General features: G+C 44.7%; 3 protein-coding genes, 1 long non-coding RNA gene and 1 pseudogene across 6 annotated transcripts in view; 3 read left to right on the top strand and 2 right to left on the bottom strand.

The window, feature by feature from the left end:
* The first annotated feature begins 28,651 nt into the window (after nt 1-28,651).
* On the top strand, nt 28,652-33,086 carry LOC112220246 (ras-related protein rab7). The gene is made up of 6 exons (XM_024381980.2): nt 28,652-28,837; nt 29,560-29,638; nt 30,047-30,173; nt 30,560-30,778; nt 31,032-31,160; nt 31,477-33,086. The coding sequence occupies exons 2-6, from the start codon at nt 29,586-29,588 to the stop codon at nt 31,564-31,566; spliced, it is 618 nt and encodes a 205-aa protein (XP_024237748.1). The 5' UTR covers nt 28,652-28,837; nt 29,560-29,585; the 3' UTR covers nt 31,567-33,086.
* Nucleotides 33,087-33,679: 593 nt separating this feature from the next.
* Nucleotides 33,680-34,287, bottom strand: LOC112219806. The gene is made up of 3 exons (XR_002948792.2): nt 34,186-34,287; nt 33,935-34,063; nt 33,680-33,821 (listed from the first exon to the last, which is right to left on the bottom strand). It is a non-coding gene; the product is annotated as an uncharacterized LOC112219806 (long non-coding RNA).
* Nucleotides 34,288-35,220: 933 nt separating this feature from the next.
* On the top strand, nt 35,221-50,852 carry LOC112219929 (annotated as a pseudogene).
* Nucleotides 50,853-59,512: 8,660 nt separating this feature from the next.
* Nucleotides 59,513-62,347, top strand: LOC112219807 (stanniocalcin). The gene is made up of 5 exons (XM_024381315.2): nt 59,513-59,892; nt 60,169-60,311; nt 60,405-60,512; nt 60,853-60,956; nt 61,117-62,347. The coding sequence occupies exons 1-5, from the start codon at nt 59,775-59,777 to the stop codon at nt 61,412-61,414; spliced, it is 771 nt and encodes a 256-aa protein (XP_024237083.2). The 5' UTR covers nt 59,513-59,774; the 3' UTR covers nt 61,415-62,347.
* Nucleotides 62,348-65,059: 2,712 nt separating this feature from the next.
* LOC112220247 (fibroblast growth factor receptor 1-A) overlaps nt 65,060-71,534 on the bottom strand; it is a 17,693-nt gene continuing 11,218 nt past the window's right edge. For all 3 annotated transcript variants that reach the window (XM_024381984.2, XM_024381981.2, XM_024381985.2), the window contains exons 5-17: nt 71,196-71,319; nt 70,050-70,240; nt 69,616-69,760; nt 69,311-69,492; nt 69,004-69,149; nt 68,714-68,835; nt 68,480-68,590; nt 68,085-68,275; nt 67,776-67,898; nt 67,422-67,492; nt 67,144-67,281; nt 66,929-67,034; nt 65,060-66,830 (exon numbers count right to left, since the gene is read on the bottom strand). In XM_024381984.2, the coding sequence (XP_024237752.1) occupies nt 66,609-66,830; nt 66,929-67,034; nt 67,144-67,281; nt 67,422-67,492; nt 67,776-67,898; nt 68,085-68,275; nt 68,480-68,590; nt 68,714-68,835; nt 69,004-69,149; nt 69,311-69,492; nt 69,616-69,760; nt 70,050-70,240; nt 71,196-71,319 (1,872 nt within the window). In that variant the 3' untranslated portion in view covers nt 65,060-66,608. The remainder of the gene's footprint in view (nt 66,831-66,928; nt 67,035-67,143; nt 67,282-67,421; nt 67,493-67,775; nt 67,899-68,084; nt 68,276-68,479; nt 68,591-68,713; nt 68,836-69,003; nt 69,150-69,310; nt 69,493-69,615; nt 69,761-70,049; nt 70,241-71,195; nt 71,320-71,534) is intronic.

Genomic DNA, 71,534 nt, shown 5'->3' with positions numbered 1-71,534 from the left:
CCAGTTAGCAAGTCAGAAATTCCAGTTTCCTAGTTCCGACTAGCATGTGAATGTGGCATAAGTGGAGAGAAGCCTGAGAGGTGGCTTTGGTCTCGTTTGTTGGACAGATTTTTTTTGACTGATAGGCTGAGATGTAGAGAGACAAATAATAACTGCTTTATTATCAGATTATCTATTTTTCTCTCTCATAAAGTTGACACAATGTAAATCTCAACACCATGGGAGTAAGGAAGAATATTAATATAATTTTGTTTGACTGGAGAGAGCAAGATGGGATTAGATGTCACTTATCTAATTCTCACTGTGTAGCTGAATATGTAATGTGTAGAGAGAAGCAGTCTTGTTTGTGTACTGATTGTGATCGGACTCCAGCTGTGCACTAAAGCCCAGTCTATCTGTGAGATGTAGATTAGCATGCTGGGCTGTGTGGTTCAGAGTTAGGGCACCAGACAATGGCTGGCTCTTGTAAATATTTAATGAAGGTAAAAATTACATAGTTTGATTGTAATGTAAAATATTGTGCCAGATTGAAGGGGGAGAGAGAAAGAGGGAGGAGAGGGAGAGAGCAGAGAGAGAGACAGCGAGTAAAGAAGGAGAGAGAGGGGGGAGAGGGAGATAGCAGAGAGAGAGACAGTGAGTAAAGAAGGAGAGAGAGGGAGAGAGCAGAGAGAGAGAGACAGCGAGTAAAGAAGGAGAGAGAGGGAGGAGAGGGAGAGAGCAGAGAGAGAGACAGTGAGTAAAGAAGGAGAGAGAGGGAGGAGAGGGAGAGAGCAGAGAGAGAGACAGCGAGTAAAGAAGGAGAGAGAGGGAGAGAGCAGAGAGAGAGAGACAGCGAGTAAAGAAGGAGAGAGGGAGAAGAGGGAGAGAGCAGAGAGAGAGACAGCAAGTAAAGAAGGAGAGACAGGGGGAGAGGGAGAGAGTAGAGAGAGAGACAGCGAGTAAAGAAGGAGAGAGAGGGAGGAGAGGGAGAGAGAGACAGCGAGTAAAGAAGGAGAGAGGGGGAGGAGAGGGAGAGCGAGACAGCGAGTAAAGAAGGAGAGAGAGGGAGGAGAGGGAGAGAGCAGAGAGAGAGACAGCGAGTAAAGAAGGAGAGAGGGAGGAGAGGGAGAGAGCAGAGAGAGAGACAGCGAGTAAAGAAGGAGAGAGAGGGAGGAGAGAAACAGAGAGCAGAGAGAGACAGCGAGTAAAGAAGGAGAGAGAGGGAGGAGAGGGAGAGAGAGACAGCGATTAAAGAAGGAGAGAGGGGAGGAGAGGGAGAGAGCAGAGAGAGAGACAGCGAGTAAAGAAGGAGAGAGAGGGAGGAGAGAAACAGAGAGCATAGAGGACAGAGCTGACAGCTAAAAGCAGCGACAGTCTGATTGGAGCAGAGGGAAAGGTCAGGGGTCAAGAGAGAAAATTAGCCGGGGTTGGAGTGCTGTCGTCATGGACTACAATTAGAGCAGAATTGACAGGCAGATTCAGACAGAACTTCCTGTTCTGTTCGATTCCTGTGAATGATTTCTTCTTTAGTCAAATCAAATTTTAAACAACAGGTGTACTGAGTACTGAGTCCATGTGCAGGGGTACGAGGTAATAACATGGCTATATACACAGGGTACCAGTACGGAGTCCATGTGCAGGGGTACGAGGTAATAACATGGCTATATACACAGGGTACCAGTACGGAGTCCATGTGCAGGGGTACGAGGTAATAACATGGCTATATACACAGGGTACCAGTACGGAGTCCATGTGCAGGGGTACGAGGTAATAACATGGCAATATACACAGGGTACCAGTACGGAGTCCATGTGCAGGGGTACGAGGTAATAACATGGCTATATACTCAGGGTACCAGTATGGAGTCCATGTGCAGGGGTACGAGGTAATAACATGGCTATATACTCAGGGTACCAGTACGGAGTCCATGTGCAGGGGTACGAGGTAATAACATGGCTATATACACAGGGTACCAGTACGGAGTCCATGTGCAGGGGTACGAGGTAATAACATGGCTATATACACAGGGTACCAGTATGGAGTCCATGTGCAGGGGTAGAGGTAATAACATGGCAATATACACAGGGTACCAGTACGGAGTCCATGTGCAGGGGTCTAATAACATGGCTATATACTCAGGGTACCAGTATGGAGTCCATGTGCAGGGGTTAATAACATGGCTATATACACAGGGTACCAGTACGGAGTCCATGTGCAGGGGTACGAGGTAATAACATGGCTATATACACAGGGTACCAGTACGGAGTCCATGTGCAGGGGTACGAGGTAATAACATGGCTATATACACAGGGTACCAGTATGGAGTCCATGTGCAGGGGTACGAGGTAATAACATGGCTATATACTCAGGGTACCAGTACGGAGTCCATGTGCAGGGGTACGAGGTAATAACATGGCTATATACTCAGGGTACCAGTACGGAGTCCATGTGCAGGGGTACGAGGTAATAACATGGCTATATACACAGGGTACCAGTACGGAGTCCATGTGCAGGGGTACGAGGTAATAACATGGCTATATACACAGGGTACCAGTACGGAGTCCATGTGCAGGGGTACGAGGTACTTGAGGTAGATATGTACATATAACTAGGAATAAAGAGACTACCCATTATCCATTGATTAAGATGATATCTATGAGAGTAAAAGGATGGATATGGGTGCATGTGTGTCTCTGTCTGCATTTGATGTTACAGTTGTACTATATTGAAAGAAAGTCAGTAAGCCTAGTTGGGGGTAAAACATGTATTCATAAATATATTCATTCATTCATTTACCTGAAACCAAACAGGAAACACTGTTTCCAATTTCACCATGGTTTATCTCTTCCACAATTTTCTATTGATCATATTGATCTGTTCTCTTCTCCTGAGCCAGAACCTTGACATCTCTCCCTGCTTGGCCAGTAGGGTGTGTCTGTGTGTGTGCGTGTGTGTGTGTGCGCGTGTCTGTGTGTCTGTGTGCATACACCTGTGCATGAGCATGCATGTGAGTGTGTCAGAGCCTTAGCTTCTCTCCCTGCTTGGCTAGTAGTATATTTGCTCCAGCTTCTTCACACAGATCTGTATACAGAAGTATCCACGTATCTGCGTTCCACTGTATTGATCTGTTCTGTCTCCCAGATCCTCCTCCTTCTCTATCTCTCGCTCTACCTATCTCTCTCTCTACCTCTCTCTCTCTCTCTCTACCTCTCTTTCTCTCCACCTCTCTCTCTCTCTCTCTCTCTACCTCTCTCTCTCGCTACCTCTCTCTCTCTCTCTCTCTCTACCTCTCTTTCTCTCCACCTCTCTCTCTCTCTCTCTCTCTCTCTCTCTACCTCTCTCTCTACCTCTCTCTCTCTCTCTCTCTACCTCTCTCTCTCTCTCTCTCTACCTCTCTTTCTCTCCACCTCTCTCTCTCTACCTCTCTCTCTTTCTACCTCTCTCTCTCTCTACCTCTCTCTCCCTCTCTCTCTCTCTCTCTCTCTCTCTTTGTAAAGTTAAGACCTTACCTCACCTTCTCTTGTGATAATTTTCCTCTATTTTACTTCCTGTTTCCAAAAGTCACATCCTATATCTGGGCTGATTAGTAATGATGACTGTCCTCTACACGCACACACACACCCACACACACACACACGCACACACGCACACACACACAGAGACACACACACGCACGCACACACACACACAATACACAGTATCACACAGTCAAGTTAATTCCCCTCATTGCTGTTACTAATGAACTCTGACACACAGGAGGATGGGAGCATAGATTCCATCAGATTCCAGGAAAACGTTTTAATCACCGACTTTTAAATGTGTTTGATGAGTGTGATGACTACACCAGAAGAGGGAAACACAGACCTGGTTGCTGAATGTGACAACCTCAGTCTCTCTTCCCAGCAAACAAATGCTGAGTGTATGGTTGCTTCCCAAATAGCACCCTATTCCCTATATAGTACTTTACATTTAACCAGGGCCCATAGGCCTCCTGTCTAAAGAAGTGCACTATGCAGGAAGTAGGGTGTCATTTGGGCATATACTATGAGTGCTCCTGCAACAATCCTCCATCTGAATAACTATTCTTATTCTAATGAAGTATAATTACAGTAGACACGGTTGATTAGCAGGATTGTCATGGCAACATTGTATCTGTTCATTAGAATTACCCACAAACAGACAAGACACTCTCTGTAAAACAAAACACACTCAGTAACCCCTAGAAGGTGTTTAGTTTTCTCAGAAAACCAAGCAACTTTCTAGGACAAGCAAAGAACCCTTAACAAAACCTGATGAACATCTATTTCCAGGAACAACACCTCGTGAACCCTACTCTCCCTCGTTATGTTGTTAGAGAGAGAGAGAGAGAGAGAGAGAGAGAGAGAGAAAGAGAGAGAGACCCACTGGGCACACCACGTCATTTACACTGGGAAATGTGGGTAATATTTGGTTGAGACATTGATCAATGCGATTTCAACCTTTATTCGCACACTCAACAAGACAACCAGAAGTGTGTTGAATTCCCCAGGTGTTATCACTGCGATTTCAACCTTTATTCGCACACTCAACAAGACAACCAGAAGTGTGTTGAATTCCCCAGGTGTTATCACTACGATTTCAACCTTTATTCGCACACTCAACAAGACAACCAGAAGTGTGTTGAATTCCCCAGGTGTTATCACTGCGATTTCAACCTTTATTCGCACACTCAACAAGACAACCAGAAGTGTGTTGAATTCCCCAGGTGTTATCACTGCGATTTCAACCCTTTAATAGCACAACAAAGTTCAAATGGGAATACAATGTCAGATGTTTAGTATTTATACAACAACGTAACGTGTTATCACTGTGCTTCATCTAATAGCACAACCAAATCACCTGGATTGCTGATGAGATGACATTATAAGTAGCTGGTGTTCCAGATTCTGCTCTGATTATTACAGCCACAGACCCGGGACCACAGCATGATATCTTGAACATGAACACTTTTTTACATAACAAGACATTTATAGTTACAGTAACCTCAAAAAGTGGCCGTGGATGTGTTACTCATTCTAAGGTTGAATAAATACTGTTACATTAGTTTGTAAGATAGTCTTAACTATAGGCTGTTTCATGTATTTCAAAAGTGATATTGAATTGTTTGGTTGTCAACGCAACAAAATATCAACATTTGAAGGCGATGTATCTTTTGTGCCACAAACTTGGTCTGGCTTTAATTCCAGTTTGTCTACAAATTAATACTTGATATGTTGGATTCATCTCAACCCCCAAACAATTTACAAAAAATATGTTTAAGAATAGGACTAAATCAAATACAACATTAAATGCACTTTAAATAAAGTTTGATTTGATTTAGTCCTACTCTTTAACTTAGCTTTTTGGTTGAGATGGAGAAGTGAGTCCAACATATTCATTAACAACTTGAAGATTAAATTTGAAATCAACCAAAGCTTGAAACCCTAGGCCTATTGTATTGTACCACCCTGCATACCACCCTGCATACCACTGCTGGCTTGCTTCTGAAGCTAAGCAGGGTTGGTCCTGGATGGGACACCAGATGCTGCTGGAAGTGGTGTTGGAGGGCCAGTAGGAGGCACTCTTTCCTCTGGTCTAAAACATGTCCCAGGGCAGTGATTGGGGACACTGCCCTGTGTAGGGTGCTGTCTTTTGGATGGGATGTTAAACGGGTGTCCTGACTCTCTGAGGTCATTAAAGATCCCATGGCACTTATCGTAAGAGTAGTGGTGTTAACCCCGGTGTCCTGGCTAAATTCCCAATCTGGCCCTCGAACCATCACGGTCACCTAATAATCCCCAGTTTACAATTGGCTCATTTCTCCCCTGTAACTATTCCCCAGGTCGTTGCTGCAAATGAGAACGTGTTCTCAGTCAACTTACCTGGAAAAATAAAATGGTCTATTTTTAGTTTAATTGAAACAATAGCTGTTGATGACATAAATATTGATGATATATGACCTGTAAAGTATGGTCACATTTCATTTGCACTGTTAAAACTACCCTTTGGAATGACTTCGATAGAAACAGGAAATCCATTTAGTTCTTAAGAGATCTCTCAATAATCATTGTCACTATAGTACATTAGTAGTCGGCGACATATTAAAGCTAAGCAGGGCTGGGTTTGGTTTGGTTAAAACCCTGGATGGGAGACCAAATGGATAGCTGTATATAAATCCATTATTCAATAGGAGGTAATGGCCAGCCTATTGTTTTTTTTCTGATAGTGGATATAACTTTGAAGATCTGACATTGTTTCCAAAGTACAAATTCAACAAATATAGTTTGTCTATGTTGAAAATTGGTTACCATGATGATATAATCCTATGGTTGAAATTTCACCCTCAACACAACAGATTACTTTCTTCAAGTGAAACAACATTGATTCAACCAGTTTGTGCCCAGTGGGGAGTGATTAAAAAAATAGAGGGAGAGGAAGAGAGAGATCGAGAGAAAGAGAGTGAGACAGAAAGAGAGAGAGAGACCGAACGAGAGAGTGAGACAGAAAGAGAGAGAGAGACCGAACGAGAGAGAGACAGAAAAAGAGAGACAGAAAGTGGGAGATAAAGAGAGAGGCAGTATCATTGGTATGATAATGTCATTAGCAGTCCCAGACCCAGAGCACCATCAGCTTGCTAGAGGCAGTGGGCCAATAAGCCATTACCACTGGCTAATCACTAGATGGCTAAAGACGAGCACATCAACTGTGTGAATGTGTTCGTGCATATGGGTGTGTGTTGTGTGCCTATGTGTGTTCAACACTGAGTGAGTGAGTTAGTGTATCCCAGCTTATTGTCAAGTATTAATTCTACTCTATAGATCAAGTTTGATCATTACTGTATTATCCATTGAGGTTGTGAACTAGTTTAGTAGGGGAAGCAATTTAATGCAGAGAGAGGAAATAGAATTCTGCTTATAAAAACCCTGGGCTGCTGTGTAGCACACACACACACACACACACACACACACACACACACACACACACACACACACATCTGTAACCCATGGGGGAAGGAAAGGAAGGGAAGAGAGATTGGAGGCATGATGGAAATAGATTTGATCATTTAAGTGTCACAGAGACAGATTGCATTTGTGTGTTTTTTTTAGAGAGATAGAAAGGTAGTGTTAGAGATGGATAATGAGGGATACGGAGTGGTTGTTATGTGGAGAGATGTGAAGAGGTTTGGCCTTATGTAAATGTGCTGGCTGAGGCTAGCTGGCTGTGCACAGACCAATCAGTCTGAACCCTGTCTGATGTTCTCTTACGTGTGGTGTTGTTTTCTCTGTCTCTCTGTGTCTTTGTCCTCGTAACAGCTTCTATCCCCTAAACATACATTGAGACTGTTAAATGGCTAACAACTAATGCTCTCGCAGAGACTATTGACTCTAAGCCCATCCACAGGGATCTACCCACTCAGACACACACCCTCACTGTTAGTCTTACTCCCACGCACACCAGTGGAGGCTGCTGAGGGGAGGACGGCTCATAATAATGGCTGGACCGGAGCAAATGGAATGGCATCAAACACCTGGTTTCCATTGATGCCATTCTACTAATTCCACTCCAACCATTACCACGAGCCCATCCTCCCCAATGAAGGTGGCACCAACCTACTGTGATGCACACACATACTCACATACACACACTCACATACACCCTGCCCAGTCCTGCCTCCCCCATCTCCTCATTGGTTTATAGAAGCAGGTACCCACGTGCAATCTACTCATTGGTTATACCCACGTGGGTGATTGAAAGACTAACTGTTTTGCCGGTCGTCGTGGTAATACTATGAAAGTTTAGATGCCGATCACCATATAAGTTCAAAGATGAAAAAGCCTGGAAGGAGGAGAGATGACTAGAAACGATTCGGTTGGCCGTTTTATGTGTGAATTACTTGTCGCAGTAGAGGACATTGTGCATTTCAGGTAAAATAACAACTCAATGTTTATATCCCAGGACAAATTAGCTAGCAACAGCAAGCTAACTAGCTAAATTGCCATACATGTTTAATGCTTTTCGACCTGTCCCAAAATTAATGTCATTGGTTCAGAGTTTGTTTTGATATTTTAACCTGCGTGTTGTGATCGTGTTTGGTGTAGGGGGACAAAATACATTTATGCACGATAGAGCATAACTCACACACTTATTACTGACGCCACACACTTATGCTCACAGGCACATACCCCCTCACACCTGCTAAAAAAATGATTATTGATTAAATGAATTACTAACACTACGCTGCTATTCATTGACTTGCCACTACCATTAGTATCTACACTATATATACAAAGTATGTGGACACCCCTTCAAATTAGTGGATTTGGCTATTTCAGCCACACCCGTTGCACACAGCCATTCAATTGCCGTAGACAAACATTGGCAGTACAATGTCCTTACTGAAGAGCTCAGTTACTTTCAACGTGGCACCGTCATAGGATGCCACCTTTCCAACAAGCCAGTTCATCAAATGTATTCCCTGCTAGAGCTGCCCCGGTCAACTGCAAGTGATGTTATTGTGAAGTGGAAACGTCTAGGAGCAACAACGGCTCAGCCGCGAAGTGGTAGTGTCACGACTCCGACCGAAGGACACTCCCCTTCCCGTTCGGGTGGCGCTCGGCGGTCGTCGTCGCCGGCCTGGCACTCACCTGAACTCTCTGCTTCCTGCGCTTGACTCCTCACCCACTACACTCAGATCGTTACAGAATCCCGCACCACTGAGGAATGGAGTCAGCAGGAGCAACAGCCACTCCCCTCCAGCCACTCCCATCGATGGAAGAGAGGGTTCTACATCACACCACCGTTCTCCATCGGATCGGAACGGCGATGAATCTGGTGATGGAGAGAATGGACCGATGGGAGAGAAGCGGTCTCCCCTCTCCACCTTCGGCCCCCCCTCCTCAGGACTCCCCATCTCCCGACTCCAGCACCCTCCGTCTTACGCTCCCGAGGGTCTATGATGGAGCGGCAGCAGGGTGCCAGGGGTTCTTACTCCAGCTAGAACTGTACCTGGCCACCGTCAGACCCACTCCCTCGGGAGCGGAGAGGGTGAATGTCCTCATCTCCTGCCTCACGGGTCGTGCTCTGGAGTGGGCAAATGCAGTTTGGAATGGCCCAGACTCAGCTAAGGAGCACTACCCCGAGTTTTCTCGCCGCTTCCGCGCCGTGTTTGACCATCCTCCAGATGGCCGAGCGGCGGGAGAACGACTATTCCATCTCCGGCAGGAGAAGAGGAGCGCCCAGGATTACGCGTTGGAGTTCCGTACCTTGGCAGCAGGATCCGGGTGGAACGACAGGGCCCTTATCGACCACTACAGGTGTAGTCTCCGGGAGGACGTCCGCAGGGAGCTAGCGTGTCGGGACACCACTCTTTCCTTGGATGAGCTAATTGACATGTCCATCCGACTGGACAATCTGCTGGCTGCCCGCGGGCGTTCGGAGAGGGTCCTGTGTGTTCCACCACCCAGCACCTCCACTCCTGTTCCGATGGAGTTGGGAGGGGCTTTGCCGAGGGGTACCGGAGGAGGAGGCTCCCTCTGTACCAACTGTGGTCGGAGAGGACACACGGCCGATCGGTGCTGGGGGGGTCCGTCTGGGAGTCGAGATGGCAGGCGGAACATTTCTCGATCACCCCAGGTGAGTCAGCACCAAACTCACCCAGAACCCCCTGCTGGTCACATGTTTGTCTTGATTTTTTTCCTTAAATTTTTTCCCTCTTCCCAGCATAGGGCACTAGTTGATTCAGGCGCAGCTGGGAACTTTATGGATCGCGGACTTGCTATTAAATTAGGTGTTCCGCTTGTGCCGATAGATTCTCCCTTTCCCGTGCACTCCCTAGATAGCCGGCCATTAGGGTCAGGGGTGGTCAGGGAGACCACGATCCCACTGGACATGGTAATGCAGGGGAATCATAGGGAGCGTATCAGTCTCTATATTATTGATTCGCCTGCGTTTCCAGTGGTGTTAGGGATTCCCTGGCTGGCCCGGCACAATCCTAAAATGTTGTGGAAACAGGGGGTTCTCCAGGGGTGGTCAGAGGAGTGTTCTGGAAGGTGTCTGGGAGTTCCCGTCGGTGCCACCTCGGTGGAAAGTCCAGACCAGGGTCCCACAGTGTGCATTCCCCCCGAGTATGCCGATTTGGCAATCGCTTTTAGTAAAAAGAAGGCGACTAAATTACCACCACATCGACCGGGAAGGGATTGTGCGATAGATCTCCAGGGTAACGCTGCGCTTCCCAAGAGTCACGTGTACCCATTGTCCCAAGAGGAGACGTTGGCTATGGAGACATATATCACGGAGTCTCTGGGACAGGGGTACATTCGGTCCTCTATTTCACCCGTCTCCTCGAGTTTCTTTTTTGTGAAGAAGAAGGAGGGAGGATTGAGTCCGTGTATTGATTATAGAGGTCTAAATGCCATCACAGTGGGATTCAGCTACCCACTACCTCTCATTGCTACGGCAGTGCAATCCTTTCAGGGAGCGCAGTTCTTCACAAAATTGGATCTCAGGAGCGCGTATAGCCTGGTGCGTATTCGGAAGGGAGACGAGTGGAAAACCGCATTTAGTACCACATCGGGCCACTGTGAGTACTGCGTCATGCCGTATGGGTTAAAAAATGCTCCAGCCATTTTTCAATCCTTTGTAGACGATATTCTCAGAGACCTGCACGGGCAGGGAGTGGTTGTTTATATCGATGACATTCTGATCTACTCAGCCACTCACGCCGCGCATGTGTCTCTGGTACGCAAGGTGCTTGGTAGACTGCTGGAGCATGACCTATACGTCAAGGCTGAGAAGTGTGTGTTCTCCAAACGAGCCGTCTCCTTTCTGGGTTATCGCATTTCCACCTCGGGGGTGGAGATGGAGGGTGACCGCAGTAAGGCCGTGCGTAATTGGCCGACTCCAACCACGGTAAAAGAGGTGCAGCGGTTTTGGGGTTTTGCCAACTACTACCGGAGGTGTATCCGGGGTTTTGGCCAGGTAGCGGCTCCAATTACCTCACTGCTAAAGGGGGGCCCGGTGCGGTTGCGATGGTCAGCAGAGGCGGACAGAGCTTTCAATAGGTTGAGGGCGCTGTTCACGGATGCACCCGTGTTGGCGCATCCGGACCCCTCTCTTGCATTCATAGTGGAGGTGGACGCGTCCGAGGCTGGGGTGGGTGCCGTGCTATCACAGCGCTCGGGTACGCCACCAAAACTCCGCCCCTGCACTTTCTTCTCGAGTAAGCTCAGCCCAGCGGAGCGTAACTATGATGTGGGGGACCGGGAGTTGTTAGCAGTGGTCAGGGCTCTGAAGGTGTGGAGACACTGGCTTGAAGGGGCTAAGCACCCCTTTCTCATCTGGACCGACCACCAAAATCTGGAGTATATTCGGGCAGCTAGGAGACTGAACCCGCGGCAGGCAAGGTGGGCCATGTTTTTCACTCGATTCCGGTTCACTTTATCATATAGACCGGGCTCCCAGAACGTGAAGGCGGACGCACTGTCCCGCTTTTACGACACGGAGGATAGGTCCGCCGAACCTACTCCCATCCTTCCGGCCTCAAAGCTGATGGCACCGGTGGTATGGGAGGTGGACTCGGACATCGAGCGGGCGTTACGGGCTGAACCCGCGCCTCCTCAGTGTCCGGCGGGGCGGAGGTACGTGCCGCTTGGTGTTCGGGACCAACTGATTCGGTGGGCTCACGTCCTACCCTCCTCGGGTCACCCTGGGGTGAGGAGGACAGTGGGGAGCCTTCGGGGAGGTATTGGTGGCCTACCTTGGCTAGGGACGTTAAGGTTTATGTCTTCTCCTGTTCGGTATGCGCCCAGAGTAAGGCTCCTAGGCACCTTCCTAGAGGGAAGTTACAACCCCTCCCCGTTCCACAACGGCCATGGTCACATCTATCCGTAGATTTCCTGACCGACCTTCCCCGTCTCAGGGCAACACCACGGTTCTGGTGATTGTGGATCGGTTCTCTAAGTCCTGCCGTCTCCTCCCGTTGCCCGGTATCCCAACAGCCCTACAGACTGCGGAGGCATTATTCACCCACGTCTTCCGGCACTACGGGGTGCCGGAGGACATCGTTTCTGATCGGGGCCCCCAGTTCACGTCCCGAGTATGGAGGGCGTTCATGGAGCGTCTGGGGGTCTCGGTCAGCCTGACTATTATCACCCCGAAATTAATGGGCAGGTGGAGAGAGTAAATCAGGAGGTGGGTAGGTTTCTGCGGTCGTACTGCCAGGACCGGCCAGGGGAGTGGGCGAGATACATCCCCTGGGCTGAAATGGCCCAGAACTCACTATGCCACTCCTCTACTAATGTGTCCCCCTTTCAGTGTGTGTTGGGGTACCAGCCGGTCCTGGCACCGTGGCATCCGAGCCAGACCGAGGCTCCTGCGGTGGAGGAATGGGTGCAGCGCTCCAAAGAGACCTGGAGGGCCGTCCAGGAATCCCTTCAACAGGCTAGTGGACGGACGGCAGAAAAGGAGTGCTGACCGCCACCGCAGTGAGGCCCCCGTGTTTGTACCAGGGGACAGGGTCTGGCTCTCGACCCGAAACATACCCCTCCGCGTGCCCTGCCGGAAGCTTGGGCCGCAGTGTGTAGGGCCGTTCAAAGTCCTGAGGAGAATAAACGAGGTGTGTTATCGATTACAACTCCCTTCCTATTATCGTATTAACCCCTTGCTTCATGTGTCTCTCCTCAGGCCGGTGGTAGCTGGTCCCCTACAGGATGGTGAGGTACTGGAGGTCCCTCCTCCCCCTCTGGACATCGAGGGGTCCCCGGCGTATACGATATGGGCCATTCTGGACTCGAGACGCCGGGTGAGGGGCCTGCAGTACCTCGTGGACTGGGAGGGGTACGGTCCGGAGGAGAGGTGCTGGGTACCCACCAGGGACATTTTGGATCCGTCAATGTTGAGGGATTTCCATCGCCTCCATCCGGATCGCCCTGCGCCTCATCCTCCGGGTCGACCTCGAGGCCGGTGTCGGCGCGCTGCGGGAGCCGCGCGTCAGGGGGGTACTGTCACGACTCCGACCGAAGGACACTCCCCTTCCCGTTCGGGTGGCGCTCGGCGGTCGTCGTCGCCGGCCTACTAGCTGCTACTGATTATTTCCTCCCCCTCCTTATGTGTTGATTGAGTGCACCTGTCTTGAATTAGGTAGTAGGCTTTATTAGTCAGTCGGCCCGCAGAGTTCCTTGTGCGGGATTAATTATTGTGACCATCTGTTTAGTGTACTTGTGTGCACGTCTATGGCTTTTGTGTTTCCCATTTTGAGGGTTTTCCCTGGACCGTTCTAAGTCCCCCTGTTTGGGGGCATTTGTTTGTTCATTACGCCCTGTGTGTTCGTGAGGGTTGGCTTATGTTCACCGTTTGTCGGTGCATTAAAATAGCACTCACCTGAACTCTCTGCTTCCTGCGCTTGACTCCTCACCCACTACACTCAGATCGTTACAGGTAGGCCGCACAAGCTCAAAGAACAGGACCGCAGAGTGTTGAAGCAAATAAAAATTGTTTGTCCTCGGTTGCAACACTCACTAACTAGTTCCAAACTGCCTCTGGAAGCAACGTCAGCACAATAACTGATCGCCGTGGGCTTCATGAAATGGGTTTCCATGGCCAAGCAGTCGCACATAAGCCTAAGATCACCATGTGTAATGCCAAGCGTCAGCTGGAGTGGTGTAAAGCTCACTGGCATTGGACTCTGGAGAAGTGGAAATGTGTTTTCTGGAGTGATGAATCATGCTTCACCATCTGGCAGTCCGACAGATGGATCTGGGTTTGGAGGATGCAAGGAGAATGCTACCTGCCCCAATGCATAGTGCCAACTGTAAAGTTTGGTGGAGGGGGCATAGAGCCCTGACCTCAACCTCTTCAAACACCTTAGGGATGAATTGGAATGCCGACTGCGAGCTAGGCCTATTCGCCCAACATCAGTCCCAACCTCACTAATGCTCTTGTGGCTGAATGGAAGCAAGTCCCTGCAGAAATTTTCCAACATCTAGTGTAAAGCCTTCCCAGAAGAGTGGGGGCTGTTAGAGCAGCAAAGGGTGGCACCAACTCCATATTAATGCACATGATTTTGGAATGAGATGGTCAACGAGCAGGTGTCCACATACTTTTGATCATGTAGTGTATCTATTTATCCTGCTACTGGTCGCTATTAATCCTATTTACATGTATAGTGCATTCGATAAGTGTCGGTTTCCACACAATACCCCATAATGACAAAGAAAAAACGGGTTTTTAGAAATTGTTGCAAAAAATATATATATATCACATTTCCATAAGTATTCGGACCCTTTACTCAGTAGTTTGTTGAAGCACCTTTGGCAGCGCTTACAGCCTCTAGTCTTCTTGGGTATGACACTACAAGCTTGGCACACCTGTATTTGGGGAGTTTCTCCTATTCTTCTCTGCAGATCCTCTCAAGCTCTGTCAGGTTGGATGGGGAGCGTCACTGCACAGCAATTTTCAGGTCTCTCCAGAGATGTTCGATGGCTAGGCTGGGCCACTCAAGGATATTCAGACACTTGTCCAGAAGCCACTCCTGCGTTGTCTTGGCTGTGTGTTTAGGGTGGTTGTCCTGTTGGAACGTGAATCTTCGCCCCGATCTGAGGTCCTGAGTGCGTTGGAGCAGGTTTTCATCAAGGATCACTCTGTGCTTTGCACCTTTCATCTTTCCCTCAATCCTGACTAGACTCCCAGTCCCTGCCGAAAAACATCATCACAGCATGATGCTGCCACCACCATGCTTCACCGCCACCATCAGTGATGCTTGGCATTCAGGCCAAAGAGTTCAATCTCGGTTTCATCAGACCATTAAATCTTGTTCCTCATGGTCGGAGAGTCCTTTAGGCACACCAACCCGGCTGTCATGTGCATTTACTGAGGAGTGGCATCCGTCTGGCCACTCTAACCTAAAGGCCTGATTGGTGGAGTGATGCAGAGATGGTTGTCTTCTGGAAGGTTCTCCCATCTCCACAGAGGAACTCTGGAGCTCTGTCAGAGTGACCATCGGGTTCTTGGTCACCTCCCTGACCAAGGCCCTTCTCCCTCGATTGCTCAGTTTGGCTGGGTCTGAATACTTATGTAAATGTGATATTTCAGTTTTTGCTTTGTCATTATGGGGTATTGTGAGTAGATTGATGAGGGGAAAAAACGATTTAATACATTTTAGAATAAGGATGTAATGTACAAAATGTGGAAATAGTCAAGGGGTCTGAATTCTTTCCGAATGTACTGTATTAGTATATTAGCATAAACATTTATATTACTGAACAAAAATATAAATGTAACATGCAACAATTTTTTTTTTTTTACTGAGTTACAATTCATATAAGGATTGAAATAAATCAATTGAAATAAATGAATTGGGTTTAATCTATGGATTTCCCATTACTGTGAATACAGATGTGCATCTGTTGGTCACAGATACCTTTAAAAAAAAGTAGGGGCGTGGATCAGAAAACCAGTCAGTACCTGGTGTGACCACCACTTGCCTCATGCAGCGCGCCATATCTCCTTCGTATAGAGTTGATCAGGCTGTTGTTTGTGGCCTGTGGAATGTTGTCTGACTCTCTTCATTGGCTGTGGAAAATTGCTGGATATTGGCGAGAAGTGGAACACACTGTCGCACACGTCGATCCAGAGCATCCCAAACATGCTCAATTGTTGAAATGTTTGGTGAGTATGCAGGCCATGGAAGAACTGGAACATTTTCAGCTTCTAGAATTTGTGTACAGATCCTTGCAGCATGGGGCCGTGCATTATCATGTTGAAGCATGAGTTGATGGCGGCTGATGAATGGCACGACCATGGGCCTCGGCATCTCGGCACGGTATCTCTATACATTAACATTGCCATCGATAAAATGCAATTTTGTTAATTGTCTGCAGTTTATGCCTGCCCATACTATAATCCCACTACCACCATGAGGCACTCTGTTCACAACGTTGACATCAGCAAACCACTCGCCAACACGACGCCATACATGTGGTCTGCGATTGTGAGGCCAGTTGGACGTACTTCCAAATTTTCTAAAATGGAAGCTTATGAATGAACATTAAATGATCTGGCAGCAGCTCTGGTGGACATTCCTGCAGTCAGCATGCCAATTGAACGTTCCCTATAACTCGAGACATCTGTGGCTTTGTATTGTGTGACAAAACTGCACCTTTTTGTGGCCTTTTATTGTTCCCCAGCACAAGGTGCAGTGTGTAATGATGCTGTATAATCACTTTCTTGATATGCCACACCTGTCAGGTAGATGGATCATCTTGGCAAAGAAGAAATGCTCTCTAACAGTCATGTAAACAAATTTGTGCACAATAATTTTGTGCGTATGGAACATTCCTAAGATCTTTTATTTCAGCTCATGAAACATGGGACCAACACTTTACATGTTGCGTTTATATTTTTGTTCTTTATATATTCTAGTGACTTTTCAGCCATCTACATGCATATCTGCCTATCACACCTACACTGACATTCTTGCACACTCACACTAACACCCACACACATACACTCAAATACACACACCGCAGGAGGTTGGTGGCACCTTGATTGGGGAGGACGGGCTCATGGTAATGGCTGGAGCGGAATCGGAGTAATGGTGTCAAATACATCAAACACAAGGTTTCCATGTGTTTGATGCCATTCCATTTATTCCGTTCAAGCCATTATTATGAGCCGTCCTCCCCTCAGCAGCCTCAACTGACACACTCACCACCACACATCACTTATGCTGCTGCCATATTGTTTGCTACTATTATTATTATTTATCCTTCTATCAGTGACTTTCTCCTAATCTCCTGCCTACAGGTACATATCTACCTCAACTACTCCAGTATCCCTGCACACTGTAAATGTGCTACTGACACCAACCCTGTGTATAGCTTACGTTCTCCTGTTTTTTTCTTCTTTGTCTCTTATTTCTCACCTCTCATGTTTTTTAGTTGTACTATCTTGATTTTTAATACTGCATTGTTGGTAATGGCTTTCAAGTTAAGCATTTCACTGTACTTGTGCATGTGACAAATACAACTTTAAATGTATCTTTGTCAGTGTCGGTCTCTCTTTCTCCTATTGCCATCTTCCTTTCTTGCTTTCTCTCCCTCTCTATCTCCGTTACAAAATGTGTGTGTGTCTGATATCTCATAAAATAATATGATCCACTATGTTATGCTGTGTTGTGATCTCCCTGTCTCCTACGGGACTCTGTCCCTTCTGTGCAGCTCACCACATGAGTCTACACCGCCCTCTACTGTTTAACTATAGCAAAACACACACACGCATGCAGACACACGCACACACACACACACACACACACACACAACACACACAGAACACACACAAACACACAAAGATTTCCGGCTCGGTATTAACTAGGTATGGAGTCCCAGACAGCTCCAGAACAACAGTAATGACACCTAAATGTGTTTTATATTGCTGATATAAAAACCTGTTTTCATTTTCATAATGAGCATAATAAACACCTGCTCTCCCCTTATTTTCTCTCTCTCTCGCTCCTGAGGCTTAGAGACTAAGGGACCATAACACAGGAGAACTTAACGTACAAACAAGCCTGATCTCAGATTCTCACGGTTCATTTCGGAAGTCTTTCTTCTTCATTCAATCACTTTTATTACTTAAAGCAATTGGAAAATTAAAGTAAAACGGTCTACATTGAACTGTCTCCAAATATGTGACGAAGTACAGCAGAGTAGCCTACAGTACAGTACATGTGATATTAGCAAAGCAGTACAGCAGAGTAGCCTACAGTACAGTACATGTGATATTAGCAAAGCAGTACAGCAGAGTAGCCTACAGTACAGTACATGTGATATTATCAAAGCAGTACAGCAGAGTAGCCTACAGTACAGTACATGTGATATTAGCAAAGCAGTACAGCAGAGTAGCCTACAGTACAGTACATGTGATATTATCAAAGCAGTACAGCAGAGTAGCCTACAGTACAGTACATGTGATATTATCAAAGCAGTACAGTAGAGTAGCCTACAGTACAGTACATGTGATATTATCAAAGCAGTACAGCAGAGTAGCCTACAGTACAGTACATGTGATATTATCAAAGCAGGACAGCAGAGTAGCCTACAGTACAGTACATGTGATATTATCAAAGCAGTACAGCAGAGTAGCCTACAGTACAGTACATGTGATATTATCAAAGCAGTACAGCAGAGTAGCCTACAGTACAGTACATGTGATATTATCAAAGCAGTACAGTAGAGTAGCCTACAGTACAGTACATGTGATATTAGCAAAGCAGTACAGCAGAGTAGCCTACAGTACAGTACATGTGATATTATCAAAGCAGTACAGTAGAGTAGCCTACAGTACAGTACATGTGATATTATCAAAGCAGTACAGCAGAGTAGCCTACAGTACAGTACATGTGATATTATCAAAGCAGTACAGTAGAGTAGCCTACAGTACAGTACATGTGATATTATCAAAGCAGTACAGCAGAGTAGCCTACAGTACAGTACATGTGATATTAGCAAAGCAGTACAGCAGAGTAGCCTACAGTACAGTACATGTGATATTATCAAAGAAGTACAGTAGAGCTATTTGGCACAATTCACTTGAACTGAAATACATGCATAGCAGTGGGAAGTAGGGTGCTGCAAGCCCCTAAAATTCAGAATAAAAAAATATAAAATATTTGTTGAAATAAATACTGGGCCTTTACTAGTATTATGAGACAGATCTGTACTGCAGGCAAAACATTTTTTAAGCATCTCTGCTTTGGCAAAACAGGCAGTTGCATAATTAAGAACAGTGTCTTGCAGGATTCTATAGTTGGAATTGTAAGAGTTGTTGCCTTGTCCCTTTCTCTGAGATTAGAATGACAATGGAATCCAGAAAGAACAAAACCCTGTCCTCAAACACTTACATCAAAAGGTGCAAAGTTATGGGCAAAGACAAAAAACATCCACATCAAATTAAATATTTTCCTGATCAAATAACATGGAAAACAACCACTTTCTGTGAAGTATTAATTGACCATCCTTACAAACCACTTAATGCAAATATACATTAGTGTATTGTACATAGGTTGGTCATCTACAGTAGGTGTGTACCTGTAGACTTTCCATCACCATGAAGAAAAACAATGACCAATTCAGTAATTGAGACATCAAGTGGTTTTTGGTGATGTGATGATGTGGCTCAGTTGGTAGAGCATGGCGCTTGCAATGGTTGTGGGTTTGATTCTCATGAGGGACCAAACGAAAAAGTATGAAACGGTAAGCACTCACTACTGTAAGTTGCTCTGTATAAGAGCGTAAATGGAATGAATAGACCATTTCAGTTTTCACATAGAAATAAGTTGCATTTGCAAAGTATTGCAAGAAACTGGAAAACATATTGATTAAGTAAAGTTAGATCAAAGCTGAATCAGTCTGCCAAGATCAAATAACGATGAATTCGTATTTTACATAACAGAACCAAATATAACAGCATAGTATCGCAGGCCTATCGGGTAATGTTACTGTTCTACGAAAAACACCTCCTCATTTCTAATGACGTTTTAGGATGTTTAGCTGGAGCTGAATAGTCCGAAGAAATTCTTATGAGCCAAAACTCAGCAGAGCCACTAGGCAGGATATGTGCTTTGATGGAAATAAAATACAAGAATGGCTTATAGTTTGTTAACATCACCTGCTCTGATTTGCTCACAAAACAGTAATTTGTGAAGATTGAAGTACATAGGCTATTCCTATGAAACTGATTGAGATCAATCAAATGTTGGCATGCAGATGTAGTTTCACTGGTAAAATGTGAATAATCATCATTCATGATTGACAGTGATGGGGGCCATAGGAATGCCTAACTTGTTGTTTGAGGGTATTAAAAATATTACATTTTCGTGAGACAATATGTGTGGGCATAGGCAGACGTTGCAATTGGAGGATGGATTTTATGCATATTTTATTACAGGGATCTCCACCGTGTTCCTGGAGAGCTGCCATCATGTCGGTTTTCATTCCAACCCTAATCTAGTGCACCTGATTCTAATACTTAACTGGTTTATTGTTAGAATCTATTCATTGCATAGAATCCACTGTAAGTAAGATCTGTGGTAGGTCTGTAGCCATGGTGTCTGTATGCTACATGTGTTCCCTGCTGGATTCATCCATTTGACCAGAAGCCAGAATTCCACCGTCCCGTACTCATTACCAACAGCAGAATAAAGAATCTTGAATAACAGCACCATAGACAATCCTTTCACCCAGAGAGGATTATTTTACCAAACCAGCATTGCAATCCAATGAATGTACGATTTATGCAATAAACTGAGATATTTTGCGGCGCTGTAAAAACTGTTTTGGCTGTGCTACAGAAGGCTCTATCTGTCTTCTAATAGGCTACAGGACTAGTAAAGGCCCAGTGCACTACTTTTGGGAAGAAAAAAATAACAAAAACAAACAAACAATATACAGTGGGGCAAAAAAGTATTTAGTCAGCCACCAATTGTGCAAGTTCTCCCACTTAAAAAGATGAGAGAGGCCTGTAATTTTCATCATAGGTACACTTCAACTATGACAGACAAGATGAGAGAAAAAAATCCAGAAAATCACATTGTAGGATTTTTAATGAATTTATTTGCAAATTATGAACAAAAGTTTATCTCAATACTTTGTTATATACCCTTTGTTGGCAATGACAGAGGTCAAACGTTTTCTGTAAGTCTTCACAAGGTTTTCACACACTGTTGCTGGTATTTTGGCCCATTCCTCCATGCAGATCTCCTCTAGAGCAGTGATGTTTTGGGGCTGTTGTTGGGCAACATGGAATTTCAACTACCTCCAAAGATTTTGTATGGGGTTGAGATCTGGAGACTGGCTAGGCCACTCCAGGACCTTGAAATGCTTCTTACGAAGCCACTCCTTCGTTGCCCGGGCGGTGTGTTTGGGATCATTGTCATACTGAAAGACCCAGCCACGTTTCATCTTCAATGCCCTTGCTGATGGTAGGCTTTGTTACTTTGGTCCCAGCACTCTGCAGGTCATTCACTAGGTCCCCCCGTGTGGTTCTGGGATTTTTGTTCACCATTCTTGAGATCATTTTGACCCCACGGGGTGAGATCTTGCGTGCAGCCCCAGATCGAGGGAGATTATCAGTGGTCTTGTATGTCTTCAATTTCCTAATAATTGCTCCCACAGTTGATTTCTTCAAACCAAGCTGCTTACCTATTGCAGATTCAGTCTTTCCAGCCTGGTGCAGGTCTACAATTTTGTTTCTGGTGTCCTTTGACAGCTCTTTGGTCTTGGCCATAGTGGAGTTTGGAGTGTGACTGTTTGAGGTTGTGGACAGGTGTCTTTTATACTGATAACAAGTTCAAACAGGTGCCGTTAATACAGGTAATGAGTGGAGGACAGGGGAGCCTCTTAAAGAAGAAATTACAGGTTTGTGAGAGCCAGAAATCTTGCTTGTTTGTAGGTGACCAAATACTTATTTTCCACCATAATTTGCAAATAAATTAATAAAAAATCCTACAATGTGATTTTCTGGATTTTTTTTCTCATTTGGTCTGTCATAGTTGAAGTGTACCTATGATGAAAATTACAGGCCTCTCTCATCTTTTTAAGTGGGAGAACTTGCACAATTGTTGGCTGACTAAATAATTTTTTGCCCCACTGTATATATATGGTGTCATTTCATGGGGCTCTGAATAATATGTAGTGTTGTTGGTCTTTTACTCCACCCATTCCATTGGCCACAATGCAAATCACTGTATATGCATTACATATGGGCTAATTAAGAGAAAAAGATTTGTGCCAATGTAAAAGCAGGGTGGGGAGCAGTGGTGGAAAAAGCACCCAAATGTCATACTTGAGTAAAAGTTAAGATACCCTCATAGAAAATTACTCAAGTAAATATGAAAGTCACCAACAAAATCACCAACATTGAGTTTGCCAGATCAGAGGCAATAGAGATGACCAGCGATGTTCTCTTGATAAGTGTATGAATTTAACAATTTTCCTGTCCTGCTAGTACTTTTGGGTGTCAGGAGAAATGTACGGAGTAAAAAGTACATTATTTTCTTCAGGAATGTAGTGATGTAAAAGTAAAAAGTTGTCAAAAATATAAATAGTAAAGTAAAGTACAGATACTCCAAAAAACGAATTAAGTAGTACTTTACATTTTTACTTAAGTACTTTACACCACTGTAAACAATACATTAACTGCACTATTACAGTGACAAACGGTGCCCACAAACTGTTAGGGCCTACATAAAGCTGTCCCAACAGCAGAGTCCCAACAGCAGTCACAAAACTTTACCACTGCTACACCTGGCTGTCAGCGGAGCCTTGTCTGGCAGCAAAACAGTTCATTCAGCCTCATTTACTGCCTTTAAAAAAACATAGCTGATATGGCAGACTTGCTTAAATAAATTTGGTTTCTACTGACAATTGAGATGTACAAACTACGACATAAGGGGACGACAAGCGGATAAGAGGCAATTTCATAATTTTATTTATGAGCGAGCTAGGAGAAACGTAGTCAATATAACTCTTTGATCAGCACTTTTATAATGTACAGCGACAGAATTTCAGAACATGGGCCGTTCTTACAGTGTTCTCCCTGTAAACCAAGTCAGAACAGTAGGATAAAAGAGTGGGCATATAAGTAGACAGTAAAAGCTCTTACAATATTTGATGATTACATTTATCTAAAACAGGTTATACGCTAACAAGTCAGAACAGTAGGCGAAAGTAAGAGGAGGAAAATATACCAAATTATTGAGGCACATGGGCTACTAACAGTTTACTACACAACATACACTTAGTATTACTTTCTTAGCTACGGTATATATATCTCCCTGTCATATTATATAATTTATACAGCAGCATACAATACATTTTTGGACTCACCTTGTTGTGCTGTGCTCACTTGAACAAATGTTGTCATCAAACTATGTCATCAAAGTCTGGCATTCTCTGAATGTATGGTGCTTTCAAGACAACTGGGAATCATGATGACGTCAGTGATCTTCAGGTCGGAGCTCTAGAAAGAGGCCTGAGTTCCCGATTTACAATTCCGATATTGACCGTTCAAAACGTATTTTCCCATTTGGAGCTCGTTTTTTCCCCGAGTTCCCAATTGTCTTGAACTCACTGACGTCATATTTCCCAGTTAAGTTGTTTTGACCGCGGCAGAAATCATGCTGGATTGACAGCATGGCCAATGTTTGAATCTTTATCATTTTAAGCTTGGAAAAGAGACCCTTAAACCCAGACTTTGGACCACACACCCACTCCACTGAATATCAGGCTAGTGATTGCTTTGCAATGCTTGCAGTTAGCCACTGATTTCTTCCAAACCACTCAATATTGAATTTTCAATTTCCTGCTTGTTGTGTAATGTTTATGTCCAATGTCCGATGAGAACCGATAAATTTGATCTATAATTTATCTTCATTATTTCTCTTCATATGACAAGGATTTGCCAGTAGATTGTCGACTTGATTCATAATGATGACTGCTAGCTATGATTTTGAAAGTATGATCTGTCCAATCAAATAAAACTTTGTCACATGCGCCAAATACAACCAGTGCAGACTTTACCGTGAAATGCTTAACCAACAGTGCAGTTCAAGAAGAGTTAAGAAAATATTTACCAAGTAGACTAAAATAAAAAGTCATAATAAAAAGTAACACAATAAGAATAACAATAACAAGGCTATATACAGGGGGCACCGGTACTGAGTCAGTGTGCGGGGGTACAGGCTAGTTGAGGCAACCTGTACATGTAGGTGGGGGTGAAGTGACTATGCATTGATAATAAACAGCAAGTTGCAGCAATGTACAAAAGGGAGGGAGGGGGGTGTCAATGTAAATTGTCCGGTGGCGATTTTATTAATTGTTCAGCAGTCTTATGGCTTGGGGGTAGAAGCTGTTGAGGAGCCTTTTGGTCCTAGACTTGGTGCTCCGGTACCGCTTGCCGTGCGGTAGCAGAGGAAACAGTCTATAACTTGCGTGACTGGAGTCTCTGACAGTTTTATGGGCATTCCTCTGACACCACCTATTATATAGGTCCTGGATGGCAGGAAGCTTGGCCCCAGTGATGTACTGGGCTGTTCGCACTACCCTCTGTAGTGCCTTACGGTCAGATACCGAGCAGTTGCCATACTAGGTGGTGATGCAACCGGTCAGGATGCTCTTGATGGTGCAGCTGTAGAACCTTTTGAGGATCTGGGGACCCATGCCAAATCCTTTCCTTCTCCTGAGGGGTAAAAGGTTTTGTCGTGCCCTCTTCACGGTATGTTTGGACCATAATAGTTTGTTGGTGATTCGGACAACAAGGAACTTGAAACTCTCGACCCACTCCACTTCAGCCCTGTCGATGTTAATGGGGGCCTGTTTGGCCCGCCTTTTCCTGTAGTCCGTGATAAGCTCATTTGTCTTGCTCACATTGAGGGAGAGGTTGTTGTCCTGGCACCACACTGCCAGTTCTCTAACCTCCTCCCTGTAGGCCGTCTCATCATTGTCGGTGATAAGGCCTACCACTGTTGTGTCATCAGCAAACTTAATGATGGTGTTGGAGTCGTGTTTGGCCATGCAGTCGTGGGTGAACAGGAAATACAGGAGGGGACTAAGTACACACACCTGAGGGGCCCCAGTGTAAAGGATCAGTGTGGCAGATGTGTTGTTGCCTACTCTTACCACCTGGGGTCGGCCCATCAGGAAGTTTTGCGAATTGGAGTGGGTCTAGAGTCTCCGGGAGGATGCTGTTGATGTGAGCCATGACCAGCCTTTCAAAGCACTTTATGGCTACCGACTGTAATCATTTAGGCAGGTTACCTTCGCTTCCTTGGGAACAGGGACTATGGTGGTCTGCTTGAAACATGTAGGTATTACCAACTCGGTCAGGGAGAGGTTGAATATGTCAGTGAAGACACTTGACAGTTGGTCCACGCGTCCTTTGAGTACACGTCCTGGTAATCCGTCTGGCCCAGCGGCTTTGTGAATGTTGACCTGTTTAAAGGTTTGTTCACATCGGCTACCGAGAGTGTTATCACACAGTCATCCAGAACATCTGGTGCTCTCGTGCATTCTTCAGTGTTGCTTGCCTCAAAGCGAGCATAAAATGCATTTAGCTCGCCTGGTAGGCTTGTGTCACTGGGCAGCTCACGTCTGGGTTTCCCTTTGTAGTCTGTAAGAGTTTTTAAGCCCTGCCACATCCAACGAGCGTCAGAGCCAGTGTATTCAATCTTAATCCTGTATTGACACTTTGCTTGATGTTTCGTCTGAGGGCATAGCGGGATTTCTTATAAGAGTCCGGATTAGTCTCCAGCTCCTTCAAAGCGTCAGCTCTAGCTCGATGCGGATGTTGCCTGTAATCCATGGCTTCTAGTTGGGATATGTACATACAGTCACTGTGGGAATGACGTTGTCGATGCACTTATTGATGAAGCCGATGACTGAGGTGGTGTACTCCTCAATACCATTGGATGAATCCCGGAACATATTCCAGTCTGTGCTAGCAAAACAGTCCTGTAGTGTAGCATCCACATCATCTGACCACTTCCGTATTGAGCGAGTCACTGGTACTTCCTGATTTAGTTTTTGCTTGTAAGCAGGAATCAGGAGGATTGAATTATGGTCAGATTTGCCAAACGGGGGGCAGGGGAGAGCTTTGTATGCATCTCTCTGTTTGGAGTAAAGGTGGTCTAGGATTTTCTTTCTCTGGTTGCACATGTGACATGCTGGTAAAAAATTTGGTAAAACTGATTTAACTTCTTGAGTGTAGGGGGCAGGATTTTCGTTTTTGGCAACAACAAAAAAACGTACCCATTTGAAACTGCCTATTTCTCAGGCCCAGAAACTAGAATATGCATATAATTGTCAGATTAGGATAGAAAACACTCTAAAGTTTCCAAAACTGTCAAGATATTGTCTGTGAGTATAACAGAACTGATATTGCAGGTGAAAACCTGAGGAAAATCAAACCAGGAAGTGCTGTTTTTCCTGAAAGCTCTCTGTTCCATTGGATGCCTTGCCTCCATTTAAAGGGATATCAACCAGATTCCTTTTCCCATGGCTTCCTCTTTAGACATAGTTTCAGGCTTTTATTTTGAAAAATGAGCGAGAAAGATAACATTCGCGTCAGTGGATAGCTGGGTGTTCACAGAGATTTGCTTGCGCAACAGAGTGGGGCAGCCATTGTCTCTCCCTCTCCTATTGAGAAAGTGACAGTCCCGGTTGATATATTATCGATTATATATTTTAAAAACAACCTGAGGAAAAACGTTTGACATGTTTCTGTGGACATTACGGATACTATTTGGAATTTTCGTCTACGATGTCATGACCGCTCGAGCCTGTGAATTTCTGAACATAATGCGCCAAACAAATGGAGGTATTTTGGATATAAAAATAATATTTTTGGAACAAAAGAAACATTTATTGTGCAACTGGAGTCTCGTGAGTGCAAACATCCGAAGATCATCAAAGGTAAGCGATTTAATCTATTGCTTTTCTGACTTTCGTGACCAATCTACTTGGCTGTTAGTGTTTGTAATATTTTGTCTACTGAGAGAGATGTTCTTACATAAACACATGTTATGCTTTCGCCGAAAAGCTGTATTGAGATCTGACACGCCAGGTGGATTAACAACAAGCTAAACTGTGTTTTGCTATATTACACTTGTGATTTCATGAAAATTAAATATTTTTTGTAATTTAATTTGAATTTGGCGCGCTGCAATTCAGCGGGTGTTGATGAAAATGATCCCGCTAACGGGATGGGTGCGTCAAGAAGTTAATTTTGCCTGCATTAAAGTACCTGGCATGTAGGAGCGCCACTTCTGGGTGAACATTTTCTTCTTTGCTTATTACCTTATAGAGTTTGTTGAGAGTCGTCTTAGTGCCAGCTTCGTTCTGTGGTGGTAAATAGACGGCTACGAATAATATAGATGAAAACTCTCATGGTAGATAGTGTGGTCTACATCTTATCATAAGGTACTCTACCTCAGGTGAGCAATACCTTGAGACTTCTTTAATATTAGACATCGCACACCAGCTGTTATTGACAAATACACACAGAACCCCACCCCTCGTCTTACCAGAGGTAGCGTCTCTGTTCTGCCGGTGCATGGAAAATCCCACTAGCTCTATATTGCCCACATCATCATTATAGCCACGTCTCGGTGAAACATAAGATGTTACAGTTTTTAATGTCCCGTTGGTAGGATAATCTTAAATCGTAGGTGATCAATTTTTTCCCAATGATTGCACGTTAGCAAGAAGAACGGACAGCAGTGGGAGTTTACTCGCTCGCCTACGGATTCTCAGAAGGCTGCCCGATCTGCGGCCACTTTTCCTCCGTCTTTTCTTCACGCAAAAGGCGAGGATCTGGGCCTGTTCCAGTGAGAGCAGGATATCCTTCTCATGAGACTCGATAAAGGAAAAAGTTTCTTCCAGTAATCGCTGTTCTGATGTCCATAAGTTATTTTCAGTCATAAGAGACGGTAGCAGCAACATTATGTACACAATAAGTAAAAATATAAGTTACACAAAATGCTTTTAAATTTTTTTTAAATAGCCCAATTGGTTGGGAGAATGTAAAATGTCAGCCATGTTCTTCGGAGCCATCATTCAATCAAAGCTACTGCAGATATAATGTGATTTGTCTATATTTTATCTCTGGACAATGACCTTGAGCCTTGTTGGATGGGCCCTTCTAATATAACTATATGGCAGCACCCAAGGGGCTTGAGTTTTTGATCTCTACCCTTAGATTTGGCGGTGACGCAGTGTCCCAATGAGTGACAGAACACTGAGCCAATCACAGCACAACTAGAGAACATTACCAACCCTTACGCTCTGTATTTTCCGCTGGCTGCCCCACCACAGAAAGCACTGAGCAAGGCTGAAACACCTGCATTTTGGAGCTGCCTTACTCAAGAAAGCAAAAAAGAGACCATGTTTGTATGCGGCAAACTGATATGTGACAGTATTAATGCCAAAGTAACATGTAAAACAGGCAACCCCCCCACCCCCCAAAAATGTGGTGCTCAAAACAGGTGTGACGCAGGTATGCCAGTCCATCATTGTTTGAGTCTTCGAAGCAGTTGGCTTCTTGACCACCTGATAATAATTGGTATTTGGCACCTCCAATAGCTCCAGGCCAGAGTGCATGAAAATCGTGTATGGAATGGCATTTTATTTCATACTAGGGTAAGCAACAACAAAAAAGTGTTACGGTATTTTGTTTTTCCAACTGATAATCAAGTCAAAAACAGTCAATTCATGTATTGTTTTGGAATTAATAACATGCAGGATTAAATGTTGGCATTACAAGAAAGACAGAGTAATAAGGGCGACACAAAGGGTGGCGCACAATTGGACCAGCGTCGTTCGGGTCTGGCCGGGGTAGGCCATCATTGTAAATAAGAAGTTGTTCTTAATTAACTGACTCGCCTAGTTAAAGAAAGAAAAAAAATGCTAAATTGATATAACTGTGATATAAACCTACCAGATATAGTATCTTCTTAATGCCATGTAATGTTCATTGTCAGACTGACATCGTCTTCCTAATATGGAATGTCATACATTATACATACTGTAGCTATTTGACACAAAGTGTGAAGGGCGTTCATTGGTGTTGACCTGGAGACACGTCAGTCCCTCGTGACTCTTCCAGCAATAGCGTAACAAAAGGCGGATGTTCTTAGCAAGCTAGCTGACCTGGGACAAGGTTTAATGAAGCTGGTTAACGATAGCTAGGTGGTCAGGATTTTCACGTTTCAAAAAATAGACATAGATCCCGGCAAACTGACATAAGAACAACATTTTTGATTTTGTCCCTGCGCCGTATTATCGCCGAACAGGTAATGTTAAAACTGGTCGACATTTTGTCTTTTTACACAATCTGTAGCTAGCTAGTTGGTTAATGTTAGCTTGCTTACTAGGCACTTTTAGCTAGCTTGCTACAACATTTGTGTTTTCTGTGACAGGCCATATAGTTAGCTAATTAGTATTTCGACGATTAATTCGTTTAGCTAGCTAGATGCATCTGTTTTACACATCCTGTTGCATATTATCGGCGTGCTTGGTTGGTCTCAAACAGCATGAGCCGCTTGCCTATATAGTTAACTACATATTGTTAACGTTAGCTGTTTGACAGCTCTTCGACAGTCTGTAGACGACACTATAGTGTGACCAGTCGGTAGCAAAGGTTAGCATTCGCTGCACCTGCTGCCTGCTAACGATAATGTCACATTTTGTGTTAACCTAGTCATGGCAGTTGGTAAGATTACAATTTGAATAAGTCCTACTTAATTCGATTTCTACGATGCCCAAAGTTTTCTCGCTAGGTCCACTGTCATGTTTCAACAAGTTAGCTTGCTACATATTTAGCTAGCTGGTATGCTAATTTGCTAAAGGTTCTTAGCTAGCAAGTCTGTATCACACGACGTGTAAATAAGTTCCCTTTAGCAATGTGTCATCACAATTAACCCAACAGTCTACTGTGTCTTGTAAATTACCTAGAATAGATCATGCCAGATACAAGTCCAGCCTGTTGACTGTTTACCCCCCCGTGTTTTCTCAGCATAATTACGTTAGTCCCAGGGAAGGATGGCCTCCCGTAAGAAGGTGCTGCTGAAGGTGATCATCCTCGGAGACTCTGGGTGAGTGATCTGGGCCCAGTTTTTAAGTTATCTGGACCTCGCCTATCATAAAGTATTAAATGCATAGAAATAAAATGAATAGAACAGACTAATAATTGACTTGAATGGGGACTCTCATTCTATTCATTGTTTCTATGCATTTAGTCGTATCCAATAACTTGAAAAACTGGGCCCAGAAGATCATGGTGTTTACACAACTAGATGTCACTTATTTTGAACGTTACCGCTCAAGTGTGTGTTTGTTCCATAGCACTCTTACATGTACATCAGACTCTGTAAAGAAGTCAGGACCTTTATGTGCACAGGTAGTTGTGCAGGGGGGTGTGTGTGTCAGTGGTTCAAGTCCTTCTCTGGCTGTTCTACTAAATAGCTACCGTTCTAAATGTGTTTGTGTTGGTGTGTCCCCAGGGTAGGGAAGACATCTCTGATGAACCAGTATGTAAATAAGAGGTTCAGTAACCAATACAAGGCCACTATAGGAGCTGACTTCCTCACCAAGGAGGTGATGGTGGATGACAGGCTGGTCACCATGCAGGTCAGTCTCGTGTGGTTGTGTATGTTCTTCTATATTATAAGCCTAGTCATGGGTGCTTACCTCTGCCAGATATGTCATAGTGTGTTTGAATCAGAGATTGGGCAAATTTCATCCTGTGATTAATGAATCATAGTTTTATCCTTCTTTCTTTTTTACCTTTACACATCTCTCCCCCCACCCCCTTATGTTGCAAGGCACATTTCTGTGAAAACAGACAATGAAATTCTATCTTACCCTCTCATTACCCACTCGCACCCTCTCTCTTTCCCTTCTCATTCCAACCCTCTCACTCCCTCTCTTCTTCTTAGTGTAATCACATATTGAAAACAATACAATAAAGTACTAAAATACCAAAAACATAGTGATTAACATCTCTCTCCTGACAGATCTGGGACACGGCTGGGCAGGAGCGGTTTCAATCTCTGGGTGTGGCGTTCTACCGTGGGGCTGACTGCTGTGTGCTGGTCTATGATGTCACGGCGCCCAACACCTTTAAGACTCTGGACAGTTGGAGGGATGAGTTCCTGATCCAGGCCAGCCCCAGAGACCCAGATAACTTCCCCTTTGTGGTGCTAGGCAACAAGATTGACCTCGAGAACAGACAGGTAGGTGTGTGTACATTGGAGAGCCGGAACAGACAGGTGGTGGAGCGTAGGCAGTACAGTCAGACCTTGTCAAATGTTTTTTTGTGGCTAGAGATGGTTCCATGTATGAGCGTGTGTATGAGGAAGTGTGTATGACAGTGGTGTTAATGATGTATGAGGAAGTGTGTATGACAGTGGTGTTAATGATGTATGAGGAAGTGTGTATGACAGTGGTGTTAATGATATCATGGTGTGTTACTGTTATGTTGTCTAGGTGACAACAAAGCGTGCCCAGGCCTGGTGTGCCAGTAAGAACAACATCCCCTACTTTGAGACCAGTGCCAAGGAGGCCATCAACGTAGACCAAGCATTCCAGACCATCGCCCGCAACGCCCTCAAACAGGTACATGCATACATACACACATAATATTGCCACAGGGAACACCTGTCCAAACATGCCCTCCTTACACACTGGTAGGCAGAGCACCTCCACCTGTTCACTGAGGCTGCTCTCTGGAACTACTATCATAGTCAAACTTTGCAAATGTACCTACTTTAAGAGTATGTATTAGACTGTTTTTAGAGGTTTGAATCCTAATCAACCCATCCAATGTGAGTATATCTAAGTACAGCAGATCGTATCGGTCTCACGAAAATGAGGAAGATTTATTTTTCTTAAATTCTTCTACTTGTTGTTTTTGCACACTCTCTGTCTGTAGGAGTCTGAGGTGGAGACGTATGACTTTCCAGACCAGATCAAACTGAGAGACGACCGGTCCTCCTCCTCCAGCGACGGCTGCTCCTGCTGAGACCAACGATGGACGGACGTTGGATGGAGGAGAGGACATGGGTGCATCGCAATAGTGTTCCTTGTCTCCTTTTCGTCCTCTGCACTGGTGTGAAAGATTGGGACAGGTGAAGCCATCTCCCCACATCCTTCCCGTGTTCTCACATCGGTGCAGATGAAGGGGAGGAAGCCTCTTTAGACTATTGAGATGCACCCCATGAAGAGAGACGGTGTCTCCCCCCCCCGTCTCTGCCCTCCCTTCCTCAGCAGTCAGCTACAGAAGATTCCAGATGAAAAGAAAGAACACATTTTTCTTAACTCACTGTCTCCCATGGTGACCTGACAGGAAGGAGAGGAGAATCCCCCATTTGCACAGCATCACTTTTTAATAAGATAGAAGAACCGGTGATACTATGGAAAATACAATCATGATGCTCCTATTATAATCATTTCTAATAATGTTGTCATGTCTTTTAGTTCTTGTCGTTTTAATTGTTTCATCCTTTTATACTGAGGTATAGACTATTTGTCTGTTTGTTTGTGGTCAAAGTAGAAGTTGTCATTAACTACTGATCTAGGATCAGATTACTCTTGGCCAAACCTAACCTTAACCATTAGAGGGATTGGTTAGGAGCAACTCTTACTTACTCTTCTCGCTCTGTGCCTTTCATCTCATGACAAGTATTACTGCAGCAGATCTGTCATATTAATCTATATATACAGTATATGTGGTGTTTTTCCTGCCTTTCAGCAGTCCTTATGTTGCCAAACTGTCAACCCCTAGACCCTTATAAAAATGTCCATTTGAATCTGTTGTATTTGATAAGTTTCTGTTTTAAACAGTTGTGTAGAGGGTGCTAAACTAACCAGATGCAGTGAAGGTAACTGTGTGCAGTCAGAATACGACGGTGTGCAATGACATTCTCTCGACCCAACAGCAACATCGGTTCTGTTCTTTTATACTGGTTAGTTCAGTACATTTCTTATCTTGTTATCCATACTACACAACTGTATCACTGTAGAGGCTGGTCATACATTTTATGGAATGAAGAGATGAGCAGTCACTATGGGCCTGGCTCAAGTTTAAACCCTAGCCCCCTCAAGGCCCCTAATAGATCAACAATGATCTGATTTGTGTAAGCAGTGTGGTTCTAGTGAAATGGTAGTTGGTCATATTGCTTACACTACTTCTCAGGTCTAACAGGAGGCTATCTAGAAATGTCTAGGGAAAGAGGGGAGGGTTTGGGACTAGACCCCATGTCCTCTGTCCTAACAGTGTGCCGTGCCCCTCTTTGGTCCTACTGATCACCTCTCTCCTAGTTTTCTATTCCATTGTCTTAAATCTGCCTTCCTATTCTACACCATCCACTAGTGTTGCTGTGTGTTCTAGTAACAGAAATGAATTGACTCATTCATGCCAACAACCAATGAGCAAAAATCCTTAGTCATCTATCTACGTGAACATTTTTGCACAACTCCTTCAACTGTCATCTTTTGTTGCAAATCTCTTCACTGTAAAACATAAATGTTTACTTTATGGAAGTGTCAGTTGTCTTTTCTTTTTTTTTAGTCTTACACCTGCAGGCCCACTGCTCTAAATCACATTCTAATTCTACAACTACAGAAATGTTGCATTGGTGTAAGAGAATCCAGTTCCTTCAATTTGAATAGCAGAGGATTGAAAGCTTCTTGCTGGGTCTGTCGGCCAGAGAGACCCCTCTGTTCAGCATAACACTGCTCCTCTTGGTTCTCTGCAGGTCATTGCAGAACAGAACTGCTGATTGTGTAAGACTGAGGGACAGGTGGTCTCCATGGTTTCCATCACCAGGGAGAGGTGGTAACAACTCCATGGTCATCACCAGGGAGGGGTTTCCATCAGGGGAGAGATGGTCCGAACAACTCCATGGTTTCCATCGCCATCAACCCATGGTTTCCATCGCCAGGGAGAGGTGGTCCGAACAACTCCATGGTTTCCATCACCAGGGAGAGGTGGTCCGAACAACTCCATGGTTTCCATCACCAGGGAGAGGTGGTCCGAACAACTCCATGGTTTCCATCAGGGAGAGATGGTCCGAACAACTCCATGGTTTCCATCGCCAGGGAGAGGTGGTCCGAACAACTCCATGGTTTCCATCGCCAGGGACAGGTGGTCCGAACAACTCCATGGTTTCCATCGCCAGGGACAGGTGGCCCGAACAACTCCATGGTTTCCATCGCCAGGGACAGGTGGTTCATAAACGACCCTACAGTGACAGGCAGGATACTGCCCTCCACCTCCTTATGGGGTATGGAAGAGATGAGGGAGGGATTCACATGACCTACAGTAGTACCTCCATACTCTTACACCATTGACTACACTAGGTGATAGTACACATACAGCAGATACTCACACAGACAGCGTGCTACCGGAAACCGTGAGCTCCTTGCTGATGCCTCCTTTCCGGGGCTCGCGGTCAGGGGAGAGGGACTGGAGCGCGATGGACGCTTCGCGAGTTGATTGGAACGGGACGTCCAGAGCACTGCGGAACTGTCACGGAAGCTTTCACTCTAACTTTCATGTTAAATTACCAAAATATGAATACAATCAAGAGTTAATGTCAACAAACATTATACTGACGTTTTATATTGGGTAAAAGGATACAATTCCAGTGTGCCTTGTTTGTGATTGTTTTCAGTGCAGGGGGCAGCCATGGTGGTTATTCTAGTAGGTAAATCTAGTTTTTGCGATCGCATTGCAGATTCCCCGTGAATGAATATAACAAATATATATTTAAAACATGATGTGTAGATTCGTCACGATTGATGACTACACTGCTGTGTTTTCAGATACATAAGAGAGTGGATTTGCCAACACAAAAAATACAAAAACGTGTATTAACTGCTGTCATCAATCTTATTAAACGTAACTATTTATTCAACATATTCAGCTTGAAACATCACAAGCAAACCCTGTGATCATGTGCATGGTGTCAAGGCTATTATTTAATTAATGTACACTAATCGCCCATACATTTATGGGGAAAAATATCAAAACTTTTATGCATAAGTGCACGGCAATATTGCCAACTGTAGAAATTGTCCATTCAGTGCTCTGTTATAAATCTTCACCAGAGCGCAACCGGGAGATGGGGCGAATGTGTCTGGTATCTCTCCATCATCTGAAGTTTCCAATCCTTTAAAATTACCCTTTTAATTCACATTCGTCGCGGTCTCTGTTTGATTATCATATTCTGCTCGATTTTCACATCAGCTATAAATCAATTGACACAAGATGAGATGAGAGATCCGCACACAACTGTGAATGGAGCGCTAACAGGAGAAGTCGGCACGTGCTTCTTGTTCACACACACCCAACGCTTGGACAAAGGTAGGTCATTTTTTTATACCTTTAAATGTATTTTTCTAATAACTGCATGAACTTTACATTCCCAAAGTATCAGCAAGTGGTGTATGTATGTTTCTATATTTCAGTTGTTTGTAACCTGTATGTGCATATCGTTATTGTATTTCAATGTATTTATGTTGGTGGGATTAACCAGTGAATAATCAAGGATTTTGCATGTGGTGGAGCTGTCCCCAAAACTCACTAAATAAATAATTTATTCTTCATTCCTGTGTGTGTGCGCATCGTGTGTTTGATTGCTATGTGTGTTCTGAATGTGTGCATATCAAGGCTATGGGTACTCTGAGGGACCTGCAGTTTGCGCTGCAGCTGAAAATCGAGGAGCTCCGTCAGAGAGACACTCTGATAGATGAGCTGGAGTTGGAGCTGGACACTAAAGATGACCTCATCAGACAGCTGCAGACTGAATTGGACCGACACCACAAAGCTCCACAATACCCAGGGACCACTGGGAGCACTGAGAACACAGGTAAGAGATATCCGTACCAAACTAGTCATGAAGTGCATTTGAAAAGTATTCAGACCCCTTGACTTTTTCCACATTTTGTTAAATTGTTTTCCCCCTCAACAATCTACACAAAATACCCCACAATGACAAAGCAAAAACAGGTTTTTAGAATTTTTGTGGAGATTTAAAAAATAAAAATAAAAACTGATATCACATTTACTCTTTACTCAGTATTTTGTTGAAGCACCTTTGGCAGCGATTACAGCCTCGGGTCTTCCTGGCTATGACGCTACAAGCTTGGCACACCTGTATCTGGGGAGTTTTGGGGAGTCATCTCCCTGGGCAAGGCCCTTCTCCCCCAATTACTCAGTTTGGCCCGGGCGGCCAGCTCTAGGAAGAGTCTTGGTGGTTCCAATCTTCTTCCATTTAAGAATGATGGAGGCCACTGTGTTCTTGGGGACCTTCAATGCTGCAGACATTTTTTTGTACCCTTCCCCAGATCTTTGCCTCGACACAATCCTGTCTCAGAGCTCTACGGACAATTCCTTTGACCTTGTTGCTTGGTTTTTGTTCTGACATGCTCTGTCAACTGTGGGATGTTATACAGACCGGTGTGTGCCTTTTCAAATCATGTCCAATCAGTTGATATTACCACAGGTGCACTCCAATCAAATTGTATAAACATCTCAAGGATGATCAATGGAAACAGGATCCACCTGAGCTCAATTTCGAGTCTCATAGCAAAGGGTCTGAATACTTTTATAAATAAGGTAGTTCTATTTTATTTTTTTATGAATTTGCAAACATTTCTAAAAACCTGTTTTCGCTTTGTCATTATTGAATATCGTGTGTAGATCGATGAGGATTTTTTTTATTTAATCCATTTTAGAATAAGGATGTAACGTAACAAAATGTTGGAAAAGGGAAGGGGTATGAATACTTCCCAAATGCACTGTATACTATATAACAATTACTGTGCACTACTTATGCAAGAAAGAGCTAAAGCCTGACAGAAATATGTGTCCGTCAGCATCTGGGCTCTCCCCACCAGTGCCTGATGAACCGCAACGGACTAAGAGACAGGCAATATCAGCAGAACCCACTGCCCTGGACCCTGCCGAACTCACACACGTCACACTCACCAACTACAGCAAGACTGAGAAGTACACAAACACATGCATACACATTCACACACACACACACACACACACACACACACACACACACACACACAACACTTTCTCCATGTACAGGTCTAGAGAGCTGATCCAGAGGGCTCTGCTGGAGAATGACTTCATGAAACACCTGGAGCAGGGACAGGTACTATGACTATATAGTGTTAGTGTAATACTGCTGTAGTATTACTCTCAATGTCTTTGATGGATATCCATTTATATATTTCTCTCTCTCTCTCTCTCTCTCTGCCCTCTCTCTCTCTCGCTCTCTCTCTGCCCTCTCTCTCTCTGCCCTCTCTCTCTCTCTCTCTCTCTGCCCCCTCTCTCTCTCGGCTCCTGCTGTCTCTCTCTCTCTCTGCCCCCCCCCCTCCCTCTCTCTCTCTCTCTCGGCTCCTGCTGTCTCTCTCTCTCTATCTCTGCCCCCTCCCCTCTCTCTGTAGGTTCAGACCATAGTGGCACAGGGCTGCTGTGTCATACAGGAGGGAAACAATGGATCTCTGGTCTATGTACTGGAGGGTGAGAGACATTAAGGGGAGGTGGAGGGATGGTGAGGAGAGATTCATGATGAGAGATGAGGTGGGAAGATAAGTAAAATGTTCAATGCAGATATTTTGATCTCAATATCAAATAATATCTGGATAACAATTAAGTAACTTACTGTGATTGTTTTCAATTAAAATGGCAAAAAACAAACAAAAATAGCTTCTGAGCAAATAATTTAGCTTTGACTGTCTGGAAGTAGCCTGAGTGGGGAGGGAAAACCTGGAAATGATCTGCATGGAATTCCCTTTCATACTGTCCCACCAAAACACAGTATTATTCAAACCTCATAGTGTGAAAATATATATAATACACAGGAAAATCTATTGTTTTGACTGCACTGGGCCTTTCAGAGAGAGGGATAGAGAGATGATGTGAGGGAGGGAGGGATGGGAGATGGTGAGAGAGAATGTAAAGAGGTGAGAAGGTGTAATAGTCTAGCAGAAAGGGGAGAGGGAGAGAGATAGAGTATTATATAAGGTCAGTATAGTGAGCTCACTGTAGCAGGGGCAGACAGGTCACTCACACACAAAGACACCCACACACAGACATACACAGACACACACCTTGCTCTCGCAGGCTCTCTGAGTCATCTGTTCCTGGCACCTTGACTTCTAATCTCTTAAAAAATATCTGTTAATCTCTCTTTTTATTACAGTTTATTTTCCTCTCTGTTTCTCATTCACATGTACACATGTTACATCATCAAACCTTCCTGAACTGAACGGAACTCCCCAACTCCCCACTCATTCACACTTAAAGACATGCATTAACATTACCCATGATCTGTTTCAGTAACACATATGATGAATACAATCATGTTTCATGGTAATACACCCACACTCTCCTATTCATTTGTGGATGTTTATAAAGTGAATGGAGTATATCCCTAACCCTATCCCTAACCCTATCCCTATCCCTATCCCTAACCCTATCCCTATCCCTAACCCTATCCCTAACCCTATCCCTAACCCTATCCCTATCCCTATCCCTATCCATAACCCTATCCCTATCCCTATCCCTATCCCTATCCCGATCCCTAACCCTATCCCTATCCCTAACCCTAACCCTATCCCTAACCCTATCCCTATCCCTAACCCTATCCCTATCCCTATCCCTAACCCTATCCCTATCCCTAACCCTATCCCTATCCCTAACCCTATCCCTAACCCTATCCCTAACCCTAACCCACACAGCCATTTGATTGAATTCAGGATTTGGATTTGTTTTAGTCTTTTTTGTAATCTCTTCACATCTATGCTGCTAAGACACACAAATGCACGCACACACACAGGCATGCACATACATTACTGACTCTTAGGCATAGAACTGAGGCAAAATCATACCTGTTGCTTCAACTGCTCTAGTGAGAATCATGTCTGTATGGTAGCTAAAGAATTCAACTTTATATCAGAAAATATAGCTATTTCTATTCCATGCAGTCCTATTGGTAGGTAGGAACAGTAGTCATCATCACCATGGTAATTCTTACTTGTGTTTTTGGATGTCCTTCACCCCGTTCTTCTGGTTCCCCACCCTCTCAGATGGGTTGTCCCTGTGCAACACACACACCTTGATACTCTTCTGCTCTTTATTATCTTTAGAGAGAGAGAGAGAGAGAGAGAGAGAGAGAGAGAGAGAGAGAGAGAGAGAGAGAGAGAGAGAGAGAGAGAGAGAGAGAGAGAGAGAGAGAGAGAGAGAGAGAGAGAGAGAGAGAGAGAGAGAGAGAGAGAGAGAGAGAGAGAGAGAGAGACTCTGCATCCTCACAAAAACAATATGTTGACATGTTTATAGACTTACCCTCTTATTGTTGTAGAGACAAACAATGAAACACATTATCACGGCCAGAGGCACAACTCTGTGTGTTTGTATGTTTCTGCATAAAGTGTACAGTGGGGAGGACAAGTATTTGATATATGGCCGGTTTTCCTACTTACAAAGCATGTAGAGGTCTGTCATTTTTTTTTCATAGGTACACTTCAACTGTGAGAGACAGAATCTAAAACAAAAATCCAGAAAATCACATTGTATCATTTTTAAGTAATTAATTAGCATTTTATTGCATGATATAAGTATTTGATACATCAGAAAAGCAGAACTTAATATTTGGTACAGAAACCTTTGTTTGCAATTACAGAGATCATACGTTTCCTGTAGTTCTTTCAGTCGTTGCCTGAGGACATTCTTAGTAAGGTGGCTGATGTTCTGGAGGAGGTGTGGAGTGCACACATGCACACACAAACACACTCCCCCCATCTCTCACCCTCTGTCCCTATGTCTCTCTCCCCACCTCTCTCTCTTCTCCTCTGCTGTCCTCTGTATTTCTCCCTCTCCTTTCCTGCTCCCCTCTTTCTCTTTTTCTCTCCCTCTCCCTTGTCCTCTCTCTCTCTCTCTCTATCTCCCTCTCCCTTGTCCCCTCTCTCTCGCTCTCTCTCCTCTTTCTCTCTCTCTCTCTCCCTCTCCCCTATCTCTTTCTTTCTCTCTTTTGCTCTCTCCCTCACCCTTGTCCTCTCTCTCTCTCTCTCTCTCTCTCTCTCTCTGTGTCTCCTTGATCTGTTTCTCTTTCTCAGACTCACTACAGTGAAGGTGATTACATCATCAGACAGGGCACCACAGGAGACACATTCTTCATCATCAGCGAAGGACAGGTGATGAAGAGGAGGAGGAGGAGTCATACTATCACAATCATACTGCCACTGTGTGGACATGTAGTAATGCATAATTCATCATTTAAATTCACAGACTTCCTCCCAATAACTTCCTACCTCTTCCCCTACTCTCTCCTCTCTTCTTCCCCTCTACTGCCCTCCTTCTTCCACTCCCCTCTCCTCTCCCTCCTTCCCCTCTCCTCTCCCTCCTCTTCCCCTCTTCTCTCCCCTCTTTTTCCCCTCTACTCTCCCCCTTCTTCAGCTCTCCTCTCCCTCTTCCCCCTCCTCTCCTCTTCCCCTCTCCTCTTCCTCTTCTTCCCCTCTCCTCTCCCCCTTCTTTGGGTCATTTCTTCTGTCTGCCCTCAGGTAAAGGTCACGCAGCAGAAATCAATCAAAGAGGAGCTAGAGTTTCTAACAACTCTCACTAGGGGGGACTGGTTTGGAGAGCAGGCGCTGAAAGGGTGAGACAACAGCACTGCTAAACACTAAACAACAAGCAGCTTTAATGGACATCCAAACACAAACCTGACATACAATGAGTGCATTTAACATACCAAACAAACCAACCAATAAACAAACATACAGTCTCAAATAATAAGAGTAGAGTTCTATTAGGCAAAGGGAAGATAAAGATAAAGATGACTTCATATTTCTCTCCCACCAGGGAAGATGTTCGTACGGCCAGTGTCACGGCAGTAGGAGAAGTCACCTGTCTGGTCGTTGACAGAGAGTGAGAGAACCCAGGAGAGAGTGTGTGCGTGTAATTGAATGGTTCTTCATTGGTTGATGTGGAGTTGTGTAACCCTACCCCTCCCCTGTTCCAGGTCATTCATGCATCTGATTGGAGGGCTGGATGATGTCAACAGCAGACAGAATGATGAGCTCAACACCAAGTAAGTGTCGCTACAACTCTAAAATTCCCATCTTCCACTCTCACTCTCTTTCTCACTCTTTCTTCTTTCACAAAACCGAGTTTAGTAAATTCAGTTTATGATGTGCAGTTGAAGTCGGAAGTTTACATACACCTTAGCCAAATACATTTAAACTCAGTTTTTCACAATTCCTGACATTTAATCCTAGTAAAAATGTCCTGTCTTAGGTCAGTTAGGATCAGCACTTCTTTATGAGAATGTGAAATGTCAGAATAATAGTAGAGAGAATTATTTATTTCAGATTTTATTTCTTTCATCACATTCCCAGAGGGTCAGAAGTTTACATACACTCAATTAGTATTTGGTAGCATTGCCTTTAAATTGTTCATGTGAATCCCTCCCTCATCTCTTCCATACCCCATAAGGAGGTGGAGGGCAGTATCCTGCCTGTCACTGTAGGGTCGTTTATGAACCACCTGTCCCTGGCGATGGAAACCGTGGAGTTGTTCGGACCACCTGTCCCTGGCGATGGAAACCATGGAGTTGTTCGGGCCACCTGTCCCTGGTGATGGAAACCATGGAGTTGTTCGGACCACCTGTCCCTGGCGATGGAAACCATGGAGTTGTTGTCCACTTCTCCCATGGTGATGGAAACCATGGAGTTGTTCGGGTCACCTCTCCCTGGCGATGGAAACCATGGAGTTGTTCGGACCACCTCTCCCTGGTGATGGAAACCATGGAGTTGTTCGGACCACCTCTCCCTGGTGATGGAAACCATGGAGTTGTTCGGACCACCTCTCCCTGGTGATGGAAACCATGGAGTTGTTCGGACCACCTGTCCCTCAGTGACCACTTACACAATCAGCAGTCTCTGTTCTGCAATGACCTGCAGAGAACCAAGAGGAGCAGTGTTATGCTGAACAGAGGGGTCTCTCTGGCCGACAGACCCAGCAGAAGCTTTCAATCCTCTGCTATTCAAATTGAAGGAACTGGATTCTCTTACACCAATGCAACATTTCTATAGTTGTAGAATGTGATTTAGAGCAGTGGGCCTGCAGGTGTAAGACTAAAAAAAAAGAAAAGACAACTGACACTTCCATAAAGTAAACATTTATGTTTTACAGTGAAGAGATTTGCAACAAAAGATGACAGTTGAAGGAGTTGTGCAAAAATTTTCACGTAGATAGATGACTAAGGATTTTTGCTCATTGGTTGTTGGCATGAATGAGTCAATTCATTTCTGTTACTAGAACACACAGCAACACTAGTGGATGGTGTAGAATAGGAAGGCAGATTTAAGACAATGGAATAGAAAACTAGGAGAGAGGTGATCAGTAGGACCAAAGAGGGGCACGGCACACTGTTAGGACAGAGGACATCAGAATCTTCTAAAGCCATGACATCATTTTCTGGAATTTTCCAAACTGTTTAAAGGCACAGTCAACTTAGTGTATGTAACCTTCTGACCCACTGGAATTGTGATACAGTGAATTAATCTGTCTGTAAACAATTGTTGGAAAAATGATTTATGTCATGCACAAAGTAGATGTCCTAACTGACTTGCCAAAACTATAGTTTGTTAACAGAAAATTTGTGGAATGATTGAAAAACGAGTTTTAATACCTAAGTGTATGTAAACTTCCGACTTCAACTGTATATAACCATATAGACTCGCTAATTACAGTGAAAAGATAACGGGCAATTGATTGACCCCTTGTCAATCAAGGTTGGAGGCAGAGGCAGGGTTTTTCTCCAGTGTGTCTCTCACTGATTTCCACGTCATCTGCACCCTCGGACTAGGAGTCTTCAGTCGCGTCCAGCTGGTAAGTGTGAGTGTGTGTGTATATAATGTGTGTGTGCTTACATGAGTGTGTGTCTGTAATGCCTGTGTGTGTGTGTGTGTGTGTGTGTGTTTAATTTGTATAATGTGTGTGTCTTCAGGTTCAGTTAAAGAGTGACACCAGTCGGTCCTTTGCTCTGAAGGTTCTAAAGAAGCGTCACATTCTGGACACCAGCCAACAGGGCCACATCCTCTCAGAGAGACGCATCATGATGGATGCACACAGCCCCTTCACCGTCAGGTACACACACTACACAACCCCTTCACCGTCAGGTACACACACTACACAACCCCTTCACCGTCAGATACACACACCACACAGCCCCTTCACCGTCGGATACACACACCACACAGCCCCTTTACCGTCAGATACACACCACACAGCCCCTTCACCGTCAGGTACACACACCACACAACCCCTTCACCGTCAGGTACACACACCACACACAGCCCCTTCACCGTCAGGTACACACACCACACAACCCCTTCACCATCAGGTACACACAAACACAGATACACACACCACACAGCCCCTTCACCGTCAGGTACACACACCACACAGCCCCTTCACCGTCAGGTACACACACCACACAGCCCCTTCACCCTCAGGTACACACAAACACACTGACGCTGTGTGTCCTGTCCAGGTTGTATAGGACATTCAGGGACTCTAAATATCTGTACATGCTGCTGGAAGCCTGTCTGGGAGGAGAACTGTGGACTCTACTGAGAGACAGGTGGGTGTGTGAACTGCAAGTAAAACCTGACTGTAAACAAATTGCCTAACCAGCTATGCCCTAACCCTAACCCTCGCTTCATGTCCACATCCCAGTTTAACCCTACCCTCAACCAAAACCCTAACCCTAGCTTCATGTCCACATCCCAGTTTAAACCTACCCTCAACCAAAACCCTAACCCTAGCTTCATGTCCACATCCCAGTTGAACCCTACCCTCAACCAAAACCCTAACCCTAGCTTCATGTCCACATCCCAGTTTAACCCTACCCTCAACCAAAACCCTAACCCTAGCTTCATGTCCACATCCCAGTTTAACCCTACCCTCAACCAAAACCCTAACCCTAGCTTCATGTCCACATCCCAGTTTAACCCTACCCTCAACCACAATGGAGCTGCATTGGAAAGCGGCCGTTTTATGGTCTCCTGACCAATATTGTGCTATTTTGTGGAGGGTTTTTGCCCTGATCGTAACTTGTTTGTACATAATGTTTCCACCATCATTTTCTATGACTGAAAATAGCTACTGGACATCAGAACAGCGATCACTAACCTCCATTTGGATGAGGATGTCTACTTCATATTGAATTTTATGGACCAGGCCCAAATCCAGACACTCGAAGGAGGAGGAGATGGCGCTATAGAGGCTGGCGCGCAGGCACTCTGATAAGACTACTGTGGCGAGTAAATAAATCGCCTCTACCCTCTGTTCTACTGCCAAATGTGCAATCGCTTGAGAATCAACTGGACTAGCTCCATACGAGTCTATCTTATCAACAGGGACATTAAGAACTGTAATATACTATGCTTCTCGAAGTCATGGCTGAACAAGGACATGGATAATATACATCTAGCTAGTTTTTCTATGTATTGGCAGGATAGAACGTTAGAGTCCGGTAAGATCGGGGGGTGGTGTGTGTCTCTGACAATAACAGCTGGTGCTTGATCTCTAACATTAAGGAAGTCTTGAGGTTCTGCTAGCCTGAGTTAGAATACCTCATGATAAGCTGTAGACCATACATCTGTATTTTTTGTAGCTGTCTATTTACCACCACAAACCAATGTTGGCACTAAAACCACACTCAACAAGCTGTATAGGACCTTAAACTGGTGATTTTATTGCAGGAAAATTTTAATCCGTTTTACCTCATTTCTACCAGCACGTCACCTGTACAACTAGAGGATCAAAACTCTAGATCACCTTTACTCCATACACAGAGACACATACACTATAGATCACCTTTACTCCATACACAGAGACACATATAGTGCTCTCCCTCACCCTCCATTTGGCAAATCTGACCATAACTCTATCCTCCTGATTCCTTCTTATAAGCAAACACTCAAACAGAAAGTAACAGTGACGCGCTCAATACAGAAGTGGTTTGATGAAGCGGATACTAAGCTACAGGACTGTTTCGCTAGCACAGACTGGAATTTGTTCCGGGATTCATCCGATGGCATTGAAGAGTTTACCACATCAGTCACCGGCTTTATTAATAAGTGCATTGACAACATCATCCCCACAGTGACCGTACGTACATATCGCAACCGGAAGCCGTGGATTACAGGCAACATCCGCACTAAGCTAAAGGCTAGAGCTACTGCTCTAGAGCTTATTAGAAATCCTGCTATGAACCATCAAACAGACAAAGCATCAATACAGGATTAAGATCGAATCCTACTTCACCAGCTCTGATGCTCGTCGGGTGTGGCAGGGCTTGCAAACTATCACAGATTACAAAGGGAAACCCAGCCGAGAGCTGCCCAGTGACGCTAGCCTACCAGACGAGCTAAATACCTTCTATGCTCACTTCGATGCAAGCAACACTGAACCATGTATGAGAGCACCAGCAGTTCCAGATGACTGTATGATCACGAACTCCGTAGCCGATGTGTGTAAGAACTTTAAACAGGTTAACATTCAGATGGATTACCAGGACGCGTACTCAGAGCTTGCGCAGGCCAGCTGGCAAGTTTCTTCACTGACATTTTCAACCTCTCCCTGACCCATTCTGTAAAACCTACATATTTCAAGCAAACCACCATAGTCCCTGTAGCCATGAAATGCTTTGAAAGGCTGGTCATGGCTCACATCAACACCATCATCCCACTCCAAATCGCTCCAATTTGCATACCGCCCCAACAGATCATCAGATGACACAGTCTCAATTGCACTCCACACTGCCCTTTCCCACCTGGACAAAAAAAAGTAATACCTATGTGAGAATGCTGTTCATTGACTACAGCTCAGCGTTCAACACCTCCCTCTGCATCTGGATCCTGGACTCCCCAGTGGTGAGGGTAGGCAACAACACATCCGCCACGCTGACCCTCAACACGGGGGGCCTTCAGGGGTGCGTGCTCAGTCCCCTCCTGTACTCCCTGTTCACCCACGACTGCATGGCTTCGCATGATTCCAACACCGTCATTAAGTTTGCCGCCGACATGAAGGTGTTAGGCCTGATCACCGACGATAATGAGACCGCCTATAGGGAAGAGGTCAGAGACCTGGCAGTGTAGTGCCAGGACAGCATCCTCTCCCTCAATGTCAGCATCACAAAGCAGCTTATCATGGACTACAGGAAATGGAGGGCAGTACACACCCCCATTCCCATCAACAAGGCTGTAGTAGAGCCGGTCAATACTTCAAGTTCCTCGGTGTCCATATCACTAAGGACCTATCATGGTCCAAACACATCAACACAGTCATTAAGAAGGCACAACAACGCCTCTTCCCCCTCAGGAGTCTGAAAAGATTTGTAATGGGCCCTCAGATCCTCAAAATGTTATACAGCTGAACCATTGAGAGTATCTTGACTGGCTGCATCACCTGCTCGGCAACTACTTGGCAACTGACTGCAAGGCGCTACAAAGGGTAATGTGTTTGGCCCAGTACTGGGGTCGAACTCCCTGCCATCCAGGACCTCTATACTATACTAGTGTCAGAGGAAGGCACTAAAAATTGTCAAACACTCCAGCCACCCAAATCCTAGACTGTTCTCTCTGTTACCGCGCGGCAAGCGGTACCTGAGCGCCAAGTCTGAGACCAAAAGGCTCCTGTACAGCTTCTACCCCAAGCCATAAGACTGCTGAACAGTTCAACAGTTCTTAATTTTTTGGCACAGACTCTCTTGCACTGGCTCTATGCTCACTCACAACACTGACACTTCAACACACACACACATACACTCACTACAGACGCTCACACACAGATGCATATTGATGCCACACACACACACACACACACACACACACACACACACACACACAAAGACACACTCACATTTTTCACATAACATACGCTGTTGCTACTCTGTTTATTATATATTCTGATTGCCTAGTCACTTTTAACCCTTACCTACATGTACCTACTGTATTACCTCAATTACCTCAACTACCTCGTACCCCTGCACATGGACTTGGTACTGGTACTCCTAGTATATAGCCTTGTTATTGTTATTTTATTGTTTTACCATTTACCTTTTTCTTTAGCAAATATTTTTCTTACTTTTTAACTCTGCATTGTTGGGAATGGGCTCGTAAGTAGCATTTCACGGTAAAGTCTACACCTGTTGTATTCGGCGCATGTGACCAATAAAATGTGATTTGTACCTAAACACTGTCTTCATGTCCACATCCCGGTTCAACGCTAACCCTAGCCTCAACCACAACCCTAACCCTTATTTCATGTCCACATCCCGGTTCAAACCTAACCCTAGCCTCAACCACAACCTTAACCCTTACTTCATGTCCACATCCCGGTTCAACCCTAGCCTCAACCACAACCCTAACCCTAACTTCATGTCCACATCCCGGTTCAACGCTAACCCTAACCCTAGCCTCAACCACAACCCTAACCCTATCTCCAGGTCCACATCCCGGTTCAAACCTAACCCTAGCCTCAACCACAACCCTAACCCCAACTTCATGTCCACATCCCGCTTCAAACCTAACCCTAGCCTCAACCACAACCCTAACCCTAACTTTATGTCCACATCCCGGTTCAAACCTTAACCCTAGCTCCAACCCTAACCCTAGCGTGAAACCTAACCCTAGCTCTAACCCTAACCCTAACCCACATCCCGGTTCAAACCTAACCCTAGCTCCAACCTTAACCCTAGCTCTAACCCTAACCCTAGCGTGAAACCTAACCCTAGCTCTAACCCTAACCCTAGCTCTAACCCTAGCTCTAACCCTAACCCTAGCTCTAACCCTAGCTCTAACCCTAACCCTAGCTCTAACCCTAGCTCTAACCCCCTAGCTCTAACCTTAACCCTAGCTCTAACCTTAACCCTAGCGTGAAACCTAACCCTAGCTCTAACCCTAGCTCTAACCCTAACCCTAGCTCTAACCCTAACCCCAGCTCTAACCTTAACCCTAGCTCTAACCTTAACCCTAGCTCTAACCTTAACCCTAGCTCTAACCTTAACCCTAGCTCTAACCCTAACCCTAGCTCTAACCTTAACCCTAGCTCTAACCTTAACCCTAGCTCTAACCCTAACCCTAGCTCTAACCTTAACCCTAGCTCTAACCTTAACCCTAGCTCTAACATTAACCCTAGCTCTAACCTTAATCCTAGCTCTAACCATAACACTAGTTCTAACCCTAGCGTGAAACATAACCTTAACCCTAGCTCTAACCCTAGCTCTAACCTTAACCCTAGCTCTAACCCTAGCTCTAACCTTAACCCTAGCTCTAACCCTAGCTCTAACCCTAGCTCTAACCTTAACCCTAGCTCTAACCCTAGCTCTAACCTTAACCCTAGCTCCAACCCTAGCTCTAACCTTAACCCTAGCTCTAACCCTAGCTCTAACCTTAACCCTAGCTCTAACCCTAGCTCTAACCTTAACCCTAGCTCTAACCATAACCCTAGCTCTAACCCTAACCCTAGCTCTAACCATAACCCTAGCTCTAACCATAACCCTAGCTCTAACCTCAACCCCAGTTCTATCCCTAGCTCTAACCCTAAACCCTAGCTCTAACCCTAGCTCTAACCCTAACCCTAGCTCTAACCCTAACTCTAGCTCTAACCATAACCCTAGCTCTAACCATAACCCTAGCTCTAACCATAACCCTAGCTCTAACCATAACCCTAGCTCTAAACATAACCCTAGCTCTAACCATAACCCTAGCTCTAAACATAACCCTAGCTCTAACCATAACCCTAGCTCTAACCATAACCCTAGCTCTAAACATAACCCTAGCTCTAACCATAACCCTAGCTCTAACCATAACCCTAGCTCTAACCATAACCCTAGCTCTAACCATAACCCTAGCTCTAACCATAACCCTAGCTCTAACCATAACCCTAGCTCTATCCCTAACCCTAGCTCTATCCCTAACCCTAGCTCTATCCCTAACCCTAGCTCTAACCGTAACCCTAGATCTAACCTTAACCCTAGCTCTAACCTTAACCCTAGCTCTAACCCTAGCCCTAGCTCTAACCTTCACCCTAGCTCTAACCCTAGCTCTAACCCTAACCCTAGCTCTAAACATAACCCTAGCTCTAACCCTAGCTCTAAACATAACCTTAGCTCTAACCGTAACATTAGCTCTAAACTTAACCCTAGATCTAACCTTAACCCTAGCTCTAACCCTAGCTCTAACCTTAACCCTAGCTCTAACCCTAGCTCTAACGCTAACCCTAGCTCTAACCCTAACCCTAGCTCTAACCCTAGCTCTAACCCTAACCCTAGCTCTAACCCTAACCCTAGCTCTAACCCTAGCTCTAACCCTAACCCTAGCTCTAACCCTAGCTCTAACCTTAACCCTAGCTCTAACCCTAGCTCTAACCCTGACCCTAGCTCTAACCCTAACCCTAGCTCTAAACATAACCCTAGCTCTAAACATAACCCTAGCTCTAACCTTAGCCATAATCCTAGTAACTTGTTGCATATCACTAGACATGCATTTTATAGTTTGTTGATAGTTTGATCATCCATAGATCATCTATAAAAGGGGACTATTCAAATAAATTCATCTGGACTCTTCCAGGGGTTTATTTGATGACGGCACAACAAGATTTTATACAGGCTGTATTGTAGAGGCCTTGTCCTTCCTCCATGTTAGAGGGATCATCTACAGAGACCTCAAACTTGAAAACATCCTACTGGACCACAGAGGATATGCTAAACTGGTACACGCACACACACCTTTTCCTGCGGTTAACATCTCCGACACAACATACAGTTTCTGAATAAACCAGCAGTGTGCTTTTTCTTAATTTGCAGACACACAGAAATAGGAAATGCTCCCAATGTAGTGTGTGTGCGTGCGTGTGTGTGTCTTGGTCAAAAGACGTGGACATTCTGTGGCACTCCAGAGTACGTGGCCCCAGAAATCATTCTGAACAAGGGACATGATGTTTCGGTTGACTGCTGGTCCCTGGGGATACTCATCTACGAACTGCTCAGCGGCAGGTACACCCACCTGTGTGTGTCAGAGATGAGATCGTATTAGTCTTTTTATTAGTCTAAATGTTAAGCTGATGTTTCTCTGGCATCCCCCCGCCCCTCTCTCTCTCCCTCTCTTTCTCCAGTCTTCCGTTCTCAGGTTCTGATCCTATGAAGACCTATAACATCATCCTGAGAGGAATCGACATGGTGGAGTTCCCCAAGAAGATCTCCAAGAGTGCTGCCAACCTCATCAAACGCCTCTGCAGGTTACACACGCATACACACGAGCATAGAGACTTCATCAAATGGTGCTTGTGCAGTGTGTGTGTGTGTGTGTGTGTGTGTGTGTGTGTGTGTGTGTGTGTGTGTGTGTGTGTGTGTGTGTGTGTGTGTGTGTGTGTGTGTGTGTGTGTGTGTGTGTGTGTGTGTGTGTGTGTGTGTGTGTGTGTGTGTGTGTGTTGCACAGGGGCAACCCATCTGAGTGGGTGGGGAACCAGAAGAACGGGGTGAAGGACATCCAAAAACACAAGTAAGAATTACCATGGTGATGATGACTACAGTTCCTACCTACCAATAGGACTGCATGGAATAGAAATAGCTATATTTTCTGATATAAAGTTGAATTCTTTAGCTACCATACAGGCATGATTCTCACTAGAGCAGTTGAAGCAACAGGTATGATTTCGCCTCAGTTCTATGCCTAAGAGTCATTAATTGACTTTTCAGGCCTTCACTTGAAATGGAATCCTATTGGCCACATAGGGCTCTGGTTAAAGGCAGTGCAGTTTATAGGGAATTGGGTGCCATTTCGGACACAGCCCAGGTCGTCTTGACACTACAAGGAGAGGTGTGATTGTTTGGTTCTGGGTGTGACTGCTTCCTGTTTGTCTCCAGGTGGTTTGAAGGTATTAACTGGGAGGGACTCCGACAGGCAACTCTGGCCCCTCCCTTCACTCCTACTGTGAGTACACACACACACACACACACACACACACACACACACACACACACACATACACACACACTCAGCACTATCTCCTCTCTCCCAGGTGAAGGGTCCACTGGACACTGGCAACTTTGACTGTTTCCCTGATGACCACGAGGACCCGCCCCCAGATGAGGAGTCTGGCTGGGATCTAGAGTTCTGACTTAAAAACACATACTGAGTATACCAAACATTAGGAACATTAGAATGGTGGTGGACCATTATTGATAGACACAGGAAACTGTTGAACATGAAAAACCCAGCAGCATTGCAGTTCTTGACACAAACCGGTGCGCCTGGCACCTACTACCATACCCCGTTCAAAGGCACTTAAATATTTTGTCTTGCCCATTCACCCTCTGAATGGCACACATACGCAATCTACAGTGGTGTAAAGTACTTAAGTCAAAATAATTGAATGTACTACTTAAGTAGTTTTATGGGGTATTTGTACTTTACTATTTATATTTTTACTTTTACTTCACTACATTACTAAAGCAAATAATGTACTTTTTACTTCATACATTTTCCCTGACACCCAAAAGTACTCGTTACAGTTTGAATGCTGAGCAGAACAGCAAAATTGTCTAATTCACACGTATCAAGAGAACATTCCCGGTCATCCCTACTGCATCTGATCCTCTGGACTCACTAAACACATGCTTCGTTTGTAAATGATGTCTGAGTGTTGGAGTGTGCCCCTTTCTATCTGTGAAAGAAATGGGGACTTCTGGTTGACTTAATATAAGGAATTAATTTAGATACTTAAGTATACTTATGCAATTATATTTACTTTTGAAACTTAAGTATATTTCAAACCAAATACTTTAAGACTTTTACTGAAGTAGTATTTTACTGGGTGACTTTCACTTTTACTTGAGTCATTTTATATTAAGGTTCCTTTACTTTTACTCAAGTATGCCAACTGGGTGCTTTTTCCACCACTGACAATCCATGTATTAATTGTCTCAAGGCTTTAAAAATCATTTGAATGTGAACTTTCCTAGGTGTAGGTGCTTTTACCAGGTGTACTAGGTTTACCAGGTGTACGAGGTTTACCAGGTGTACCAGGTGGGTTTATCAGATACACAGGCTATCTCTGCCAGGGTGAGCTGAGGATTATAGAATCTCCAGGTAATTAGACAATCAGCTGTTGTTTTCACATGCTCTTCATGACAGTTTTCTACAAAACAAAGTATTTTCTAGAGATTTGTTTGTGTTGATATGTTCTGAATGGGTAGGGGAATAGTGTACAGTTTCACAACATTTAGTCATAACATATAAGCAAAATAAAAACCTGAAACCCTGTATGAAATTTCTGAATACCTTAACAGAACACAGTGTCATGCAGAAACACCCAGAAGGAGGGAGAGGTGACAGTGTGTGTGTGAAAGGAAGAATTTGAGAAATAATGAGAGGAAGAGTGTGAGAATGAGTGTGAGAGTGAATGAGGGGAAAGTTAATGAAAGGTAAAACAGGATCATTTCCGTTCTCAGACGTCACAGCACTGAGGTCCTTATCAGATCATTTAACTCATTATAGGCTGAAGAGGTGTGTGTGTGTGTGTGTGTGTGTGTGTGTGTGTGTGTGTGTGTGTGTGTGTGTGTGTGTGTGTGTGTGTGTGTGTGTGTGTGTGTGTGTGTGTGTGTGTGTGTGTGTGTGTGTGTGTGTGTGTGTGTGTGTGTGTGTGTGTGTGTGATCCAAAGAAGTTGCCCCGGTAACACAGGTCATCTTGGAAACTCCGCCACCTTCACAAATTACCTCTTTCCCCCTGATAACACATACAGTGCCTTCAAAATGGATGGAATATATTATTTTTTGCACACAATGCCCAGGTGAAAACATGTTTTTCAAAGAAATTGCTAATTTATTGAAAATGAAATACAGAAATATCTCATTTACATAAGTCAATACATTGTAGAAGCACTTTTGGCAGCGGTTACAGCTGTGAGTACTTCTGGGTAAGTCTCTAAGAGCTTTCCACACCTGGATTGTGCAACATTTGCCCATTATTCTTTAAAAAATTATTCAAGCTCTGTCAAATTGCTTGATCAATACTAGACAACCATTTCAGGTCTTGCCATAGATTTTCAAGTAAATTTTAGACTAAACTGTAACTCGGCCTCTCAGGAACATTTACTGTCTCCTTCGTAAGTATTCAAGTGTAGATGTGCTTACAGTAGCTCCATTCCATGTATGTTTTATCCTGAAAAACTCCCCAGTCCTTAACAATTACAAGCATACCCATAACATGATGCAGCCACCACTATGCTTGAAAATATGGTACTCAGTAATGTGTCGTATTGGATTTACCCTAAACATAACACTTTGTATTCAGGTCAAAAAGTGCATTTCTTTGCCACATTTCTTGCAGTATTACTTTAGTGCCTTGTTGCAAAAAGGATGCATGTTTTGGAATATTTTTATTCTGTACAGGCTTCCTTGCTTTCACTCTGTCAATTAGGTTAGTATTGTGGAGTAACTACAATGTTGTTGATCCATCCTCAGTTTTCTCCAATCACAGTTACAGTTTAAACTAACTGTTTTAAAGTCACCATTGGCCTCAAGGTGAAATCCCTGAGTGGTTTCCTTCCTCTCCGGCAACTGAGTTAGGAAGGAAGCCTGTATCTTTGCAGTGACTGGTTGTATTGCTACACAATCCAAAGTGTAATTAATACGTACACCATGCTGAAAGGGTTATTCAATGTCTGCTTTTTTTTTTACTCATCTACCAATAGGTGACCTTCTTTGCGAGGCATTGGAAAACCTCCCTGGTCTTTGTGGTTGAATTTGTGTTTGAAATTCATTACTTGACTGATAATTGTATGTGTGGGGTACAGAGATGAAGTAGTCATTCAAAAATCATGTTGAATGCTATTATTGCACAAAAAGTGAGTCCATGCAACTTATTATGAGCTCAGATAAACTGATGGGTAACGAGAGAGAGAGAGAGAGAGATATCACACAAAACCAGAAATATTCATAAAACCATATTCACAGTTTCGGGCTCTTATCAGGAACAATAAGCCTACACAAATCACAGATATGAATGTTCTCATGAAAAGTACTTGTGGTTTGGGGTGAGTGCAGCTAAACCATTCTACATGCCGCCAGTTAGTAGTGATAACAGTATATTGTGCTGCTGCTGTTCACAATGATTGATCTGATTTTCAAATCAAATTGTATTGGTCACATATACACATAGTTAGCATATGTAAATGTGAGTGTAGCGAAATGCTTGTTCTTCTAGTTCCGACAGTGCAGTAATATCTAACAAGTACTCTAGCAATTCCACAACAACTACCTTATACACACAAATGTAAAGTGATGGAATATAATAATAATATGTACAAATAAATATATGGATGTGCGATGGCCGAGCAGCGTAGGCAAGATGTATTAGATGGTATAAAGTACAGTATATACATATGAGATGAGTAATGTAAGACATGTAAACATTATTAAAGTGGCATTATTTAAAGTGACTAGTGATCCATTTACTAAAGTGGCCAATGATTTGAGTCTGTATGTAGGCAGCAGCCTCTCTGTGATACTGATGGCTGTTTAACAGTCTGATTGCCTTGAGATAGAAGCTGTTTTTCAGTCTCTCGGCCCCAGCTTTGATGCACCTGTACTGACCTCGCCTTCTGGATGGTAGAGGGGTGAACAGGCAGGGGCTCGGGTGGCTGTTGTCCTTCATTCACTTTTTGGCCTTCCTGGGACATCGGTGTCCTGGAAAGCAAGTAGTTTGCCCCCGGTGATCAAATCAAATTTTATTTGTCACATAAACATTGTTAGCAGATGTTAATGCGAGTGTAGCGAAATGCTTGTGCTACTAGTTCCAACCATGCAGTAATGTCTAACAAGTAATCTAATTTAACAATTTCACAACAACTACATTATACACACAAGTGTAAAGGAATGAAAAAGTATATGTACATAAAAATATATAAATGTGGCCGAACGGCATAGGCAAGATGCAGTAGATGGTATAAAGTACAGTATATACATATGAGATGAGTAATGTAGGGTATGTAAACATTATTAAAAGTGGCTAGAGATACATTTATTACTTCAATTTTTTCATTATTAAAGTGGCTAGAGATGAGTCAGTATGTTGGCAGCAGCCACTAAATGTTACTGATGGCTGTTTAACAGTCTGATGGCATTGAGATAGAAGCTGTTTTTCAATCTCTCGGTCCTTGTACTGACCTCGCCTTCTGGATGATAGCGGGGTGAACAGGCAGTGGCTTGGGTGGTTGTTGTCCTTGATCTTTTTGGTTTTCCTGTGACATCAGGTGGTGTAGGTGTCCTGGAGGGCAGGTAGATTGCCCCCGGTGATGCGTTGTGCAGACCTCACTACCCTCTGGAGAGCCTTACGGTTGTGGGCAGAGCAGTTGCCGTACCAGGCAGTGATACAGCCTGACAGGATGCTCTCGATTGTTCATCTGTAAAAGTTTGTGAGTGTTTTTGGTGACAAGCCGAAATTCTTCAGCCTCCTGAGGTTGAAGAGGCGCTGTTGTGCCTTTTTCACCCCACTGTCTATGTGGGTGAACCATTTCAGTTTGTCCGTGATGTGTACGCCAAGGAACTTAAAACTTTCCACCTTCTCCACTACTGTCCCATCGATGTGGATACAGGGGTGCTCCTTCTGCTGATTCCTGAAGTCCACAATCATCTCCTTTGTTTTGTTGACATTGAGTGTGAGGTTATTTTCCTGACACCACATTTCCAGGGCCTTCACCTCCTCCCTGTAGGCCGTCTCGTTGTTGTTGGTAATCAAGCCTACCACTGTAGTGTTGTCTGCAACCTTGATGATTGAGTTGGAGGCGTGCATGGCCACGCAGTCATGGATGAACAGGGAGTACAGGAGAGGGCTGAGAACACACCCTTGTGGGGCCCCAGTGTTGAGGATCAGCGAGGTGGAGATGTTGTTACCTACCCTCACCACCTGAGGGCGGCCCGTCAGGAAGTCCAAGACCCAGTTGCACAGGGCGGGGTCGAGACCCAGGGTCTCGAGCTTATTGACAAGTTTTGAGGGTACTATGGTGTTAAATGCTGAGCTGTAGTCGATGAACAGCATTCTTACATAGGTATTCCTCTTGTCCAGATGGATTAGGGCAGTGTGCAGTGTGATTGCGTTGTCTGTAGACCTGTTATGACGGTAAGCAAATTGGAGTGGGTCTAGGGTGTCAGGTAGGGTGGAGGTGATATGGTCCTTGACTAGTCTCTCAAAGCACTTCATGATGACAGAAGTGAGTGCTACGGTGCGATAGTCATTTAGCTCAGTTACCTTCACTTTCTTGGGAACAGGAACAATGGTGGCCCTCTTGAAGCATGTGGGAACAGCAGACTGAGATAAGGATTGATTGAATATGTCCGTAAACACACCAGCCAGCTGGTCTGCGCATGCTCTGAGGACGCGGCTGGGGATGCCGTCTGGGCCGGCAGCCTTGCGAGGGTTAACATGTTTAAATGCTGCAGTGAAGGTTTAGGTAGCGGGCCGTGTCAGTGTCACTGTGTTGTCCTCAAAGCGAGCAAAGAAGTTGTTTAGTTTGTCTGAGAGCAAGACATTGTGGTCCGCGACGGGGCAGGTTTTCCTTTTGTAGTCCGTGATTGATTGTAGACCCTGCCACATACCTCTCATGTCTGAGCCATTGAATTGCGACTCTACTTGTCTCTATACTGACGCTTAGCTTGTTTGATTGCCTTGCGGAGGGAATAGCTACACTGTTTGTATTCGGTCATGTTTCCGGTCACCTTGCCCTGATTAAAAGCAGTGGTTCGTGCTTTCAGTTTTGCGCGAATGCTGCCATCAATCCACGGTTTCTGGTTGGAGATTGTTTTAATAGACGCTGTGGGTACAACATCACCGATGCACTTGCTAATAAACTCGCTCACCGAATCAGCGTATTCATCAATGTTATTGTCCGACGGTATGTGGAACATATCCCAGTCCACGTGATCGAAGCAATCTTGAAGCGTGAAATCCGTTAGTTTCTGTCTATAGGCTGGGAGCAACAAAATAGAGTCATGGTCAGATTTTCCGAAAGGAGGGCAAGGGAGGGATTTATATGTGTCGCGGAAATTAGAGTAACAATGATCTAGGGTTTTGCCAGCCCGGGTCACGCATTTAATATGCTGATAAAATTTAGGGAGCCTTCTTTTCAGCCTTCTTTTCTCTTCTTTAGCCACGTTAAATTGCCAGCTACTATAAATGCAGCCCCAGGATATGTGGTTTCCAGTTTACATAGAGTCAAATGAAGTTCATTCAGGGCCGTAAATGTGTCTGTTTGGGGCGGGATATACACGACTGTGATTATGATCGAAGAGAATTCTCTTGGTAGATAATGAGGCATTTGATTGTAAGGAATTCTAGGTCAGGTGAACAAAAGGACTTGAGTTCCTGTATGTTGTCTTCTTACCAGAGAGATGTTTGTTTCTGTCGGTGCGAAGCGTGAAGAAGCCAGGTGGCAGTCTGCACCACCCTCTGGAGAGCCTTGCGGTTGATGGCGGTGCAGTTGCCGTACCAGGTGGTGATACAGCCTGACAGGATGCTCTCAATTGTGCATCTGTAAAAGTTTGTGAGGGTTTTAGGTGACAAGCCAAATTTCTTCAGCCTCTTGAGGTTGAAGAGGCACTGTTGCGCCTTCTTCACCACACTGTCTGTGTGGGTGGACCATTTCAGTTTGTCTGTGATGTGTATGCCGAGGAAGCCTACACGATTGAACCTTTCAAATGAAACATGACTGAAATTGTTAAAAGCAACACATTTTTATTTCCTAGGTCTAATTTAACCAGGATATTGGGTTCTATTGTTTATAAAATAAAGCTAAAAAAAGCTGAAGCATTCTAAATTAAACTTGAGCTAATTGTAGGCTAGTCTTTTCACAATGCTGAAATGTTCCTTGTTTTGTAGACAAATATTGTTTCCCTCCCGAACTCACCTGAACATTTGTCTCTCTCACCACAGCAGACTCTTGTAACCTCGCCCTATGCACTTGCAGTGGTGGATAAAGTACCCAATTGTCATACTTGAGTAAAAGTAAAGATACCTTAATAGAAAATGACTCAACTAAAAGTGAAAGTCACCTAGTTAAACACGACTTGAGTAAAAGTCTCAAATTATTGGGTTTTACATATACTTAAGTATCAAAAGTAAATGTAATTGCAAAAAAAAATGTTTTTGTTTGTTTTGTATTTAAAGTTAGCCAGGGGCACACTCCACAGGACCTCCATGTTAGAGTCTGGTTCATCCTTGGGAGCAATTTCCAAACGGCTGAAGGTAGCACGTTCATCTGTACAAACAATAGTACGCAAGTATAAACACCATGGGACCACACAGCCATCATTACCGCTCAGGAAGGAGACGCTTTCTGTCTCCTAGAAATGAATGTACTTTGGTGTGAAAAGTGCAAGTCAATCCCAGAACAACAGCAAAGGACCTTGTGAAGATGCTGGAGGAAACAGTTACAAAAGTATCCACAGTTAAAGGAGTCCTATATCGACATAACCTGAAAGGCTGCTCAACAAGGAAGAAGCCACTACTCCAAAACCACCATAAAAAAGCCAGACTAGGGTTTGCAACTGCACATGGGGACAAAGATCATACTTTTTGGAGAAATGTCCTCTGGTCTGATGAAACAAAAATATAACTGTCCATAATGACCATCGTTATGTTTGGAGGAAAAACGGGAAGGTTTACAAGCCAAAGAACACCATTCCAACCGTGAAGCACGGGGTTGGCAGTATCATGTTGTGGGGGTGCTTGCTGCAGGAGGGACTGGTGCACTTCACAAAATAGATGGCATCAGAAGGATGGAAAAGTATGTGGATATATTGAAGCAACATCTCAAGACATCAGTCAAGTTAAAGCTTGGTCGCACATGGGTCTTCCAAATGGACAATGACCCCAAGCATACTTCCAAAGTTGTGGCAAAATGGCTTAAGGACAACAAAGTCAAGGTATTGGAGTGGCCATCACAAAGCCCTGACCTCAATCCTACAGAAAATTTGTGGGCAGAACTGAAAAAGCGTGTGCGAGCAAGGAGGCCTAAAAACCTGACTCAGTTACACCAACTCTGTCAGGAGGAATGGGCCAAAATTCACCCAATTTATTGTGGGAAGCTTGTGGAAGGCTACCTGAAATGTTTGACCCAAATTAAAGAATGTAAAGGCAATGCTATCAAATACTAATTGAGTGTATGTAAACTTCTGACCCACTGGGAATGTGATGAAAGAAATAAAAGCTGAAATAATTCATTCTCTCAACTATTATTCTGACATTTCACATTCTTAAAATAAAGTGGTGATCCTAACTGACGTAAGACAGGGAATTTTGGGATTAAATGTCAGGAATTGTGAAAAACTGAGTTTAAATGTGTTTGGCTAAGGTGTGTGTAAACTTCTGACTTCAACTGTAATTTACAAGCGAAGCATTTGTGTTTAGTGAGTCCGCCAGATCAGAGGCAGAAGATGACCAAGGATGTTCTCTTGTGTGTGGATTGGATCAATTTCCTGTCCTGCTAAGCATTCAAAATGTAGCTTGCACTTCTGGGTGTCAGGGAAAATGTATGGAGTACATTCTTTAGGAATGTAGTGAAGTAAAAGTGTCCAAAATATAAACAGTAAAGTCAAGTACACATACCCCCAAAAAATAATTAAGTAGTACTTTTAAACTATTATAACGATCCTGGGTTTATAAACGCGGATAACGACTCTGCTGCTTGAGCATGCTTTTGGGGCACAGTCGATAGCGCGTTGGACTTCGGGCTAGGATTCGAGGCCTGCTCCCTCCCTGCCTGTTTCAATACAGTATTTTACTTAAGTAATTCACAACACAGTGCACTTGGGAATAAAATCATCACAAGAGTTTCAGTGTTCACAATGAAAGTTCTATCATGAATAAATATAAGCCCACGCACGGAAAGTTTAAAAGTTCCAAAGCGCAAGCTCAGTGGAAACATTCTATGGCGCGCGCCGCTGACCCCCACTGGAGATGCCGGGCGCTGATTGGACAAACCCGTGAGTTATCTAGTGATGTATGTAAAAGCGGCTATAAAAACAGCCCGTAACTAACACCGGTCATGTGAAAGAACAAGATATCAACAGCCCGACTGTTCTCCACCGACAATTCAAGCCGACCTGTCCAACTTATCCCATCGAAGAACATCACCATCTGACAAGATGCTCGCAAAATTCGGCCTGTGCGCGGTCTTCCTCGTCCTGGGAACTGCCGCCACCTTCGACACCGACCCGGAGGAAGCTTCTCCTCGCCGTGCACGCTTCTCATCCAACAGCCCCTGTGAGTAGCCTACATCTGGTTAGCCAACTGTGAAAAATATTCAAACGGCAGTTCTTATTCGAAAAGTCTGCAGAGACAGGATGTATTAGGTCCATGCACAAGAGTTGGTTATGAAAGTTGCCTTTCTTCTAAAAATATGTACACTGCCATGGCTAGAGATATAGGCAAATTCCTTAATGTATGTTAGTTTATTCCATTACAGCCTCTGTCAAGAGGACTGGACCATTGCTAAAGTTTTATCTCTCTCTCTCTCTCGCTCTCGCTCTCTCTCTCTAGCGGATGTGGCTCGGTGTTTGAATGGCGCTCTAGCCGTGGGATGTGGTACATTTGCCTGCCTGGAGAATTCTACCTGTGACACTGATGGCATGCACGATATCTGTGAACTGTTCTTTCACACCGCAGCAACCTTTAACACACAGGTAAGCCTACACACACACACACACACACACTTATTGACGACCCACTTCAGTGACACTAACCCAGTGTGTGTGTGTGTGTGTGTGTGTGCGCAGGGTAAGACATTTGTAAAGGAGAGTCTGAGGTGTATTGCCAACGGCGTCACGTCTAAAGTCTTTCAGACCATCAGGCGCTGTGGAGTCTTCCAGAGGATGATTTCTGAGGTCAGTCCCTCTGCTTTATTAGAGATGCACACCATGTCAGCCTTCATATCATCCTATCTGTGCCGAAATGAGCTCTACATTTTTGTCATATCCAGAGCAATTAGAGTTAAGTGCCTTGCTCAAGGGCACATTGGCAGATATTTCACTTAGTTGGCTCTGGGAGTCAACCCAGCAACCTTTCAGTTATTGGCCCAACACTCTTCACCACTTGACCACTTGTCGTCCTTTACTGTGTGTCAACATGAAGTGCTAGTTTCTGAGTTTAAATGATTTTGTGTGTGTGTGTGTGTGTGTGTGTGTGTGTGTGTGTGTGTGTGTGTGTGTGTGTGTGTGTGTTTAGGTCCAGGAGGAGTGTTACAGTAGACTGGACATCTGTGGTGTGGCTCGCTCTAACCCTGAGGCCATTGGAGAGGTGGTGCAGGTCCCTGCACACTTCCCCAACAGGTGTGTGTCGCGGTGTATGTGTGTCTAACCTTTTACATTTTTAGTCATTTAGCAGATGCTCTTATCCAGAGTAACTTAAAGTAGTGAGTGCATACATTTTTATATGTGTTCGTACTGTGTGTATGTCATAACACGGTGTGCGTGTGTGTGTGTGTTCCAGGTACTACAGCACTCTGCTCCAGTCCCTGCTAGCCTGTGATGAGGAGACAGTGGCTGTGGTCAGGGCAGGGCTTGTTGCTAGGCTGGGGCCAGACATGGAAACTCTCTTCCAGTTGCTGCAGAACAAACACTGCCCCCAGGGTTCTAACCAGGGTCCTAACTCAGCCCCCGCTGGCTGGCGCTGGCCAATGGGGTCGCCTCCTTCCTTCAAGATCCAGCCCAGCATGAGAGGAAGAGACCCCACCCACCTATTCGCTAGGAAACGCTCTGTGGAGGCATTGGAGAGAGAGATGGAGTAGATTGGAGAAGAGGAGGGAGACATACACACCACTTATACCTTAAGCATATATTCATATATTCACACACACACACACACACACACACCACAGCTACCTTAAACACAAAACACACTCATGATAGCTTTGCTCACACGCACACTGACACACACACATTTTCATGCACACACACACATAGCTTTACCCTCAAATGATTAAGGCTAAATTATTACTGGAAGTTTGGGGCTGTTGTAATGTAGTATTTGATTTGGGGAAGCATCTATCTGTAAATGCTGTTGAAGGTATTTCTGTGTGGGTTGATACTTGATGAAGGGGAGATGAAACCTGTTACCTAGAGCTTGAATGTGGAGGATTATATCTGCTCAGAATAGACTCGACTAAACATGAGAGCTATTGAAAAGTCTGAACATTTAATATTAACAAGTGAAACATTTCAAATGCCACCTAAGAAAACGAACCATCACTGTAGTTCCATTGGATTTCAACGTGGCCACTACGGCCATAACATCCCCGTTTGGACCAGTCATTAAAGACCGATGGGTATATTATTATAATAATATTATTGATATTTATTTTCTTACAGAATGTTTATTAATGATGTTGTGTTGTAACTCGGTTTGAGTTTCCCCCAGTGGGTGGGGTTTGACATCCTGATATGACGTCACTGGCTGATGTGTTGCTCTATGAGGATGTCACCACCTCAGAGGGACAGTGTGATGTCACCATGCTGGTTGTGGGACTCACCGCGTCCCTCTGTCTTCATCTGTGTTAATGTAAGATCCTGTAGTGTGTAAAGACATTATAGAGTGATCCTATGCTATGTTCCTCAGATGTGGTGTATGTTTTGAGATCCTGTGTGAGAATGTGTGCTAGTCTGGTACTATACACCGTGGGGCTTGGGGTCATTCTCTCTGCTATGAATAAATGTTGTGATCTTCATAATTTTGTCTGAGGTGATTTGTGTCGAGACTCACTGGTGATTAAACGATCACAGTTTCAAACATTGGTGATCTTTAATAATTTGCATTGGTGTAGTGTGAGGTTAAGGTATTTTCTACGTTTGCTGTCATTCCCATTTCAATCCAATGGGTGGCAATATAGTCCTGTGGTTGATGCCTGGTCAGGGGCAATGCTACGTTGGCTGATCCCTGGTCAGGGGCAGTGCTATGTTGGCTGATCCCTGGTCAGGGGCAGAGCTACGTTGGCTGATCCCTGGTCAGGGGCAATGCTACGTTGGCTGATCCCTGGTCAGGGGCAGTGCTACGTTGGCTGATCCCTGGTCAGGGGCAGTGCTATGTTGGCTGATCCCTGGTCAGGGGCATCGCTGCGTTGGCTGATCCCTGGTCAGGGGCATCGCAGTGGCTGATCTTTGGTCAGGGGCAGTGCTACGCTGATCCCTGGTCAGGGGCATGGTCATCCCTGGGGGGCATCGTGCTGATCCCTGGTCAGGGGCATGGCTGATCCCTGGTCAGGGGCAGACCTGATCCCTGGTCAGGGGCAATGCTAAGCTGATCCCTGGTCAGGGGCAGACCTGATCCCTGGTCAGGGGCAGTGCTATGCTGATCCCTGGTCAGGGGCAGAGCTCGCTGATCCCTGGTTGGCTGATCCCTGGTCAGGGGCAGTGCGCTGATCGTTGGCTGATCTTTGGTCAGGGGCAGTGCTTGGCTGATCCCTGGTCAGGGGCAGACCTGCTGATCCCTGTTGGCTGTTGGCTGACGTCCCTGGTCAGGGGCAGACCTACGTTGGCCCTGGTCAGGGGCATCGCTACGTTGGCTGATCCCTGGTCAGGGGCATCGCTACATTGGCTGATCCCTGGTCAGGGGCATCGCTACGTTGGCTGATCCCTGGTCAGGGGCATCGCTACGTTGGCTGATCCCTGGTCAGGGGCAGTGCTACCTTGGTACAGCCCAGTCGTTGGTACAGCAAGACTAGTTGTGGTATGTCTCTGCAGTCCCAGCCAAACTCCCCAGGCCTATGTCTTTACCAGACTTCTGTACATATAGCCAGCAGTCTAAATTACAGGCCTGTAAAACCTGTCTTCTCACCACTTTCTCAGTCAGTTTCAATGCTTTCACATACTCATCTGTTCAAGTACTTAGGGCCGGTTTTCCAAACAAGTCTGTGTCCAGGAAACCAGTGTACAGCAGTGGTTCAAAATGTCCTGTTTATTGTGATCAAGTGTTGAGATAATACCACTGACAATTTAACTAATGATAATGGGTACTTTATCAATCAGTCTGATCAGTTATGATGTCATAATAATAATATGGCTAATGATTGTGTGATCAGGTTGTTGGCCCAAACAGTGTGAAGGGTGGGGGGTACCAGAGGGAATCATCTATACTGCTAATGAGTCCCCAAGTGTTCAGTAACATAGAAAACATGATTTTTCTCTCTCTCTTCTACCTCTTTTTCTTTCTCTCTCCTACTCCCGAGTGGTTCAGCGTTCTATGGCACTGCATCTTAGTGCAAGAGGTGTCACTGCAGTCTCTGGTTCAAATCCATGCTGAATCACATCCGGCTGTGATTGGGAGTCCCATAGGGTGGTGCACAATTGGCCCAGTGTCATCTGGGTTAGTTGGGGTAGGCCGTCATTGTAAATAAGAATTTGTTCTTAACCAACTTGCCTAGTTAAATAAAATTATCTCCTTTCAACATGTCAGGAATACATGTGATAAAACATACCTGTCTCAACTGCCTCAGAAACAAATGGCTGTAGTAAAAAGTTGTTTCTAAAATGGTGGTTTGGATCACAGCAGATCCATTCCTTCTGGATTGTTATTGTGGTCGCAGCAGGGAATTCTGGAAGGCTTTAGATGGGTCACAGTGTAAAACAGTCTAGGAACCACTGGTATGAGGTAGGCTACATGCTGCTGACCTGAGTACAACTGTAACTCTTTTTTTCTGTGTCTGTCTCCCTCACACACGCACGTGTGTGTATTTATTGCCTTTTCAGTGTGTGTGTGTGTGTTAGTGGTCATCAGCTGGGCAATAGTGTAGATGGCTGGGTTAACAGGAATACGAGGAGCCTTGAGAAAACACGTTTACACAAGCCTAGATTTACACAGTCACTCAGGTAGAGTTCATGGAAGCTTAACCCTTTCAGGGAAAGCAGGTATATCAACAAATCAAGACAGAGAATTGGAGGGATCCTGAGAATTTCTATGATCTGAAACTGTAATAATAAGGACAAGATCTGTATGAAGTGGTTTTGTTATAACACATAGTCATGAGCTGTGGAATAGAATAAAGGACACAGAACCATCTAAAATCTCACTGGAGAGAATGCAGCCAGAAGTTTAACATGTTTCCTCTCCAAGGGACAGACATGCTCTCCAGACTCTGGACCTAAGCCATGTGTATGTGGGTGTCTGTGCCAGGGAGGAAGCTGCTCTCTGCTGCTGTGATTGATAGAGCGACCGTACTGACCAATCCTCTCTTCCCCCCATTAATCATACAGACACACATACACATCTGGGGGAGTGAATGCTTCCTCTGCAGTCAACAGCTGAACCTATCCTCGCTGTTTCTCTCCCATCACACAGTCTTTCACCTCTCCTTCATTCAGCCCTGAAGTCCTGGCTGATCAGTTCAGCATGTGCTCTCTTCTCTCTCTCCCTCTTTTCTTTCTCATTCAAAAACACGCCATTGAAGTTTTGTAATGCCATTTTCTTTATTACAATACCTTTAATAAAGGCATTCTCTGTAAAGGCAGGTAGACTTCCATTGGAGATAAGTGAATTTGCCACTGTTTTAAAACCATGGCATTATCATTTACATTATCATTAACCTCAACATAACACTATAGTGTCCATAGAGTCCAGACAAGAGAGTGATACTGAAGGCTATACTGACCAACACTGCTGCTATATTAGCTTATTAAAACACATAGTATCATAGCCACTTCTTTCCTCTGATTCTAACACATAGCATCATATCCACACCTCTCTTCGATGTCATTTCAATGACAGGGATAAAAACAAGCTACCATGTACAAAATAAAAATACTGGAAATATGTATTCATATTAACAATTCATAATATACTGTATTTACAAAAGAACAACATTATTTTTCCTTGGTATCAATTTCCCTTTTATATCCTGTATGGTTTGCTCAGCAAAGCAGCAGCTTGTTTCATAATATGGCAATGAAGATCAATAATGTGTAGCAGCCTTCTCCTCTTCCTCCTCCTCTTGCTCCTGGGAGAGTCTCCCTACTTTAAAGGGATAGTTCACCCAAATAAAAAATACACATTGGTTTCCTTGCCCTGTAAGCAGTCTATGACCCTGTAAGCAGTCTATGGACAATGTATGACAGCAATCCATGCATTGGTTTAGTTTCCCTTGCACTGTTTTAGCATTTGTGGCAGAGATCCAATTCAAGTCATGGAACCGATATTATACTTTTTTGCAAATTATGTCCAAATTATCCAAAAGTATTTTAAATTGATTGTGAAGCTCAACAAAGTCACTTAGATGTTTTGTGGGCGTCATGGGTGACGAATGCTAATATCAGTCCCATGACTTGAATGGGATATGTGTCACAAATACTAAAATGTTAGCATGTGAAAATAGTGCCAGGGAAAATAAACCAAAGCATGGATTGCTCTCATACATTGTCTCATACCTTGCTTACAGTTTAAGAAAACCTCCAGGTAGCCTAGTGGTTAGAGCATTGGGCCAGTAACCGGAAGGTTGCTAGATTGAATCCCCGAGTTGACAAGGTACATCTGTCGTTCTGCCCCTGAGCAAGGCAGTTGGTTCCTGTTCCCTGGCTGCAGTGGATGTCGATTAAGTCATCCCCCGCACCTCTCTGATTCAGAGGGTTTGGGTTAAATGCGGAAGACACATTTCAGTTGAAGGCATTCAGTTGGACAACTGCCTAGGTATCCCCCTTTCCCAATGTGTCATTTGGGTGAACTAAATAGGTGAACATTTGGGTGAACTTTAATAGTTCAGTATAGTCCTGGGGAGGAGGAGAGAAGAGTCCATATTTGTGCAAACTCTATTTCATGTCTTATGACTCTGTTATAACCCTCCATGTGTCTGTCTTTTCCATTGTCTTTATCCGTGGATAAAGAGGCAGGTGGATAGGTTAAGGTGTACGGGCGGGGCAGTGTTTTCAGATCAGCGTAGACTGTGTCCGCGGGTGTACGTCAGGGTAGATGCTGTGGTGATCGTAGGCTAGGATGGAGGTTCAAGACGGGGTTCCGGAAGGTTTGTGGTGTGCGTAGGCCAGGGTGGAGGTATGAGAGGGGGTCCTAGACGGGGTGTGCTGGGTGGAGGTCCAGGATGGGCTCAGGGGAGAGTACTCTGCTCCGTGAGTCGTCTCCCTGGAAAAGACAGAGTCAGAGGAGCTGCTGGTGTCTGGACCCAATGGAGAATACCGGACCACAGGGATGGACAGATTCAAATACTCCTAGAGAGAGTTGAGAGAGGGAGGACACGTTCAGGGGAATAATTCAAATGATACGAAAATGACACTGTGTGTGTGCGCACGTGAATGTGTTTGTTTACCTGGTTGGTCATGAGTGAGAGTGTGCGGTCCAGATCCTCTACCAGCTGTTGGAAGGTTGGTCTGCGAGATGGAACAGCGTGCCAGCAGTCTCTCATCATGATATACCTGAGAGCACACACCACAGTGTTACAACAGAGCGTGTGTTTGTATTACTCTACTTGCGAGGACATTCTTACAGTATACTTGTGTTTTTTTTGTGTGCGTGTGTACTCACAGCTCCTCTGTGCAGGCGGCTGGCCTGTCCATACGATGTCCCTCCTTCAGCAGTTTGAACAGCTCCTCTACAGGGACCCCTGGGTAGGGAGATCCTCCTAGAGTGAAGATCTCCCACAGCAACACCCCAAACGACCACCTACAACAGAATTCAATACAATCAACATCACTTTCTCAGGGACAGTTATTGCTGGGCTTGAAAGTAAACCTACAGGCACATAACAGGATGGATAGCACAACACCACAGAATGTATATTAGGAGTTAGGAGTGTGACTTACACGTCACTCTGGTGTGTGTAGATGCGGTCGAACAGAGCCTCTGGAGCCATCCACTTCACTGGCAGACGACCCTGCGAGGAAAACAAGGGGTTAAACCACATGTTAAACTCATTCCACAGAGGGTTAAATGTCTGCAGGTTTTCGCTCCACCCTTGTACTTGATTGATTAATTAAGCTGACTAATTAGTAAGAAACTCCCCTCACCTGGTTGTCTAATGCTTTTGTCTAGGTTTTAATTGAAAAACTCATTCCCTCCGTGGAATGAGTTTGCCACCCCTGGGTTAAAACATCTATATGTCCGTCTGTGTCTGAATTTCAGTCGTCTACTCGCTCCACTGTGATCATGTTACTTACATTGGTGGTCTTCTTGTAGTAGTCTATGTGGTGGATGTCTCTGGCCAAACCAAAGTCTGCTATCTTCATCACATTGTCCTCTGTCACCAACACGTTCCTGGCTGCTAGGTCTCTGTGGATACACTACAGAAAAAAATGTGATTGATTCATTTATTGGTTGACTGATTTACACTAATGTCCAGTAAAGGAGAGGTAGAGTAAGATAAAACAATAGATTCAGACGAAGAGAATGAAACACCGAAAGATGAAAAGAAGAGCGAGAGAGAGACAGACAAAAAGACAGACAATAACACTGGTCTCTTCTCTGACCTTCTGTAAGGCGAGGTATGCCATGCCCCTGGCCACCTGGTAGGCAGCAGACACCAGCTCCCTGACCTCTACGCTGTCCAGGGGGGCCTGGGTTGGCCCAGACCAGTACTCCAGATCCACAGGCCTCCGACAACGCAGGTACTCCCTCAGGTTGCCCTGAGATGCATACTCTACCACCACGTAAAGAGGGCCTGGAGAGAGAGGGAAGGGTTAGAATAAACAATGTGGTGTTCACCAAGGTTCAGCGCTTGGACCCCTGCTGTTATTTTCACCCCTTGGTACTGTGGCCATTGTACTCATCTGTGCAAATAAAATGCTATTTCGCTCACACGCATGCGCACACACACACAAGCACACATACACAAGCACACAAACACACACAGCACCAGTATTACCATCCTGTGAGCAGGCTCCCAGCAGGTTGATGATGTTTTTGTGTTTCCCGATCATCTTCATCATCTCCATTTCAGCGATCAGATCACTCAGGTCCTTCTCTGTGGCGTCCGCTAGACAGGAAACAGGATGTGACATCAAATCAATATCAACCAATACAAACACTGTTTTTCAGTTTATTTTTGAATTATCTCCTTAAATATTGGGAATATATTTCAGGAAGTAGTTTTATGTACCTTTGAGCATCTTGACGGCAACCTTGGTGAGACGAGAGGGTTGTTCTCTGTCCAGACCTGCAGCCTCTGCTAGCACAACCTGACCAAAACAACCTTCACCCAGTGGCTTCCCCAGAGACAGCCTAGAACACAGACACGCAAGGCTATGAATGTCCTGTGCATGGAGGTTATGAATCTCCTTGGTTACGTTATGAGTACCGTGTGCAGATGATGTAAGCAATATGTAGGGTTATGTATGCCGATATTATAGATTGGGTATTCTCTATGCAGGGATATAAGCCCTCTAGTACCTGTCTCGTGACAGCTCCCAGAGTGGGTCTGCGGGCAGCTCATACACTGACACGCCAATCAGGGTGGGCGTGGCTCCACTGGAAAGGCGGTACGGCCTGACCAGACACACCCCCGACTGTAGAGAGGAGGAGGAGTCTACTGACACCTTGAGAAAGAGAAGGGGAGGTAGTGAGAGAGGATATACTGTAATAATAGTTAGCCCGCTGAACTAAAGCCTATGGATTAGCTCAGGAAAAAAAGGATTCACATCTCAGGCAAAGGTTACCCATCACACGATCATGGGTCACTAGTGTGTGTGTGTGTTACCTGTCTGTGTAGGGGAATGCTCTTGGCCAGTTTGTGATCGGCCAGCTGGCTGCTAAAGTCGCTCTTCTTCGGGGAGCAGCATAGTCGGCAGGCGGTCGCTACGGCGACCATGATGAAGAAACCGACGCAGTAGATGAAGATCTCCAGGTAGGCCTGAGATGGTACAGGGGAGGGGGGCAGATCTGGAGGAGAGGGAGTGAAGTGGGATAAATTCATAACATTTTTACATTGTTTTTTTTCTTCTTCCATTTTAAGTGCAAATATACAAAGCACATTGGGCTGCAAAGGTTTGTACACAAGTGTACCTTTGATCACACTGAGCCAGGCAGAGTGGTGAGAGAGTCCTATAGAGTTTCCTGCCAGACAGGTGTACTCTCCTTCATCCTCCACAGACACGTTCCTCAGAGTAAACACCTCCATCTCCCTGTCTGTGGTGTTAAACCCTGCAGTCTGAGAGAGAAAGAGACATTTTGTGACAAAGCCCTCGTCAATACAGTGTGCGTTAACCTTCAGAACGTGTACATATATGTGTGTGTGTGTGTACCTTCAGTACGTGTACATATATGTGTGTGTGTGTGTGTGTGTGTACCTTCAGAACGTGTACATATATGTGTGTGTGTGTGTACCTTCAGTACGTGTACATATATGTGTGTGTGTGTGTGTGTACCTTCAGAACGTGTACATATATGTGTGTGTGTGTGTACCTTCAGAACGTGTACATATATGTGTGTGTGTGTACCTTCAGTACGCGTACGTAAGGCAGTCCGTCTGGTCCCACTCTGCTGCCATTAATGGTGATGCGTTTGAGCCACTGGATGTGGGGCTGAGGGTCGCTGAACACTCGACAGACAAACTCCACGTCGCTACCAACCATCGCCGTACGATTAGCTGGCAGGCCTGCCTGGAGGATGGGCCTGTGAGGGGAACGTTCTAGAATACACAGAAAACATCAATGCAATGTGTTTGATACAAAAACACTAACATACACACTCCCACCACTCAAGGTACACACAACAAAAGTAAACACACAAAATATATATACAGTACCAGTCAAAAGTTTGGACACACCACCACTGCAGAATGCTGTGGTAGCCATGCTGGTTAAGTGTGCCTTAAATTCTAAAGAAATCACAGACAGTTTAACCAGCAAAGCACCACCTACACCATCACACCTCCTACTCCATGCTTCACGGTGGGAACTACACATGCGGAGATCACCTACTCTGCGTCTCAAAAAGACATGAGGTTGGAACCAAAAATCTCTAATTTGGACTCATCAGACCAAAATACAGATTTCTACCGGTCTAACGTCCATTGCTCGTGTTTCTTGGCCCAAGCAAGTCTCTTCTTATTATTGGTGTCCTTTAGCAGTGGTTCTTTACAGAAATTTGACCATGGCCTGATTCATGCAGTCTCCTCTGAACAGTTGATGTTGAGATGTGTCTGTTACTTGAACTCTATAATACGGACTTGGTCTTTACCAAACAGGGCCATCTTCTGTATACCACCCCTACCTTGTCACAACACAACTGATTGGCTCAAACACATTAAGAAGGAAAGACATTTCACAAATTACCTTTTAACAAGGCACACCTGTTAATTGAAATGCATTCCAGGTGACTACTTCATGAAGCTGGTTGAGAGAATGCAAAGAGTGTGCAAATCAAGGCAAGGGGTGGCTACTTTGAAGAAACGCAAATATATTTTGATAGGTTTAACACTTATGGTTACTACATGATTTCATGTGTACTATTTCATAGTTTTGATGTCTTAACTATTATTCTACAATGTAGAAAATAGTAAAAATAAAGAAAAACCCTGGAATGACTGGGTGTGTCCAAACTTTTGACTGGTACTGTATTTATATGCACACATACTGACTGACCCACTACGTCCAGCTGGTAGGTGTGTGTGAGGCTGCCGTGCTTGTTCTCCACCAGACAGGTGTAGTTGCCTTTATCAGACGGAACCACTGACTCCATTATTATTGTCCACATGTGGTCCCGGAGCTGAAAGAGGGAGACAGCGAGAGAGGAAGAGCGTGAGAGAAAGAGGCAAAGGAGTGAAAATGTGAGAAGAGCCATGAAAAATACACATTGTGTTGTGTTAGTAATTTAATTTTGGCAAAGTAGATATAACATTTGTGTTCTCCAAGGTTCAGTGCTTAGACACCTGCTGTTGTCTTTTTACACGGTCTCCCTTGGTACTGTAATATTAGTTTTTA

This window comes from Oncorhynchus tshawytscha, linkage group LG20, assembly GCF_018296145.1.
Source record: "Oncorhynchus tshawytscha isolate Ot180627B linkage group LG20, Otsh_v2.0, whole genome shotgun sequence".
Lineage (NCBI taxonomy): Eukaryota > Metazoa > Chordata > Actinopteri > Salmoniformes > Salmonidae > Oncorhynchus > Oncorhynchus tshawytscha.
This window is presented reverse-complemented; position numbering and strand designations above follow the sequence as displayed.

What these genes read in the sequence shown, in the direction of transcription:
- LOC112220246 (XM_024381980.2), top strand. Translation starts at nt 29,586, where the DNA reads ATGGCCTCCCGTAAGAAGGTGCTGCTGAAGGTGATCATCCTCGGAGAC. An exon ending in ACAGGCTGGTCACCATGCAG is followed by an intron (nt 30,174 to 30,559) that starts GTCAGTCTCGTG and finishes CTCTCCTGACAG; the next exon opens with ATCTGGGACACGGCTGGGCA. An exon ending in TTGACCTCGAGAACAGACAG is followed by an intron (nt 30,779 to 31,031) that starts GTAGGTGTGTGT and finishes TATGTTGTCTAG; the next exon opens with GTGACAACAAAGCGTGCCCA.
- LOC112219807 (XM_024381315.2), top strand. Translation starts at nt 59,775, where the DNA reads ATGCTCGCAAAATTCGGCCTGTGCGCGGTCTTCCTCGTCCTGGGAACT. An exon ending in TCCAGAGGATGATTTCTGAG is followed by an intron (nt 60,513 to 60,852) that starts GTCAGTCCCTCT and finishes GTGTGTGTTTAG; the next exon opens with GTCCAGGAGGAGTGTTACAG. An exon ending in CCTGCACACTTCCCCAACAG is followed by an intron (nt 60,957 to 61,116) that starts GTGTGTGTCGCG and finishes TGTGTGTTCCAG; the next exon opens with GTACTACAGCACTCTGCTCC.